The 59,700-nt window shown below is 47.5% G+C and overlaps 3 protein-coding genes across 4 annotated transcripts; 1 reads left to right on the plus strand and 2 right to left on the minus strand.

The window, feature by feature from the left end:
* Positions 1 to 2,233: 2,233 nt before the first annotated feature.
* On the minus strand, positions 2,234 to 16,166 carry LOC149285734 (cytokine-like nuclear factor N-PAC). 2 transcript variants are annotated; one of them, XM_089494930.1, is made up of 15 exons: positions 16,129 to 16,166; positions 13,904 to 13,940; positions 13,638 to 13,717; positions 12,229 to 12,367; positions 8,329 to 8,415; positions 7,657 to 7,710; positions 5,183 to 5,233; positions 5,017 to 5,090; positions 4,719 to 4,818; positions 4,199 to 4,291; positions 3,566 to 3,667; positions 3,162 to 3,324; positions 2,805 to 2,984; positions 2,414 to 2,538; positions 2,234 to 2,308 (listed from the first exon to the last, which is right to left on the minus strand). In XM_089494930.1, exons 1-15 carry the CDS (start codon positions 16,164 to 16,166, stop codon positions 2,234 to 2,236), a joined length of 1,398 nt encoding a protein of 465 aa, XP_089351056.1. The 2 variants fall into 2 exon arrangements, with proteins under 2 accessions (XP_089351056.1, XP_089351055.1); XM_089494929.1 differs by having other exon boundaries at positions 4,199 to 4,309.
* A 1,538-nt stretch (positions 16,167 to 17,704) lies between these two features.
* On the plus strand, positions 17,705 to 28,411 carry LOC149285735 (ubinuclein-1-like). The gene is made up of 19 exons (XM_089494823.1): positions 17,705 to 17,935; positions 18,561 to 18,644; positions 19,633 to 19,728; positions 19,875 to 20,009; positions 20,131 to 20,216; positions 20,401 to 20,824; positions 21,170 to 21,240; positions 21,466 to 21,595; positions 22,044 to 22,162; positions 22,362 to 22,484; positions 22,598 to 22,741; positions 23,091 to 23,141; positions 23,320 to 23,362; positions 23,494 to 23,781; positions 23,848 to 24,543; positions 24,998 to 25,247; positions 25,437 to 25,529; positions 27,733 to 27,844; positions 28,306 to 28,411. The coding sequence occupies exons 1-19, from the start codon at positions 17,705 to 17,707 to the stop codon at positions 28,409 to 28,411; spliced, it is 3,282 nt and encodes a 1,093-aa protein (XP_089350949.1).
* Positions 28,412 to 29,613: 1,202 nt separating this feature from the next.
* Positions 29,614 to 58,901, minus strand: LOC149285736 (periplakin-like). Its single transcript, XM_089494824.1, has 23 exons — positions 58,792 to 58,901; positions 58,587 to 58,646; positions 44,009 to 44,108; positions 43,256 to 43,410; positions 41,886 to 42,009; positions 40,759 to 40,884; positions 40,583 to 40,624; positions 40,044 to 40,205; positions 39,100 to 39,207; positions 38,556 to 38,651; positions 38,311 to 38,433; positions 37,925 to 38,071; positions 36,955 to 37,106; positions 36,759 to 36,856; positions 35,397 to 35,563; positions 34,833 to 35,011; positions 34,486 to 34,624; positions 33,965 to 34,158; positions 33,735 to 33,885; positions 33,406 to 33,489; positions 32,844 to 32,957; positions 32,485 to 32,577; positions 29,614 to 32,280 (listed from the first exon to the last, which is right to left on the minus strand). Exons 1-23 carry the CDS (start codon positions 58,899 to 58,901, stop codon positions 29,614 to 29,616), a joined length of 5,391 nt encoding a protein of 1,796 aa, XP_089350950.1.
* Between the last annotated feature and the right edge of the window lie 799 nt (positions 58,902 to 59,700).

Raw genomic sequence — 59,700 nt, forward strand, 5'->3', positions numbered from 1 at the left:
TATAATAATATTATCGGGTGATCGGGATCAGCAGGAAGGCGTCGGGGGAAGGGACGACGTGTGATTGGAAATCTCCGGAATAACATCAAATCATCAAAATAAAATATCCAACAGCAAGTCGCGCGCTCTCATTGGCCGGTACCCTCCCGGATCTCTGCTGCTTCCTCCAATCCCCTGGCAGAAAATGAAATATTTACAACCAATCGGTAGGATCGTGTACCAAAAAAATTTAAGACCGTATCCGACAAGAAGCCCACCCAATGGCGCCAGCGGGGCCCTTTAAGAAGTAGAAGGGGGCTTTTTTTTTTGTCACGGGGCAAACGCAGGGTATATAAAGGTCCTCAAACCGGTACTCAGCTGACAGGATAACTGGAAGACCTCCATATAATCCTTGGCCGGCGTTCCCTCTGAGGTGAAGAGCGTAGAGGCTAATTTTTTTTCCTTAGGGCCACCTAATCTTTACGGTGTGATCGCCAACCTACATTTAAAGGGGAACTCCCACCATTTTTTATTATATTGTCTGTAGGGTACTGGGACATGAAAAATCCAGTTTCCCTGCCAGACCTCGGCCCCTAAGGGCCGGTACCAGCCTGAGCAGGCATCAGTACGTACAGCCAGAGGACTGGCGCCGATTTACACAGGGGCTTTTTTTTGTGGCTGGCTGACAACATAGATATAAAACAATAAAACGGCTATTTATGAGGCTTTTGTGGAAAATAGTACATATATTTATTCCTTATAACTGCAGGGCAATAACCAAGTGATATAGCATGGTGGGAGGGCCCCTTTAACAGCGTGGGTTATAAGAGCGGGTTTAAGAACCGCCGATCGATACGATTGATCGAAATCAGCTCGACGATCGGGATATTCTTTCAGACGTGCAGCCGCCTGAGCGCTGATGGCCAATCACAGGCCGCGTTACTGGGACGCCACATTCCTAGGAACCTTCTATGAAACCAGACCACTAAGCCGAGACCACCCAACTTAAAACGCTTAGACAGCCGCAGAGAGCGGGTGACCGTTGTCTCGCCAGCGCCGTTCCCTAGCTTATCGGAAAACAAGGGCACAAAATGGGGGGGAAAAAGAAGAAAAGCATCTTTTCATTAAAAATAACCCAAAAATTTAAAATGCACAATAAAAGCTACTAAAAAAATTAAATAAATAAGAAAATAAAAGACCATTATATTAAGCGACCGGCTTTCGCGGGAGAATTAAAAAGATAGGGAATTTTTTTTTTTTTCTTTTCCTTTCTTTAGCTGCCTTCAAATACTGAAACGGCACCGGCACCCGGCGGTGGGACGGGGACAACGAGGTCAACAGCGGCGTCAGAACCCCCCCCCCCCCCCCAGAGAATACGACGATGCGCGCTTCTATCTCGGGGTCCTGGTATCGTAACAGAAGGATGGTGGGGTGGCCAAGGGTGGGAGAAGACCCACGATGTGTCGAGGTGGAACCAATCGCAGATTTGGGAAGGGCCCCTGAATTCGCTCTCTGGTTAAGGGGGAGCCAATCGGCGCATGAAGATTACAATCCGAATCAGCTGGCAGCGCGGTTAAACCCCCAAAGCCACCCCTTTTCCGCGTCTTACGCTGGAATCCGAAGATGGAACCTCAAGCGATTGTAACAAACTAGGGGGGTCTGGAAAGAAGAGTTACCAAGGTGATTGGTAGAAGCAGCCCGACGTTTGTGGTTACACGGGAATACGGAGCGAGTGAAACGCGGGGAGACGGCAGCGTGGGGGGGGGGGGCTGTACAGCTAAGCAACGGGTCTGACCAAAGTCACCTGCGGGACGCGCGTTCTTTCTGAAAACCAGGATGCTGGTGTTTACGACCCAAACGTTCGTACGCCCTTTAAACCAAGACGTCGGGGTGCGCTCGCCCCGAGATCTGCTTCCAGTTGACGTTCCGCGCACCGACGGGGGTAAAGCAAAGGCGGGGGGGGGGGGGGTATCCAGGGAGGAGAGGACGTCAAGGACCGAGAGCTCCCTGTGACCTTTAGTGCAAGACTGGATGGGTTCCAGCGGCCGCCTCTTCGCTCCCGGGACTGTTCGGAGTAGGAGTCAGTGTTCGGAGAGTTCGCGGGAAGATGGGGGCGGCGGGGCGGACGTCGGCGTTGGGGAGGGGAAACAAAAAACGAAAAAGTGAAGGATCATGAGAGAGGAGTCAGGGATGGACTTGGTGAGGTGTTAAAAACAAGGTATAGATATAATCTTCAGAGGAGAGCACGGGGGGCCTAATGTATGTAGGCCCGGTACACGGCAGACATGTCGTTGTCTGATTGGTCCAATGCTTTCGCTCTCTTGTAGACCTGCAAAGAGAGGGAGCCAATTAGGTTGGAAAGCAGCGCAAGCACATGACCCGACAGCTCGATGGCGGCTAACAGGCCGGTAAGAGTTACGGGGGCGTGTATTACCTCGTTGGCGGCGGCCGCCATTGGAGTCGGGTGATTGACGGAGTCCCCGAGCGAGATGGCTAACCTCAGATCCTTCTGGATGTACTTTAAGTAGAAGTCTGGTTTGAAGTTTCCTTGTAGGATGTCTGAAAACAGATGGGAGAGTTTGAGGCGCGTCTTCCGAGTCTGTCCCAAAAAAACCCCGAAACACGCGGACAAAAACACACAGTGGGGAGGCCATCCCGATAGAAAAAATAAACAGAAAACAAAATACCCTGAAAGCCAACCTGCTGAAATTTACCGTTCTCTGCCCAGGATGTACCTTTAACCCCAAACAGAACCACAACCAGTCCCTGCTCTGTGCCGGCCGCTTAAATAAATCCCCACTGCCGGTAACCGGTAATTCCCCTACTTTGGCACTTCTGGTCCAGGAAAACGCTCGCCAGCTGCCCCTGATTCAGGATGTCCAGCAGGGTCTGTTGTGACTGGCCGGTGACCTGCGCCAAGGTCATTCCTTCCGCTATTGTGGCCATGAAGCTGCCCTGAACCATGTTGAGGATGAGCATCATTCTGGCTGCGTTCCCCACGTCACCTACAAGATAAGATGGACGTTTGTCAGGAACCAATGCGGTGTGCCGTTACTCCACCGGCGGGATCATCATCATCTCTCGCCATTGGAGGAAACGTCTCGGGAGAAACAAGGTATCCACCGGTGCCCAGGATAGCCCCGAGCTGGTACGAGAACCTAGAATGGCGGCAGCCTCCTCACCTAGAAAGAACGAAGCTTTCCCCATGGCCTGGAAGCAGCTGCTGCAGTCTTCGTAGACGCCTTGGTCGCCGGCGGCCAGGATCACCAGCATGCCATCGTTGGACAGCTGTTGGTTACCAGACACCGGGGCCTCCAGGAACCGTCCGCCCCGGGACACGATCACCTGTTGAAGACTCGCATTGTGACAGCGGAAAAGAACCAATCGGCCCGTCTCAGCCCTTTAAATTTACAGATTAAAGGGGCAGATTTAGACAATCTTCCAACCAACATCCAGCTGCGATTGGTTGGTTTGTTGTAAATGTCCAGAACCCAAAGGCCCAACGGGGAGAGTCCAGAGGAGACCCGGTTGGGTGAATTACTAAAGCGGGAACGTTTACATTACAAGCCCCCGCGGTTACGGATACCTGAGCGACTTCAGACACAGTTTCGGGGTCCACCGTCGACATGTCCACGTAGCATTTTCCTGGACGGATCCCCTGGAGGACGCCGCTGGGTCCCAACACCAACTGGACGGGGAAAAGGAGAGCGGGAGATATCAGAGTGGGCAGCACCATGCGCCGGGGGTTAACCAGTGCCGCAAAATACAGGAGTCTACCAAAGAACAGCCAAGTGATTTATAGAAAAATTACCAAACCGGCACAAAATTAACCAAAGACTAGAATGTCCAGACAATTCCACTACAATAACTGGGGGCGCCTACAATCTCCTACAGCACCGCAGAACATGACGGCGATATACAAAGCAATAAATATTACATATATTGGGCCTGTCAGTCATCGGTCTCGTCTTAGATTCAGGAGCCGTATGTCTATCCCATGCATGTTTAATACCCTCACTGTATGACCCTCTACCACCTCTGCTGGGAGGCTGTTCCACTTACCTACCACCCTCTCAGTCAACACACTATTAATGATACTTTACTGACACGTATGTTACCTTACAATTAGATGCATGCGTTTTTTTTACATTATATGTAAGTGAAAACGCATGAAAAACGCATGAACCGTAAACGTGAAGTTTATGAATTGAAAACTCACATCTTTCGCTGCTTTGGGATCCGCGACGCAGGCGAACGTGATGTCGCAGGTGGAGACCACCTCTGCTGGAGTCCGGCCCAGGAGGGCTCCTTCCTGGATGAACAGATCGCACTGAAAAAGAAAGGAAGCGGCGCGATCAGGAAAAACGAACGCTCGCCGGCCACGTGCGGCGTACGAAGGCAAAGTTCAACTCCGTGACACATAAACAAAGCCGTCAATCAAATCGCCTTTACCTTAACGGTGTCATCTTGATCCCACACTTCACTGGGAATTCCTCCAGCCGTTTTCTATTTTAGAGAAATAACGTAAATTCATATGCGGGAGGCTTAGTCTCTTTTTTTATTAAAGAAACCGAGCACGATACTTTAACCCTCGACTCTTCAGAAAGCATGCTGCAGTCATTCCAATGAAGTATGAGATCATATTCTAAGCACTCGATGTAGAATGCCCCTAGGAGGGGTTTTGGGGAGGAGGATAAAAAAAAAATAATTAAAACATATATATTTCCCAAAATCCGTACCTTTTCAGCTGTCCTGTTCCACACGGTTACACTGTGTCCCATTTTCAGAAGGTTGGAAACGATGCCGCTTCCCATCAACCCCAGCCCGAGGAAACCGATCCTGCGCATGAACAGAGTGAAAAATCATCATAAGCCAGCCAAAACTGTTCAATCGCTTAACCAAATATTAACTAAAGAAAGCACGGGGGGGGGGGGGGTTATTAGTCGGACTTGGTTCCCATACAGCAGGTACCCCAGCAGACCCTCTGCCCGGGGCAAGTGATGGTAATCGGCCCTGAGCCGGACTCGGCCTCCGTACTTTTTGTCGGTGGGTGTGATGTTGCCGTTGATGGCCGTGCTGTCTGCTGCTTGGATGGACGTCGAGCCGCTGTCCTGTGAACGGTAAAGAGACGGTTACCAGTAAAACAAAGAAACATGCGCGGGACACTAATAATAATGAGGATCAAAGGAAGACATGCTCTCACCTCCTCGGACACTTTGAGCCTCTTACTGATGGCCTGGTACGTGACGCTGGGCTGAGGGGAGAGGATAAAAAACATTAACCAGTCCATAAGAAGCGCCTGCGCGGCCTCCGAGCCAATCAGCAGGCCTCAAACACCACAAAGGGGGCTTTAAATACCACGCCCCACGGGATCTGGGCGAGTTGATTTTATCCCATCCCCGCAGAGCCGCTTTACCTTTTTCAGGATCATTTCTGTGCCGAGGGTCCTGTGACTGTGAAGCAGCCAGCTGTCTCCTGGAAGCTCGTCCTAAAAACAAGAAAAGGCGCGTAAACACAACGAGAGTAACTTATCGGATCGTACAATACAGTGACCCGCGAGACAGCGCCCCCCCGCGCAGGTACGCATCAACAGCGCCCCCCCGCGCAGGTACGCATCAACACCGCCCCCCCCGCGCAGGTACGCATCAACACCGCCCCCCCGCGCAGGTACGCATCAACACCGCCCCCCCCGCGCAGGTACGCATCAACACCGCCCCCCCCGCGCAGGTACACATTAACACCGCCCCCCCGCGCAGGTACGCATCAACACCGCCCCCCCGCGCAGGTACGCATCAACACCGCCCCCCGGGTATCCAGCTTCCGATTCACGGGCGAGTCCTGGCTAAAAAGGCCTTCTTTATGGGGCCACATTTACATTATAACCCCCCCCCAAATGATTTTGCCCCTGAGGCAGAAGAGTCCCGACAGCTTTAGGAGACGAGGCGAGCTGATCAAAACCCAGGAGAACCAAACGGATAACGACGCAGCGTTTAAACAACAGGTACCGGCTCCGGCGGAGATAAAGCAGTTCAACGAACGAACGCCTGATAACTCACAGAACTCCTTCCTTCCCGCGTTCCCCAAAATTACCGTATCAACATCGAGAAAAATGTATCAATATATTGATAAATTGGTAAAACACGTGACTCTCGGGGAACTGGAAGGAAAGCTTTTCTTTAACCAAGTGGGTGATAGATAAGTGGAACAGCCTCCCAGCAGGAGTGGTAGAGGGGATTTAAACATGCGTGGGATCGACATACGGCTCCTGAACCAAAATCTCCCCGGACGCCGGTGAAACGCGAGCTCTGATCTTGAAAGATAATCGCCAGCATTTTACCAAATGAAATACAAAATGATGGAGCGAACGGTCTCTGTTAATCGGACGCAAAGATTTTTCCTTTTTTTACTGAAAAATATGGTAAAATATAGTTTTTATAAAATACACATATATTGCAAAATAGCAAAAACTTTAAATTCTTGGTAAATCAAACGTATAAGAAATGGCACCAAACAGCAGCGTCTCCGTCACACGGATGAATCCACAAACACGGGAAGGAAAAAACATACAAAACGGCAACCAAAACACGCCGACGGGAAAAGTCAGTTATTGGGACATGTTGGGGAGCCCCCCCCCCCGTTCGAGCAGCGCAGACACCGGCACAACGTCCCGGGAACCGGCATACATCCCACCGGCCGGTGTCGGGGCCACCAGACTCCCTGCGAGGCTTCGGAATCATTAAGAATCATTCCAGAATATTTAAAGCTCTGGCGGAGGGAATGAACCCGCCGAACGCAGACAGCGCGCGTCCTTCAGAGCCGTTCCTGCGCTTCTTGGGTTCAAAATCAGAGGTGAAAGAGCCCAAAAAGACTTGGGGATAAACCTACAACTCACATGGGGGCCCGCGCCAAGGAGTTAGGGGTCTCACATGAACCTGGGGGGGGGCAACATAGCTTTACGTTACTCTATTATTACTGGTGACGGGTGACAGCGTCTGGCCAGTTAAAGACATCGGGTTGTCCTCTTAAAATTGTATCATTGAAATAAAGAAGGTGGCTACGTGGCTTAGGTTCTCCGACTCCGAGGTTTTCTAGACGTTAAGAGCCGAACGCACGTAGCAGCTCCGGCCTCCAACAGCCTCCGGTACGGAGTAGAGGTCCACATGTGGCCGTGGGGGCGAGGCGAGGCGTGGGGGCGAGGCGAGGCGTGGCGTGGGGGCGAGGCGTGGCGTGGGGGCGAGGCGTGGCGTGGGGGCGAGGCGAGGCGTGGCGTGGGGGCGAGGCGTGGCGTGGGGTCGAGGCGTGGCGTGGGGGCGAGGCGTGGCGTGGGTGCGAGGCGTGGCGTGGGTGCGAGGCGTGGCGTGGGTGCGAGGCGTGGCGTGGGTGCGAGGCGAGGCGTGGCGTGGGGGCGAGGCGTGGCGTGGGGGCGAGGCGTGGCGTGGGGGCGAGGCGTGGCGTGGGGGCGAGGCGAGGCGTGGCGTGGGGGCGAGGCGTGGGGTCGAGGCGTGGCGTGGGGGCGAGGCGTGGCGTGGGTGCGAGGCGTGGCGTGGGTGCGAGGCGTGGCGTGGGTGCGAGGCGTGGCGTGGGGGTGAGGCGAGGCGTGGCGTGGGGGCGAGGCGAGGCGTGGCGGCGAGGCGTGGCGTGGGTGCGAGGCGTGGCGTGGGTGCGAGGCGAGGGTGCCTTCTCGGTCTGGCTGAGCAGGAAGTGGTGGAATGGAGGGTCATCCCTGGAACGCTGCAACCGAACGGAGAGAGAAACTGAGCCGCTTCCCTCGACGCACTCACACGGCCACCGTGCCAGGACTCCGTCACGCGCGTTAGAAGCAGCGCGGGATACTTTGGGACCGTATAAAAAGTCTTTATATCCCAACCTCACACATGGACCGCTACGCGGCGCCGCCACTCACTGCTCAATCAAACCATCCGGTTCACTCAGAAAGTGCCCTAAGCCCTGAAATCTGTATACAACACAGCGGCCACCACCGGCAACTGGTTCAGAAGTAAAAGGAAGGGGCCAAGGGGGTTGCTCGGAGCGGACAGCGGCCTCGATCATTAGGTCCCATGGCTCACGCGTGGAGAAGGGGGCATAGAATATTAAGGGTTTTTAGTAGATCAGAAACATTTGGTGTTCACTGGAATCAAACAGGATGACAAGAAACCCAAAGACCCAGAACGTTAAGCTGCGGACTGCCTGTCACAGCCTCTGTGTCTGCGCCTGTCCTCAGCCGCCGGGGGCCAAACCCGGCCTACGCAGCCCTCGGCCGCCAGGGGCCAAGCCCGGCCTACGCCGATCTCAGCCGCCGGGGGCCAACCCCGGCCTATGCAGTCCTCAGCCGCCACTGCCTAGTCTTACCTCGCTTGAAGGCGGGGGCCAGCTGAACCGAGAGACAGTTTTCATTGCTAGCTTCTTCAGGGTGCTGGGCTGTGGCACCAATGGGTCCTAAGCAGAGAGGGTGGAGAGTGTTATGGAGATGCATTCACGACGTACGTACATCCCAGAGAGCTTATGGATCAGGGACGCCCAACTCCGGTCTTTACGGGGCACGGGCGAACACCTCGGGTATTAAGCACCCGCTGGGGGATCGCGTTGACCACCCAACAGAAGGCACCGAAAGATGGAGCTGGACCCCTCTGCTTCAAAACCTGCCCCCCCAATATAATACATCCAGCAGCCTTCACACAGATACCCAAATCCAGTGATAATGAAGACCACCAGCTCATGACATTTGCTCCAAATCCATACTTTGGACCCATTTTGATCCCCATTACTGGACGAACCAACGTGAGAACGGGCTCCCTATTGCTAAAACGTTAAGCACAAGGGCGGCGGGCCACGGGGAGGAATAGCAGAGATTAGAAGCGAGACGGGCGGCGAGCTGCCGAGTTCAGATCACAAAGAGCAAGCGGACCACCACGCCACCAGCCTCCAAACCAGGCAGCTCCAGGGCCGTCTATATCCAACATGAGGGATTCGCTCACGATTACATCACGAGTCAGGAAGCGTTTCATTATATAAATAAATTTGATTCAAATAAAAAAAAAATAAAAAAATCCAAATTAAAGAACAAAATTGTGATTTTTTTTTTTAAAACCCTTTTATTTCAATCCATCCTGATAGCCAACGTCATGTAGTATGGAGCCTCGATTAAGCGGAAATGAAAGTTAATAATGATGACCAACAGCAAAAGCCGCAGAAGCTCAAAAATCTCGCCCTTAGGTTTAAAGGTTAGAACGGCTCGGTCTTAATCACCTAGACGTCTACATTTCAACAAAGGACGGAAGATAAGTGCGACTTTTGCCAATCCGCGCATGTATATGCAGATCTCCTTACCCGCCGGGTTCCACTGTTTGTGTACGCCTGCCGCTTTATATACGGGTCCACGCGTGGGACGGGGCTACAGCCATACCGGAGAACTACCTGTATGGGCCGACGTAGAGTCCCCTGAAACATTAACCCTTCAATAGCCCATTGCGAAGATTCTATGCAGTGAATCGCCAAATGGGTTACCCGAACGGCTCCAATAACCTCGACTTGTTATTTAAAGACACACTTGATTCACCTGCATTCAAGCAGTAGAAATGGAAGCAATCCGTTTCCAGACCCCGAGAATCGGCCCCTTTACTCGGGCAATAATACCGAGACTCCGGGTCGAGCCCAAATGGCACCGGCCTGCACCTCGTAGGGCTTTTGCTAACAATAAGCGTATTGTTAGTCCGACCGCGTCCTACCGAGGACTTTGTGGTTTAAACCGCATTCATCCGCAGGAGCCTTGGGCATTAACCAGACTTAACCTGTAAAAACCTCTACAGAGAGCAACCGGCGGGACGTTCTCCATATGTATTAAAGCTAAAAACACGTCACGGGGGCCTCCTGACAGCATGCGCGGGATCGGCCACAGCCTGCTGCTGATGCTGCATTATTTGTGGGCTACCCGCCTGCCTGGGATATAAGATAAAAGGAAGGTTTCGGCTGCTTCCTCGCGCTGCATACGACAACATGAACGCTATACTGATAAAAGCCAATGGCTGCCCCTGGGGTGAGATAATATCCAAAGATCCATCAAAAGACTAACAACGCCCAGCGATATAACATACACACATTCAGGGGCCAGGCAACGCTTTCTGTGGCATTCGATAATAAAGCAACAACGCCACTTCGGCACAAGACACTGCGGTAATGAACTCAGCCGCCAGCACACAGGGAGTTAATGAAGGCATGCTATACTTTCCACACTAGGCACAGGGAAACACCGATGACTTCTCCAACCCAAGCAGGATTTGGGGTCCTGCCACGTTCCAGAATCCGGTCCTAAACCCGCTGAACTGCCGCACCGGTCGAGAAAGGGTTACCCGCTACTTCCAATTTACAGACGCCATGACAGGACCCTAAAGCGTTACCTTGTCTTCTTTCGGGGGTCTCCCACGCTTGCGGGGACTCTGGTCACGGGACTTTTTCTGTGGGGAGTGACTGCCGGAATCAGAAGACTTCCTCTTCCTTTCTCCACCGATTTTCTTGGCTCTTCCCTCGCCTTTCTTGCCTCCGGCTCCTTTGCCCTTCTCTTCATTACTCTGCGGGGAGAGGCAGCAACAACGCGTTAGAATTACTCTACTACGTCCAAGGACAGAATTCCTAGCGCCCGCCTCTAGTGCTGTAAAGACTCAAACCTTAATCAGTCGTTGGTCTCGTCTTAGATTCAGGAGCCGTATGTCTATCCCGCGCATGTTTAATCCCCTCGCTGTATTACCCTCTACCACCTCTGCTGGGAGGCTGTTCCACTTACCTACCACCCTTTCAGTGATGTTTTGCACCAAGAGGGGTTAACCAAACTACTGTCCATAACATTTAAGAAGTAATTGGCTCCCTGCTCTGTGAATCTATACGTAGTAATTACTAGATACAGGAGGCTCGGTATATTGCGACGTCTCAACAGAAATCCCAGAGCAGTTCACAAAAGGCTCCGCGGGTGAAATTAAAGTGACCCAAAAAAAGCCACCATACGCATACGACGTTAAAAAAAATACCGTAATATGGACTAGACGCACAAGTTTCCTGGAGTTAAAAAAAAACAAAACAAAAAAAAACAAACATGGATACCCCGTTGCCTTGGCGACTGTGTGGGATCTCTATCACAGAGCTAGCCGGGAACAGCTCCTAGGGGCCACACAAACATTAATTCACTATAAAACCGTGTTTCATTTGGAGGGCGGGATAAACGTTTATCCATCTGCTCTGTCCCTTTACCCAAAGCTCGCTGGATGGCAACAAAATGCACTATTTTTAAACCCGCAGCCAAGCAGACGGTGCCCAGAAATAAAACCTTAACCACAGCACGCTATAAATAAACCCACTGGTGACACGGGGTGTGTAAGGCTCATTATGTAATGATTGGTAATAAGTTTTACAGCCCCCCAATCCCACGCAGAGGTGTAGTGAAATAAAATAAAAAAGGCAATATTTACTAAACGCAGAAGCACCTCAATTAAAGGGACAATCCAGCCACCACATGCACTTGAATGCATATCATAGCTACGGTGTCCTCCATCCAAATACATGGGGGGGATTGCCCCCATAGGCATTTGCCCCTTTCACTGCCCCACAGGTAAGTAACTGGTTTTCCTTTTTTTAACATATTAAAGGACATAAATGTGCTGCTATGGTGACAGTAAAGGAAGTTATGCAAATATGAAGCCTCCTGTCTTGCCTTAAAATTAAATGCGTTAAAGTAAAAATATGTTTGTCTGAATCCCGGGTCTTAAAATTGTCCGAATATCATAAATCTGTGAGTGTCTCCCAGACATGCTCTAGCAGGCACTTATTTCTGGACAACAAACAGGAGACACAATGAAAAGCAGATAAAAAATTAAATCTGCAGACTGAACCAAATAATATACTGAAATATTTGTGTTAATAGTTGTGGCCTAATAGTGTCTCACTACAACTAGTTTGTTAGAGATAACCCTGCACCTATTTTTTATTTTTATCGTGCTCCAATAGCCCTTTACCACTCCCATCACTCCTGTGTTCCAAAGACACGTTGTGTTCGCTGATCCAAATTTAAGTTTAAAAGGCTAATTGATGGCTAGAAAACCCATATGCAAATTATGTTACAAACAGAAACGTCCTTGTTTTCCATGGAAACAGCAGAGTGACCCCAAAGTTTTGAATGGTTGTGTATGTCGTAACACAGGAAGGTAATCAGTTGTTGAATTTAAAGAATAAAACCTTCTGTTATACAGGTAGGACGGAGCTCACCTGTTCCTTCGCCTTCGCTTTCTTTAGGAACTCCTCGACGGCGTCCACAGCCTGTTGGAAGCGCTTGCCCTTGTTGACTTTGGTCATCTCCTCTTTGTGGGAATGGTACGGCTTCAGCTGCTCCACTTTGATCCAAGCGCTAGGAGGGAGAAAGAGGGAGAGTGAAACCGGCCCCCCGGTGATCAGGGAAACAACGATCTAGTACAAATATTACAGCTTTCCACTAACCGACTCAAACCTCATATCATTTGGCACGTGAAAAGCTGGAGAGATGGAGCACTGCCAAAACCGGAAGAAAACAACCCGGAAAAAAAAAGAAAATAAAAAGATAGAACTTACGACTTTTTAATCATTTGGGGTCACTGAGCTGTTTTCATGGAAATTAGACTTTTAAACTTAAACTTGGATCAGCGAACACAACGTGCCATCGGAACCCAGGAGTGATGGGAGTGATAAAGGGCCATTGGAACACAGGAGTGATGGGAGTGATACATGGCTATTGGAACACAGGAGTGATGGGAGTGACAAAAGGCCATTGGGACACAGGAGTGATGGGAGTGATAAAGGGCCATTGGGACACAGGAGTGATGGGAGTGATAAAGGGCCATTGGGACACAGGAGTGATGGGAGTGATAAAGGGCCATTGGGACACAGGAGTGATGGGAGTGATAAAGGGCCATTGGAACACAGGAGTGATGGGAGTGATAAAGGGCCTCTGTGAGCCTATGAAGAGATTCCATTAAAAGTCAGCTGTTTCCAGCTACAATAGTCATTTCCAAAATTAACTCCGTCTGTGCTGGATTTCTGATCCATTTCAAGTTTTTTAATAGAGAAAAACTGCTTTTATTTAAAAAAAACAAGAAAAAGTCTCAGTGACCCCAAACTTTTCAACAGTCGTGTAAGCTGCAGGACCTCTTTAACTTGCCCTCAAACACAGTGAAGATCTGGAAAAGTTTGAACCAAACCTCGCTAATGACATCACTCATAGGAAATAAGTTGAACTATTTTTGTGTAATTCACCTCAGCCAGACAAGGGACGCGCCGCTGGGGGGATTCTATGTAGAATTTAGGAGTTTGCCTCAAATAGTTGGGTGCCGGCAAAATGTTGAGCTGCCAGAATGGGATTCATTCATACAGATTAAGTTTGGCATCGGCAGCAAACGCTTGTGACTACCGTGGCTACAGGGATTTGCCCAAAAGACCCATAAATACCTCTGATCTCCAAGCAGTTTGGCAAAGTATGAATCCAATCATTTTTTTTTTTAAATACCGGCTCAGCTGGCAATAAAACTAAAGTTCACAAAGTGCTTTTCCCACTCAAAACCCTTCTGATGGGTAACTGTCCAGAGGTGGACGCCAGAACCGCGACGTTCTCATTCTAATGTATAAATTACGCGTCAGATACTCACTGGTCCTCCGTGCCAAAAAACTTCACGAACAGGCATTTCTTGCCACGCGGTTTCTTTAGGTCTTTAGGCGGGTTGACGATCTAAAAAGCATTAGAAAGAAAATGAGAAAAAAATATCAGTATTCTATTTGGAATATTCAGAATATAATGCACTTAAACAATTTACAGAAATAAGGACCCTCGGACTGCAAGACCTGACAGGAATCCTTTCGAACGCAACACCTGGGTCAGATTATGGTTTTGTTAGGTAGGAATTGTAAAGCTCACCTTGCCCGGCCATGGTGGGTATCGGCCAAGCTTGCCCCTAAAAAAAAAAGAGGAAAATTAATATGAGGAATAGAGAGAAATTCACAAAGAGCAGGCGGATCTTCAGCGCCAAACTTCATAAACGCCGTTATAAGACCAGCCCCTGACAACCAAAGGGCAGCTCGGATACACGCATGAGACCACCCAAAAAATGTCTTCAACAAGTGGCTGAAGCGCTACGAATTAGACAAGTATTCCGGAAGGCAAGTTCCATTAGATACCCCAACCTCGAAAGAGGTTTCGGAACCAGCACTTTTCAGAACCCACCTCTCTCTGACAGGAGCCTCAGCTCTAGAAACCAAGTGATCCAACACGCCGGAGCATCTAATAGACCAGCGCTTAACATTAACACTGCCCAGGCATCACTCCCAGCCAGAACTCACGGCGACGCAACAGCCACAAACCCAGAGACCGCCTGACGCAGCGAGCGCTGTCTGTACGCAGACGCCACAAATGACGGCTCATATAGTGGCTAAGGCAGTAACCACCGCGAGTGGACGAAAAAAAAAACACCCTGACCACGCTCACTCACTCTCACCGGAGGATAGAGGCGTCCGCTCTAGAGACGCCGGTGCGCCCTAAAGCATGGATAATTCCTATCGAGAAAATCAACATAAAACCAGTATTTAAAAACAATCTCCTCCCAGTTCAAGGACTAGAAGGGGCCGGAGACGGTCTTTCCAGTTGAGGAACTCTCTACTTACATTTAAAACCCAAAGACATTTGATTTGGTTGGCGTGAGCGCTAACAATCTCGGATATGGAGAGTGGCAGATAAAACAGTAAATACTTGATACCGATATATATTTCTTTAAAATGTGGTTTGTTTTTGGTTTTAAATGAAAGTTACAAACTATTTCTGTACAGAGTCCTGAAGAAGTCTGTAAAAAAAAATAAAAAAAATTCTAGCGGACTGTGAGCCAATTGGCAACAGACGTTCGATCGCCCCCCCCCCCGATGCCGAGCGGTACCGGGCACTCCTTCCCGGGTTTAAAGTAAACAACGTGAAGCAACACAAACATGTTGGCATCGCAAACACAAGCTGATTCACACGGGATGTTTTCTAAACAAAAAAATATCCTTTATCCAAAAAAAAACACAAACGCTTCACACCGAGGTCTTCCTGCGTACGATTCGGGGTCCCGCAGCACAGCGCTGAGAACATGACAGCCCTATGTAAACGAATCAATAATAACAATAATGATAAATGCTACGGGTCATATTTATATTATTTTATCCAGAATTAAAGAGAAGAATAAAACCACGGATCCACAAAACCCGTATCGGACTATAAAAAGGAAGCGACTGGAACAGCGTCCGGGAGAGAAGACGTTCCAACTTTCCAAGGATTAACCTTCCCTCCTACTCAATAAATAGAAATAGCGTCCGGAAGCGAATTCATACACATGAACTGAACGACCCCGTACCGGGGCATCTGCGGCAGGCAGTCCTACCCCTGGTGCCTCGTCGTCCCACACGGGGGTGAAAAAAATCCAGTTTGTTAAAGAGACAGTTAAGGCTTAAGAGGCAGAGCTGCGGATCGGGTCCCCCAGTTAGATCTGTTATCCCCAGGGCCGCCACTGATCCCCCCCAGCCATCCACTCCTCATCGCAGCCACTTTGCAGCTACCCGTTCCTTAAAGCCCAATACCTTATCGCCCTCTCGCTGCATGTGACCACGGGGTCCAGATTGCCCGAGCGTACGCCAGTTGCCCCTTTATTATCAATCTTACCCAAAACTAGGCATTAACGTCACAATGCTCAGCATCCGGGTGAACTTACATAACCAGCTCTCGCTCACCGGCCCCATGTACCCCTTCACATTAAGGAAAAACATGAGAGAATTAGCCCCTCTTGGTGCCCCTGGAGTAGCCCAGCACTTGCCCCCCCAAATCATTATGTTCACACAGCAGGCATTAAACCCATAATAGCCAGCGTCACCTCGACCCACACTTCCCAGGATTACCCCCGCCAGGCCTGTGCACTTTGACCTAGGGCGCCCTCCCCGACGTATCCCTCATCACACCCCACCATCCCTGAAGGGTTAAACCCGGAATAGCTTGGTTGCGCATTACCTTCCTCACTGCCACAGCTTGTGTTATTTACCCCTCATCTTTCACCATCATGGCCCCCGCCTTCCCAGCAGGCTTTAGGCCTTGTACGCCCAGTCTGCTCCCCTCACACTCACCAGACGAGGTCTCCCTGTCGCAGGCCCACTGCCGCCATCTTACCGACACAGCCGAATCGGGGAAGGATTGGGGGGGATAGGAAGGAATACAGGCCGCGCGGAGGATGCCGGGAACAGGAAACACTCCCACCCACCGTGCGCGCGACACCAGCCCACGCTCTGCGCGCAACACCAACAACCCTGCCACCTCCCTGTGTTTCCGTCAACCAACCAATCAGCGACGGCGTATCAAGAGCCAATCCGGAGTGAGGTGCGAGGTAACGTCAAGGGGTAGCTACGCCTGCTAGCAAGGAAGGTCGCGCGCGAGCGGTTTCCCTGGCCGCCCATAGGCTGCATAGGTAACGTGATGCTGTTCTGGCCTGTCAGTCGTTGTTGTTGTTGTTATTATCAGCGTCCAGGGAAGGAAAGTCACGTGACCAGGGACGACTTGTTTCCTCTGGACCACGTGACAGCTTGTCCCCGCCCCCTCCTTTTCCAGCGGCGGTTGGCGACCCTGGCGCGCCGCTCAACGGCCAGTGAACGGTGCCGGCGGAGCGGAGATCCCTACTGTGAGTGCGCGTTGAGTAATCTGTACAAGGTGCCGCGCTGGCCATCTGCACTGCAATTCAGGGGCCATTGTTCGGGCGCCCTTCCGGGTGAACCCCCGTAGAGATTATAATGGTCTGGTCCCACCTCTTGTTTTAGGTGCAGTGGAGCGACCTGCGCGTAAAAAAGTGAATCCAAAGATGGCTTGGCCCTGCTTTCATTTGAGTGCAACAGGGGTGTTTCCCCTCTCTTCTTTCATTGGGGTTTCTCCATACTTCTCCACCACGTGCCACTGGGGGTGCCCCTAGAGCCCCCTCCCTTCGTGCCACTGGGGGTGCCCCTAGAGCCCCCTCCCTTCGTGCCACTGGGGGTGCTCCTAGAGCCCCTCCCTTCGTGCCATGGGGATGCCCCCACAGCCCCCTCCCTTCGTGCCATGGGGATGCCCCCACAGCCCCCTTTACCATTTGAGTGTCTGTAGCTCTCTCCTTTTGTGCCATTGGGGTACCCCGTGTCCCCTCACTTCCTGTCAGATTGCTGCTAGTGCCCCCCATTTGTGACTGTTGGGGTGCCCTTGCTGTCATCTCCACCACAGCTGCTCTGTGACGGCGCGAGTTCCCCTTAAACCATCGAGCGAGCGTGTAACTCCCGGCAAAGAGTGCGTGATGGGGGGGCGCTGCTTACGATGACCCATAGGGGGGTACTTGGTCATTCTATAGGTATTGCAGGTGCTATAATGCGAGGGCCGCTCTGTGTGACTCGTGCAAATTCATTGGCCGACTGACCTTGCAATTATTTTCCTCAACAGGACGTCCCGGCAGCGATGCATCTGGTATGGAGAGGGAATGTCACGTGCGCGCCTTCCCATAAAGCCGTGGGGTAGACACATAACATGCGCTGATTTCATACCGTCTGAGATCTTCTCTCCAACCGAACCGGCCGACGACGTGTCTAGATAAGCGTGATTTACTGACCTGGAACCCGCGTCCCACCCTGTGTCAATGGGACCCCCGAGCTAAGGTTTCATACGCTCTTTGTGGGTGGGGGGGCGAGAATGGCAGAGCCCCGGCGGGTACAGCTGGCCTGTCTCTCGCCAAGCGGCCCTCCGCATCCTCCGGTTCCAATGAGACCCCGGAGCGAAGAGAAGGAATCGGAGACGCCGGCCACCATCCGCTTGGATCTGAAGCTTTTTGAACCAGATCAGAAAAAATGCCCCGAATTCTGCTATCCCGAGCTGATCAGGAAAGCGAAGGCCGCCAGCAAGAAGAGATCGTCCTCTGAGAAGGTGAGAAAGATCTCGGGTTCGTCTCCGTCGTGCCGCCATTGGCCTAGCGAACCGTGGAAAGTTTCCTCTACAGGGAAGGAATAACGAACAATTTTGTTAAATTACATAAAAGCAGAAAAAGAGAGGATTTACTCACAGGGAGAGTGGCTGAACGACTACTCTCATGACTCCGGGCAAACCCTTCGGCCGGCCAAAGCCTGGATGAGATCCATGGGAGTTTTAGTTCTGCAGCATTAGAGCTGTTACCGGTCTAATCAGCCAATCAGGAGAAATAGATCCTAATTATTATTATCGTCCTTCTATGTAAATCGAATGTGTAAATATTTTATTTTTTTTAAATATTTTTATTATTTGGCAGATTTTGAACCTAATATTTATACTATTAAAAAAAAAAAAAAACGTAGGCTTTATACTCTGGTGTCAAATGGGTTCAGATAAGCCAATCCTCTGCCGTCTTGTTGGAGTGTGCCCTCACATTGGTGAGTGATGGATGTTTGTGACGTGTATATATATACACTGATAATTCGAGAGCCCCGTCTGTCCGTCCGTCTGTACGTGTCGCATGCTGGTGTGTTGTTAATAATAATAACGTAACGGATTGCGTGTTCTCTGTTCCCGATCCAAGAAGAAGACGGTAAATCCTTTCAACGATGAAGAGGCTGAGAAGAAGGAGGTGGCAGACATGGCCCAGAGGTTTGAGGAGAAATACGTAAGTGACATTTTAACCCGTTTATAGAATTTAAACGGGATCTCCCGCTGTTTCTGTAGATCATGTATTATGTTATCGGCAGTCGGGTTCCCAGCATTGTCCGCTAAGTAGGTTTCTGTTCCTTGAAGAGCAGGAAACCCCCGTTAAGTTTTGCAGGGTCTCCCTTAGTAAAAGTTTCCCCCATGTGATTGACATGCAGTTGATGTGGCCTTTCCCTAGCCGGACTTCGGCCACTAAGGGCCGGTACCAGCCTGTACAGTGTCTGTATATTTTGCGTGAATCTGATTTCAGACAATTAGATGTCTGGCAAACATCTGTACGGGAATATAGTTTTAATCCCGGCTGTTACGAGGCGGCCTTTCCAGGGATTTCCGCCTCCCGAATCAGTGCCCCCCCCCCCCCCCCGACGCGTTAACGTCAGCACAGGGTATACTGACAGAAATGTGCTAATAAGCATCGCAGGTACGTTTTCTGCTCCTAACCTGGATTGAAGACTCGTTGTCACGATGGGGGATTCCTTTGGGAATATCCTAGCTGGGTCGTTATGACTCCGGTTTCTCCGGCCCAAGACGGAGGATAAGATTACACGGGGGGGGAGCCCCGCGCCGCGAACGAAACAAAAGAACTCCGTTTTATACGACTCCTTGGCAGAGCCTTTAATGAGCTCAGAATAAAGGCTCTTCGTTTTCTGAATGTTTAGTGAATTTTCAGTGATTTCTGCCCATACAGCCGTAGTTTTTGCACACAGTGAGATCTTCACCAGGACAATAAATAAATAGCACCTGATGAAGACCTCATTGCGGTCCAAACGTCGGCGGCATATGTTTACCTTTATTGGAACGCAAACGACCGCTCTCCTTGTGTAAAGATTCCTAGAGGTCTGGAAAACGCCTGCCGGTCCGGAATGAGTAACGCCGAGGCCGCTGGGCTCCTAAATATTTTGGGTGCGTAAAGTTCACCTGTTCCTGTTCCTGTCCCTGTTTTGCAGGGGAGCAAGAAGAGGCGCAGAGACCGCATGCAGGACCTGATCGATATGGGCTACGGATACGACGAGTCCGACTCCTTCATAGACAACTCCGAGGCGGTGAGTCCAGTAACCACCAGTCCAGAACTCGTAGGGTTAAGGGCATTCCTGCTGGTTCCCAGTTGGAAAAGTAAAGATGGCGCCTTCTTCAAAAGAGATCTCCGGCTTTGGATTTTTTTATCATCAAGGAACCTCTTGCCTTTCAGTACGACGAGCTTGTCCCCGCGTCTCTGAGCACCAAGTTCGGAGGCTTTTACATCAACACTGGAACTCTGCAGTTCAGGCAGGCGTCCGAATCGGAGGACGAGGGGGTCAAAGAAAAGAAGAAGTCGTCGCCCAAGGTAGGCTTCCTTCATCTTTCACCTCTAGGGTCAGGAGAAGTCTTCTCCAAGCCCGGTCCGAGGCCACACTGACCACACTCTCTGTTTGCCTTCCATACTACGCGTGCTTCTAATCCGACAGAAAATGAAGGAAAGAGGGGAAAAACTGAAGAAGAAGAAAAGAGACGAGGAGAAAAAATCCAAGAAATCCAAATATCCAAAGAGCGGGTAAGAAAATTCAAGCCTGAAACGGGGCTCGCTGGGGACCCTTAGGGCTCGTTACGTTCAGTGAACTAAAGCACTTCATGGGATGTTGCACCCGGAAGGGGTAAAACCCCCTACAGGGTCAGATGGATCATTTAATGGTTGGAGGGCACCTTGAACTCCATCTGACCCTGTGCCTTTTAATCAGGTTCACTGCGCTGAATGGCACTAAAGAGAAGAAAAAGAAGAGTTCTAAAAATCTGACCGATATGCTGGCCAGATTCCAGAAGGAGAAGGAAGCTCAGAAAGTGAAATCCGCCGCTCCCCCCGTGGCATCTACTCTGAAGCCGTCCGCGCCGGCCGCACAGATACCACCCACCCCCCCGCAGGAGGCCGAGCCGGTCCCGGACCCTCTTCTCTCTGCCCTGGTGTCTGAGACCGAGCTGCTGCAAGCGGCCAGCGCCATCGAATCCCTGAGCGAGAAGGATCTGGATCAGTTAGTCCCGAACCCTCCGGATAAACCGGACACGGCCCCGAAAGCTCCAGCAGCCGCGGAGGAGTTTAAAAAGCCCCCGTCCCTCCCAGAGGGGCTGCCTTCCTCGCTGGAGAAACGGATCAAGGAGCTAACCAAGGTGAGGCTGGGTTTCGGATTTATACGTTGGGTCGGTTTAATTCTTATTATTTTTTAACGTTAATTACGCACGTAAAGGGACAAGTCCAGCGGTTAAAAAAAAAAACTCTCCTTCAGCGCTTTATACAATAATGTTGCTGATAATAACCTGGTTTTTATCCAATTTTGGCTCAAACTCCCTTTAATGTGCTTGATGCCTGAGATAAGAAAATGGTGAGGGTTCCGCTTCTTTTCTTTTTTCCCATAGACATTTAATTGAAGCGCACAACATATAAACACATAAAAAAGCCGAGTGCATTGATACGGATTTCTGTTGGTTCTCGATAAAACCTGACTCTTGTTTCAGGCCGTCAGAGTGTCCGAGGGGGACAAGAAAACGATCCCGTTTACCCAGGCGATGAACAGAGCGCTTCTCGAGTAAGTGTTTCTTTCCTTGGAAACCGATCGCAGGACACTAAAAAAAAACCTATAACGAAACAAGATGGAAGCTCCGGAGCTGCAGCGCACGCACGCCTCTGTGGTCCTGGTTTCTTAGCTGCCTAAAGCATTGAAATAAAATCCAGGTTCCAGTTATAAAGATCTTTAATATCTTCGTTTTTCGCCCCCGACGACCTTCACTGATTTATCTCTCTTTCTTTGAAGCATCTACCTGTTGTCCCGGGACCTGCCCTCGGCGCTGCATTCTGCCGTGTTTACCCACCTCTCCTCCGTCCTGCCCTGTGACAAGGACACGCTGGTGAAATGGGCGAGTCGGCTCTATTTGCACAAACAGGTGAGGTGGCGAGCGCTACAAACGTCGCCTCCCGGCCCGATCTCGTCGACAAATTCATTCAGGCTTTGATAATAACTGAACAGACCTTAAAAATAGTCCCAGAACCCCAGATATTGGACGGTGGAGTGATGGAACACGGGGACTTAAATATATATTTAATTAGATATTAGTAGTTAGATACATAGTAACAGAAATAGCTTGTCATGTAGTTTTAAGAAGATTTAGAGAATATAAAAAAAAAAAAGCTGATAGAGACTAAAAATCGACTTAGAACGGATTTATGGAATAGATGGAAGATCTTCAGACTGAATTGTTGGCTCTGTTTGATGGGTGTTGGAGTCCTAGAAACTTTTAAGTGTTAAATTGTTTGCTTTCGCAGAAACCGTCTCCACGAAGACCCGCAGGTCACGCGCGACACGGTTCCATGACACGCTCTGTCTCGTTTTAGGGCAGCCCTCTATGGGAACCTCTGAAGAAGTTGAAGGACGCCATCGCCAAAGCCATGCCGGAGCAGATCAACAAGTACCACGAAGAGTGCAAAGTCCACAACCAGTCCAAGTACGCCAAGTAAGTGAGCGGCCGGGTGTAGGAGCCGTGCTGACTTCATCGCGGTCAGGGAAGTGACTCGCCCGCTAAGCTCTGCTCCAAATAATAGTTAAAAGTTACGTTCCTGCCTGCCGCCCCCAAACCCTGTATGCCCCCCGGAGCGCAGTGCGCGGTCGGTAAAACTCATTGGGTGATGGCTCTTTTCCCGCTTTTGCCCCAGGATGCTTGAAGAAGAGAAGGAGAAAGAGCAGAGGGCAGGTTCAGAGGAAGAGGAGGAGGAAGAAAAGAGCAACAAGAAGTCGGCCAGTCCCAGAAAAAAGTTCCAGTGGAACGAGGAGATCCGGTGAGGAGCTTGGGATGGACGGGACGAGGCAGGAGACCGCGCTGGAGGAGGTCAGGCGAGTCTCCCATCCGCTTACCTTTAACCCCCGCCTCGCCGTTGTCTTGTTCATGCAGGCAGCTGCTGTGCCAGCTGTTCCGGATGAAGGTGGAGATGTTTGAGTCGGAGGGAAGCAGCCTGCTCAGCCTGGAGGATTATCTCAAATCCTTCCTGGACGTCGAGGTGAAGCCTCTGTGGCCCCGGGGCTGGATGCAGGCACGGTAAGCGGGGGGGGGGGGGGGGCACCGAAAAGATCCCGCAGATCTGAATGTGAGGCGCTCTACCGATGGGATTATCAAACGGTCCACCTGACTAGATGCCGATTTATTGGATATTGATTGGATTATCCCACTCTTGGGCGAAATGGCATCGTGCGGCACAGATCAGCGAAGAGCGCAGCTGGATGTATGAGGTCCGTAGAGGTCTCAGTAGGGGAAAGGAGAGTTGGGCATCGTCTTGCAGCGTTGCTTTTGGCTTCATTTTATTAGAAGGGGGAGTCGTTTGACTTTTTTGGAGGCTACTCAGGCTACTCCGTTGCCTTTACATCGTTGCCGTTTGTTTTGCTCGCAGGACGCTCTTTAAAGAGACTCGGCGTGTTTACCCGCAGCTCTCCTCCATCATGTGAGTATGTGACGCCAACTCATTAACCCCGCGCCCGCCGCCTCTGAATGATTGTATTCTACATTGAAAACGAGCCGGTTGTTCGTTGGCTGGTCTCGCGCCCCGTTCTCTGCTGTTAACCGGATGGAGCCAGCAGTCGGCCGGCCTAAATTTTTTTTTTTCTCTCTCTCTCAATTAGAGCGAAGAACAGAGCGCTAGTCTCGCCAAAGCTCAAAGCAAAGGTACAGCCAGCTTGGGTTTACATTCTTATATATTTTGTAATATTTCTGTAAGATTCCCATTTTTAGTAGTGTTTTTTTTTCTACCAGTGTTTCTGACGCCCATGGGTGGGCAATCCCGCTTTCTGTTACAGGAACCTTCCAACAAGCACGACAAGAAGTCCACGTCGCCCCAATCGGAGAACGCGGCTGGAACCGCATCTGCTTCGGCCAAGGAGCATCCGGCGCCGTCCTCCACGCCGTCGCAGCCGGCAGCCTCACCCTTTCAGACGTACGCCCAGGACAACTCTTTGGACGGAGACCTTATCCACAACCCGCCTTCGCTGGACGGTGTGTCAGAACACCTGACGGCGCTCTCTAACCGCTCTGCGGGTCTCGACGTTTCCACCTCCAAACTGGGGACCTCTGAGAAAAACATGGCGGTGGAGGAAAAGAGAAAGTCGTGCCCTCCCCTTCCCTCTCCATCGGTCCCCACCGTCACCCCACAGCCTCCGCGCGGGTATCTGGTTGACCAGTCTCTGCTCTTGGGACCTGAGAAGAAGTTGATGTCCTCTGGTCACAGCCCCCGGCCGCCTTCTTCTGAAAGCCACCAGGGGAAGCTCAAACAGCATCTCCATCACGGGGCGTTAAAGTCTTCTCAGCTCAACGCATCCTTGCAGCCCTCGGTGAAACTTTTCCAAATAACGAACCAGCACAGCAAGGGGAGCCTCTCGCATCCCGGCCATAGCGGAAACCCTAGAGGTTCTGCCCCTTCCCCTCCGCAGCGTCCCACCGCGCAGCAGACCAAGCCCTCCAAACCCCAGGGATTTCACTCCGCGTCGTCCTCCGCGAGCAGCGCTCACAAGCCTATCATCTCTCCGGGCTTTGTGGGCAAACACCCGGCCGGTGGCTCCAACCAGCAAGTATACCGACCCCCGGTGCATAGACACCCGGTTCCCACCGGCGGAAACTCGGGGGGCATGGGGGGGCAGAACGCAAGTGCTGCAGCCTCCCCAAGCCCATCTTCTTCGACCCTCCCTCGCGGTTCTACGGTCCCTGTCAAGAAACCTACGTTGCCCCCTCAAAAGCTGACCTTGGTGGCGCCGCAGGACACCGGAGGGGGCACCCAGGGCGTTGCCAAATTGCTGACCTCTTCAATGGTTGCCGGAGTTGGAGGAAACGCTGCTTCTCCCGCTAACATCGCTGTAAGTACCCCTGCGTCAGAACCCTTTGTTAGGCAAGTGCCTGGTGTGCTTGGTCCGGGCCAAGGTATTGAGTGTTTAAAGGTACTGAACTACCAGTGCTTAATTAATACATTGCCTGGGGCGTCCACACCTGTGTGTCTTTCTACATCACGAACGGCGTTGACGTTTTGGGGCTTATTGACTAAAAGGAGAGCTGGCAGTTGGGGTTTTAACGCCCTCACTTCACTGTTCATTATGGACGTCCGACACCGGCAGCTTCCTCCGGCACGAAGGGCTGAGCTGGCCCTGTATAATGTATAATTCAATGGCTTAGAGACTGGAGAAATCTCACTGATTTAACTACACATTATACAGGGCCGTGCAGGCTCTTCCCGGACCTCCATCACGTATAGTGAAGTCAAAGAGCGCAAACTCTCCCTTTAGTGAATAGACCGCTCTTTATTCTCCCCCGCAGTCGGCAAAAAGCAGCGTAGGCTCCGGGCTCCTCGCGCCTGGCCAGTCGCTGACCGTCCTGACTCCATCGTACAAACCAAACAGCGGGAAGCTCCCGACGCCGACCTCCCTGGGAATCCTCTCGCCCATCCACACCTTTCCACTCCACGTCATCTCCTTCACCGCGGATCCTGTGCCAAAAGCCACGGCTTCGAGCGACGCCATCGTTACCGGGCCGGCCCCCGGGACGTTTCACCACGGGCTACCGCGCAGTGAGTACTCGCAGTCACATTGGGGCGTCTCTTTATGAAATAGCGCGCCCCCCCAAGCTTTGGGGTCACCCCTGAATCGCATTGGGGGTGTCGCTTGTATTTTCAGGCTCGCTCTCTTCTAGTCTAAGGGGCTCAGAAGCCCCTCTGGGTCATGTTTTGAGGTGACGCTCTCGCTCTCTCCTTGTGCAGATCTTTTAGGTGGTTTACATCCGGCCACAAAGCATCACCCAACGTCTGTCCCGCACTCAGGCCTCCCAGTGCATGTCCAGCCGGGCCAGACAGGTAAACATTTCTCCCGCACCTTTACTTTACATCGTGGAATATCCTCTACCTACACAATCAGTCGTTGGTCTCGCCTTAGATTCAGGAGCCGTATGTCTATCCCATGCATGTTTAATCCCCTCGCTGTATTACCCTCTACCACCTCTGCTGGGAGGCTATTCCACTTATCTACTGCCCTACCAGTAAAGTCAAACTTCCTTCCATTCCATCTCCGCCTCTGACCCTCTAGTATTAGATTCCGGTCTCTTGTTGTGTGGTAACCATGAATTCCTGCATTTCTGTAACTCTTCGCTCTGTCCCTTTAAACTACAGATGGCGCGCACCTCCACGGGAAGGGGCCCTCGGGTCCTCAGAGAAAGCTTTAATCTGTCGACCTCCCCCTGGAATGTGGGTCACGGCGCCAACGACTTTAAAAAGCACTTGCACGAGAATGCTCCCCGCGGCACGACGAAAAGCACTTGTTCTGTATGTGGCAGGAGTGGCTTGCTGAGGGTGATGGGAGTTGTAGTCCACGCTGCTGTCTCCCAGCCGCGGGGCTATCCCTGCTGTACAGCTTGCTGCAGTTACTTTGGGGTTTTTTATACTGTTTTTATCTTAAGGCGACTGTCTTATTGTTTGTTGGTTTTTTTTGCCTGGACTTTTATAGATTTTTAGCGCGCTCGACAAGTCTTTATTTCTGAGAGATTTGCCGCCCCTCTCTGCGTTTTTATTTCTGACCCGACTCCTTCTTCCGGCCTCGTCGTATCGTTACCCCTCTACCTCCCGCCCCCGACTCCGTTCATCCATTTCTGTATTTTTTATTATTTATTTTTTTTTTATTTTTGTATTTGTTGAAATATGGCCAGTGTTTGTGGACCAAAAATCGTTTTTGTTTATAGAAATAATCTTTTTGACTTTTGTAAGATGTGGCTTGGCTGTAAATGAGCGGATTTACGCAGAAATGGCGTGTTAATTTAACTTAAATCTTGTCAAATGGCAAGTTTGAGCTAAGGAGGAGTGTTTTTGTTTTTTTTTTATATTTTTTTTTTTCCCCCGCAATTTGCTCACTATACATCTTCCTCCTTATCCACAGTAATTTTCTTTATATAATTTTTTTTCTGCAGCCACGGATAAATCTCAAATGGGAAATATCGCCCCCCCCCCCCCCCCCCGTTTTGTTATGAATGGGGTGTAAGTCCTGGGTATGCTAAGGAAATCGCATATAATACGGTGGAGGATTGTAGATACTTTTGTCTTAATGGTTTTTCCCCTTTTTATATATGAAGGATTGAAAAGTTGGCATTTTTATCATACTTTTATAGTGAATTGTTTGCAGAGAAGTATTTTAGGATTTTCGTGCGACGGGCACATGGACCGTTAACATTAATAAAAGTCCAAATAAGATGTCGTTTGCCATATTGTAGCCAATTGGCTGGTGACGCTTTTGGATTTTTTTTTACATTTTTTTTAGAAAAATATTTTTTTGCCGCTCGACGGTTACTTTTCAGTTACTTTTGGTTTTATAGATCCGAGATCCTAAGGAGGGGTGTTGACATTTTGTATGTTTACCTGGAAGCGACCACCTTTTCATGGAAGTCCAATGCGTTTCCGCCCGGTCAAGACGTGAGCGTTGGGTGCTGATCTAAGCCATTCATATCCGGTCAGCTCATCGCTTTGATGACCTTGAACGTCCTCTAAAACAAATATAACCCCGCGTTCTATCAAGCTGAGGCTTCGTTGGCTTCAATCGACTCTTCCTGGTGAAAACCGATGACGGCCACCGTGGCAGCAGGTCCTCACCGAGTTCAGCTGACCTATGGTGGCCTCCATAGACTCAACGTTGGGTTTCGGCAAGAGTTTGGCCAACACGACCCCGCTGGGTCCGTTAAGGGTTACGGGTGATTTAGGAGCTGAAGATAAGCCTCTAAACACGTGGAATATTTAATCCCATCCCTGGGAACGGCGGTCTTCACGATGCGCGGACGGAGCATCTTCGTGACGTTCCGTCCATCGGGGTTGGTAAAGATGTCGCAATGTCTTGCGTGAGCCGCTCTTCGAGTGACAGACCCCGATTTTTGTAGCTTTTGCTTCATGGCAAAATAATCACAATTTGAGCGTTCTGGGGTGTAACAGCGCGACTTGTTTCTCTATGCAACACTGCGGACCTAGTTTTCTACCCCTCTTAGGTGCTGAACTTTTTTTTTTTTTTTTTTTTTTATAAAAGCCCCTGTAGACCCCCGGCGCACGGCTTGGCGGGACACTTTTCTGATGACCCGGCTGCACCTTTTTGTATCTGAAGATTGTACAGATTTTGTGACTGTTTCAGCTCCCGCGATGTTTGTATTAAACGCTGTTGACCGACCGCGTGGTTCTTTTGTAAAATGTTTCCAAAGGCCCCTTGCGTGTGTTTATCGGACCTCTTCCGATCCCGTGGGTAGCAAAGCAGGCTTCGAGGGGAGACGCTGCTCAACAGGGAGCCCGGCTCCTGAGATAGTGGTTAAGACTGGGAAACTGTTTTAGGGGGATGATCGGGATAAGGAAGAATTTGGTTGTTTTTTTTAGGTGTGTGCGTTGTGGACGGTTAGTTTAAATGAGCCTTAATTTGTGCCTTTATAGGATATACTTGAAAATACATTGAAACGCACATAGGGCGAAAGGAGCGGACGGCTAACGATAACCATGCGCGGGTGAAATGTTAAAGAAAAGGTTTCAAAGCATCCAAAAAAAAATGAAAAACTTGCTGTTTCTTTTTTTTTTTTTGTACTTTTTTTGTTTTTCTTCTTATGCACTTTGGCAGCAGGTTAGCCGTTCGCTGCTGGCAGAAGCTCACGGACTTTTCAGTCGCCTCTGACAGCCACGCCGAGATACTCCTAGACATCGACGTTGGGTTAATTGCGATGTAAAGATAGGTTTTGTTTCGTTTGACTGCGTGTAATAAACGTTCGTTTGGTTCCTAATTTTCAGTGTCTGCAGAATTATTAACCCCGCGTAAATCCAACCCGCTAAAGTTTGCCAATTTATTTTTCTAAAATGCGTAACTTTGTATTTGTCAACGTTAAATCTCACCTACCACTGAGTTACCTGGTGCTCGAATTTGACCAAATCTCCTTGCAGGGAGTCCTTACCCAATTCTGTGTCATCTGTTTGTTTGTTAACCCACTAGCCAGAAATTGTTGGGTATATATCTATCGTTTATGTGCTTTTTATGTGTCGGGAGGTAATACATTTTTAAAGAAAAAAGACCTTTAGCTTTTCACAGGACCACACTGACTGCCCCCGATGGTATAAAGGCCTTGACTACTGAATTGAATCCCAGTAAAATGATTCAAAAACATTCAAAACCACCGCATTTTTATTAGCATTAACATAAATAAAATACATTTTTATAATCCCCTTATTCCACCCAGAAATAAATGAGATACCCAGAAATGAGGCCAAAACGGTGGTAGAAGCACCGCAAAGTTACGTCGGAAAGGTCTTGGTTAGTAAGGCACTACGGTAGCTGGGCAGGGGGAGAGCAGATAGAAGTAAATTCAAACCAAACCATTTACCAAACATACTATATAAAATACTTTGCCCCCGTATGGCATGGAGGGGGCTATAAACCAGTAATCTATTTTATGTATATATATATATAATTTTTTTGGGTTTATTTGTACTTTTCTATTCTGTTCAGTGCACGTCGTCTTGGCAACCTTCCCTCGGATCTTTGGTTTAAGAATAAGACGTAACAATAGAAAATTATATCGCAATTGAATAGTTTCTGTAACATTCCTCTATTTTTTTCGTATTTAATATCATTTTTTTAAGAAGCTGTGTAGGAAAGGGTGAGGTTAAAAAAACAAACAAAAAAACGTAGCAGAACCGTAAGTGTAGAATGTATACATTTTCACTCAATTTTTTTTACCAATCAGTGCTATACATGTGAATACATGAGAAGTAATCCCGGTGCCGTCTTGTGAGAACTACGGGACCTGTATGTCAGGTGGTCATCTGCGTTGGATCAACGCCATATAATCTATACATAGGATGGTGGCTAAGGGCAGCTGGATCGCCGCTCGATGTCAATTTTATACCCCATGGATGGTCGACGGACCACGATTTATTATTTCTTGCCGGACACCAAGGCGGCAAATTCTTGGATGGACATCTCCTTGTTGAGGTAACTGTCGTACTGACGTTTGGTGATGCGGCCGCTCTTCAAGGCATCCTCAATGTCGAATTTCTTGCCGGATTTTCTATCGTGGATGACTGAGGATTCGCCGTTGGGCCCCTTGATTGAGGTTTCTTCCCAATCGCACTCTTGGCTCTGGAGGTTAACGAACATCTTCCAGTCAATCAGACCCAGGTTGCGAGCTTCTTCTGGCGACATCTCTCTTCCCGTGTCCGGATCAATAACTACGATGGACCTGCGCAAGTGGTTTTCTCTCTGCTCCCTTTTGATTGCCGTGTTCTCCATGCGTTTCTGTAACTGTTCGATTTCAAGATCCTTCTCGCTGGATATTCTCCTGAGTTCCCTCAACTCTTTTTCCAAGATAGACAGGCGCGAGTCTAGGTTCACACCGCTGTCTACTTGAGTCATGCTTCGGAGATCCCATGTCTCTCTATCGGTAAGTTGTATCTCTGACTCCAGGTGACGGACATCCATTTGCAAGCTTTGCTTTTCCATCTGTAGTTTGTGGACTTCTTCCCTCAGGTACTCCAGTTCCTTGTTGGACTTGGAGTTGCTGAACTCCAGCTCAGAAAGTCGAGCTTGAAGCTGATCAACTTCAGAGTCCAGCTCTCTCTTGCGCTTGTTCTCTTCTTCCAGGCTGACCTTAAGTCTCTCTATTTCTTTCTCTGTTTCAGCATCCTTCTCTACTTCGATTTTCTCTGTGAAAACAACCTTCTCCTTCACCTCTGTCTTATCTAGCGTGATTAATTTATGTTGCAGCGCCTCCAGTTCCGTCTGAAGCATCTGCCTCCTGTGTCTCTCTTCTTCCACTTGGAGCTTCAGTAAGTTGTGTTCTTTCTCTTGCTGTGGATCTTGTTGCAAGACCACCTTTTGCTTTAGTGTTACTTTCTCCTTGGTCTCTATCTCTCTCTGTTCCAACTCGTTCAACCTCATCTTCAATCTCTTGATCTCAAGTTCTGCCTCTCTCCTTGCCTGCCTCTCCCTCTCAAGCTCTTCAAGTTGACGTTCGAGTTCTGATTTCCGCCACTGCAACTTGCGAAGTTCTTCCTGAAGAGAGTCCTTTTGTTTCAGCTCATTTTCAATGTTCTTCGCAAAACTGTTAACCTCCGACTTCAGCAAAGGATCTTCTTCGTACTTCACCACCTCTTGGTGAACCACCTTCTCCTTCACCTGTGACAGCTCTCTCTCTTTCTGCCTTATCTTTTCTTCTTGGGACATCCTTTCCCTTTCAAGGTCCAAACGCTTCTTCTGCTCTTCAGCCAACTTGGCTCTTAGAGTCTCAACTTCTTTCTTGGTGGCAGCGTCTTCTCTGTATTGTAGCACCTCCTGGACCACCTCTTTTATCTGTACCTGTGGTTTAGTGTCTATCCAACTTTGGATCTCCTGCTTCAGTCGAGTAATCTCAAGTTCCGAACGCTCTACCACTCTGGTCTTCTCCAAGATCTCTCCTCGGAGCTTCTCTAGTTCAGCTAGGACTTCTGGATCTGTCTTATGCTTGATGACTTCCTTGGTTATTTCTTTTATCTCTATCTGGGGTCCACGTTTCTTTATGGATTCCATCTCAGTCTGGAGAACTTTCAGTTGCTCCTCCGATGCTCTGTACTTCCTCTCTTGCTCAATCAACTCCAGGCGCAGGTTTGCCAACTCACTCTCTGCTTTGGGGTCTGGGCGAACAATCTCTCGCACTTTTTCTTGGACGACCACTTTGGAATTCTCCTCTTCCAAGATGTTAATCTTTCGGATCAGCTCATTCTTCTCACGCAGATTTAAACGTATCTTAGAGGTCTCCTCCTCATACTGCCTGCGGAGGTCGGCCACCTCTCTCTCACTTGCCATGTCTTTCTCCACCTTCAGCACTTCTTTCACGGTGATCTTGCCCTCGGCCATGGCTCGCTCTTTCTCCAGACGTTTTAGTTTTTCTTGAAGCAGGAGAAGCTCTTCCTCCTCTTTCTGCCTTTCTGCCTTCTCTCTCTGCATGGTCTCTTGAAGTAATTTGTATTCTGTCGCTAACTGGGGGTCATTTTGTAGCTTGACCACCTCCTTTTCAGTTATCTTTTCCTGAGGTTTGTTCTTTTCTTCTATCAAGATGGCCAATCTCTCCTTCACGCTCGCAATCTCATTTTTCTTTGACCCCTTCTGTCTCTTCAGTTCCTCTAACTCTTCTTTGAGCCGTAAGAAGTCCTCCTGCTGCTCCTTGTCCTTCTCAATCCTCAATACTTCTTTGACGATGTATTGCTGGCCTCCTTCCTTTTGCTCGTACTCCAAAGTTCTTAACGTCAGCCTCAGGGAATCTAGTTCATCCTGCAAGGACTTGCTCTTACGCTGATCTTCTGAGACTTTCTCTAGAGCCTTGTGGTAATCTTCTTCCAGCTGTGGATCGGGTACTTTCTTCAGTACCTCTTTCTTCACAATGGTTTCTTGAGGTTTCTGGTTCTGGAGAAAGACGATCTCTTCGCGGGTGCTCTTAATCTCCGATTCCAGCTGCTGCCGACGCTGGACCTCGTCATCCAACATATTCTTGATTTTCCAGGTCTCCTCGGCAGGTTTCTCCGACCGGCTCATCTGAACGGATTGTTGTTGGACTTCCACGTCCGGCTGCTGTGTAAAGCAAAATAACATTGGCTCTGTGAGAATTTGATATTATTCTACATGAATTGTTACCAGTTTCCGACTCGTAACCGGGATTAGCCAATCAAACTATACACCTTCCTTATGGTATCTTGGCGAGGGAAGGCAGGAGTCACTGAATGATGTCCTTTAATATTATAATACCAACTGCCTTTTATTTCGGCTTCTCGTTACCTGACGTAGGAGGCTCTGCGCGAACTCCAGGGTTTGCATCCTCTGCTTGTTCACGGCGTTGGCTTCGGTGAATCGAGCAGCCAGGTCAGCTTCCTAAGTGGAGACAAAGTAAATATTCAGACGATGATTAACCCTTCCTTTATCCATTGGCTTTTGGACAATAGAGTGCAAGCTCACAAGACCAGTGCCTTCGTGTTATCGTTAATCTAGCATATTGTCCGTATTCTCTCCTTTATGGTGATAGTTCTTACAGAATCCTAAGAAGCTCTATTAATAAAACGTAGTGAGTAAGATTGTGGAAGGGCTGCTAAAGGCGATAGGGATAGATATGTTGCGGATGATTGAACGACCCCACGTACCTCTTCCTTCACTTTGGTGGCTGGAGATTGGATCCTGGCTCGTTTGCCGTACGTGTTCCGTCTGTTCTCCATGTCGGTGATAGACCTCAGTTTCTCTGCATCGAGCTCGTAGTCCTAACACGGCACATCAAGAATTACTCTGCTGTATTACAACTTCCGCCTCTTACACGAGGACGATCCTTTAAGCAGATTTTAACCAGCATAATGGATAAATATTCCTACGCTTCCCATACTATATATAACAGGGATGTCAAAATCAAGCTCTTTGGGGAGGAAGAAGGTGGTGTTGGGTAACATTCAGCACTTTTCTCATTAAGGAGAACCCCAGGCCCCTGTTACTTGGGGTTGGTGATGGTACTCGATGTTCACCTGTTGTCTATACAGGTGAAGTAATGGTCCAGCGGTGGCCACAGGAGTTAGTCTGTCTACCTACTTTCCATTGAGATAATTCCACCTTGGGAAGCTCTCTGTTCCCTGGTGAGCCTGCGAGTCGCCTTAGTTCTGGAAGGGCACGTCCTTCCTTGAACGTTTTTGTTAATGCCCCCGTCGGGAGGTATCTTACCTTTACCGCCTGCTGGTATTGCTGGGCATTCTTCGACACGTGCTGCATGTCCTGATCCCGGTCTGCTATCTCAGCGAGCAGGAGCTTCAGATGAGACAAAAAATAAATCTTATTGAATCTTATTGGAAAAAGCATAATTTCAGCTCAGATGTCGTTCCTGGTTCCTCAGGTCCAATCTAATCCTTATATTTCACAGTTATCAGCACCAGAGATAACTTAATAACCTTCCAGGGTTTGTCAAGATGTCCAATTCCATAGAAAATACATAGATGTAGGTTTTTATTCCATAATATAACACAAGAAACGATGATCTGAAATTCTTAACCTACCCGTTGGTTCTTCAGTTTGGTCTCAACTTGTTTGACATTGTCCGTGTCCTTGGGCTCATAGGTGGGTAAGTTACGGATCCAGCCATCGACACTGTCGTAGTTGTTACGGTAGTTAGAATAGGCTGCCTTGGCCTTCTGCAAAGCCAATGACCTGTTTAAAAAAAAAAAAAAAAGTATCAAAGTGTCCTTTATTTCCCTGAAAGCTTCGCACCTGATCCTCCGTGTCTAACCTGCTCTGGATCTGTTGGTCCAGCTGACTGTAGCGCTGGTTGAGCTTGGACACCTCGGCGTCCTGACGCTCAATATCTGGGCAATGCTCCTGGAAGCGGTTGGCGAGGTTGTTACAGCTCAATTTGCAGTTGTGTAAGTTCTGTTCGGCCTCAGCCAGGACGCCTCTTCCGATCTGCAGCTCTGTACTCATCACCTACACGAGAAAAGCGTAAAAGTAAGAGACGGTACCTCAGGGGCGGGGCCAAATTAATTTATGGCAATAAAGTGAAAATAAAATGGAAGGCTATATGAGATATTGACGAGGTGGGTTGAAGAAGCACGTCGGTTAAAACTAAAAGCACCCAAGAATTTTCATAACTGTGACCATCGGCAGAAGATGAGGACCTGGAATGTTGCCCCTAACAGTTAATTTAAAGGATGAGTGGGCGAGGAGGGCGTTTATAGAAGAGGCAGGTTCTGTAAATGTTCTTATGTTGGTTTGGTATGATTTTTGTCATAGCAGGTAATCGGCCTCACTCACCGCCAGCTCCTGCAGCTTCTTCTCCACCGACCGCGGGTCTTCTGGCACGGTGTCATCCTGGCACAATTTGCTCTCGTAGGTGGCAAGCAGATCACGGCTCTTCTGCAGGCTGCCCTCCAGGCGATTGGTTCCCTCAAGCCTAGGAAAAATCACCAAAAGTGAATACAGACCACCAGTCAGATGAAAACATAAGCATGTGGATGCTGTGAACGTCCTTATTGACCGCAAAACATCAGAGGTCGAGGACAAATACACATAGACTTATTTTGAGATATTCACTAGACGAAGAAGCAGCTGTGGTCATGTGAGGACCTCTTTAAGACCAGCCATTATAAAATGCCACCTACTTGTCCTGCGCAGCACCGAGCAGATCATTGACCCGGTCGTACTTCTTGTTGGTTTCTGCCATCTTACTTCTTAGGACGGATGAGCTGGAGACGTCGGAGGAGTTGGCCAGGTAGGCTTCACACTCCTGGACTCGCTGGTTCTTCTCGGGTTCTATGCGCTGCACCTGGTTGGAGATATTCTGGAAAGCAGAAGAAACACATTAGACGCTGCCAGTGAACCTCCTATTTTCTTACGGCAAGAAGTCCGATATCCTGGGGGTCGCTCCTGGTTAGTTCGTGGGGGGGGAGGAAGATGTGATAGAAAGGAGAAGACATGTTAGAGCAAGACGCCATAATCTAAAACTAGAGAGTCAGAGGTATAGATGGAATGGAAGAAGGTTTTACTTTACAGAGGAGGTGGTAGATAAGTGGAACAGCCACCCAGCAGAGGTGGTAGAGGCTAATACAGTGAGAGAATTAAACATACATGGCATAAGAAGATAAGATGTAAAATCTTTTTAGTTTTAGATGTTCATAAACATGCATTTTGGGTAATGGGCAGCGCTGGATGTGGCCTGACATTACCTTGAGCTCCTTCAGCCTCTCTGAGCTGTCCTGCACGGCTCGGCTCTGCTCCAATGGCGGACGTAGTTTGGCGCTAACAGCCTTCTCCTGCCTGTCCAGGTCTGTAATGACCTTGTCCATCCCGGCCAGCAGCTGTCGGCCCTGTATGTCCTGGGCGTTGGAAACCACTGTGGATAATAATTTTATATGTTGATCATGGAAGTGCAGGTGACATCATAGCGAGATGACATCATAGCGAGAGGGTCTCCTGGACCAAAAGTAACTTTAATTAGACCCCCGCAGTCCCCTGGATGGATTTTACAAGAAAAGGAGAATTGAGAGAATGAAATTAGACAGAAAAAGGAGAATCTACTGGCTTCTGTCCACTCCAGAAAACACTTTAAGACCCCATCTTCTAGACCATCGGTTCTCTCTAACATCTGCTCATCTCCACAAAGATTGCATTTTTTTTTTTTTAGACTGCCCAACATCTTAATGAATCGTTGTTTGCAGAGTCTATAATAACTAGACCAAGAACAAAAAGGACCAAAAACGGTCAGACGCATTTCTCATTTCGTTCTTGGTCCATTCGTTTTTGGACAATGAATGTTGTTGGTCGAGAAGAACGCGTGAGAACTCGTTGGAGGTCTCTCTTTGTTCTCGGACGTTCGCAAATGTGGTTAAACTTAGAATCCGTACAAATCCGAAGTCTAACAATAACATACAGCCTAACATTTCAGGTTTCCTAACCGGGACACGCGTGTTGGGGGAGGGGTGTCGGGTGATGACCAACGCAGGGGCCGCTTCATTGATTTTACGGCGTGTAAACGTTCTGAAACTCTATTCTAGATCCACATTTGTATATTTTTGGAATGATACATTTATCTGTATGGTGATTCTACAGCAGACTTCACGTTTTTAACATATAGTATGTTTTAGGGTTTTTTTCCACCCCATTTTAAATCCTGCTCTCCGTCGGCGTTTGATTCTCGTCTTTGATCTCCCGAATGAACCGTGGAATGCCGAGCCGATCGGGCTTCTCTTTGAGGATTAGATATCAAAGTCCTGGCTTTGCCCGAGCTACAGCTAGTAAAATGTAATGCACGTTTTTCATACGACCGGCCGACGCAAAGCATGCAGACGCGCGGAGCTGTATGAACACGATGACTGAAGCGCTTTAATGCCTGCTTTCTTAATCTTTGATGAAGACCCGGTGGAAACGTTGGGTAGTCTCTTTGTGATGATACTGCTTGAAAGTTCGTCAGTCTCCTTTTTTTGTAATTATATTCCCAATTCCCGTCTTATGTCCGGCGAGGACACGGGAGTCTATCGGGTTGCCTGTAGACTCAGGCGCCTTGTGGCCCCCTGGGGGTCCCCGCTTACCCTTGCCGGACTCTTTCTTCAGGTCTTCATAACGCTGGATGAGGGCGGTCCGGCTTCCCGCGGCTTTCTTCTTGGTGGCTTGGAATTGGTTGGTAATGCTGTCGGCAAAGAAAAAGCCGAGGTCAAGGAACCACGAGAAGCGGACCGGGGGGGGGGGGGGTCGGTTACAGGAGAGGGTATTGGAAGAATTATTTACCTCTCGCCCAGAGCCGTAGCCTCGGGGTCTGTTGGGGGGATCATGAAACATACGCCAGGGGCAACGAGTTTCTTCCCGCTGCTGTCTGTCACCTCCCATCGCTCCCCTTTATTGGTCTTCAGAGTGTAACTCGACCCGCGGCTGATATCACCCTGCGGGGCAGAGAGCGGAGACATGAGAGGGGCAGTAGAGACAGCTGTTTTTCTCATAATGGGTTAATTTTTGAAACCATCCTTCTATCAATGATGATATCAAACAGGCGACAGGGGCAGATCCGCGTCTTTCATTTCATTTTGCCAACTTTCATGAGAAAAACACGTAGACAGCATGTGAGGACTGGGGGGGGGCAGAAGAGCTGTCATTGATTGGTGGACAACAAACATATGAGATTGGATGTGGCCTGAGTATGTGTGTATAAGTATGTAAGTGTGTACTCATGAGTAAGTTACTGAGTGTGAGTATGTTATAGTGTGCCGGTGCGTGTAAGTAAGTATGTTAGTATAGAAGCAAGTATGTTACTACGCGTATTAGGGTGTGTAAATATGTTAGTATGTTACTGTGTGTGTGTAAGTATGTTAGTGTGTGTGGAAGTATGTTAGTGTGTGGAAGTATGTTAGTGTGTGTGGAAGTATGTTAGTGTGTGTGGAAGTATGTTAGTGTGTGTGGAAGTATGTTAGTGTGTGGAAGTATGTTAGTGTGTGGAAGTATGTTAGTGTGTGTGGAAGTATGTTAGTGTGTGTGGAAGTATGTTAGTGTGTGGAAGTATGTTAGTGTGTGGAAGTATGTTTGTTAGTGTGTAAGTATGTTAGTGTGTGGAAGTATGTTTGTTAGTGTGTAAGTATGTTAGTGTGTGTAAATATGTTAGTGTGTGTGTAAGTATGTTAGGTTGTGTGTAAGTATGTTAGGTTAGTGTATGTGTTATTATGCGAGTATGAAACCAGCGGCAGAGAAGTCCTTGTTTATGTTTTACCTCCTCGGAGCTGAAATCACACAGGGCTTCCACGGGGATCGGTTTCAGCGGCGTCTCCCTGCGGTATTTCAGAGGGAGAACCTGATGACTCCGCGTCTTTAAGGAACTCATCACGTCTGCGTACTTATCCAGAGCTTTCTCCTGATCCTAGCAGGAAGGAAGGAGCCAGCGTTACCAAAAATGTGGCAGAATGACTCGAAACCAGATTTTTGGTTGAAAATCATTCGTTTAAGGGCGCAGCTTATAACCAGACGGGTGAATAATTGTAAATTTGGGTCAACGTGGCTTGAAAAGCCCAGAATGATAATAAATCAGCTCATAAAAGCAGCGGTGTTTCAGATGGAGATGGGGGGGATCCCCTCTCCTGCCCCCGTTTCCCGTCGCACCTCCAGCTCCCTCAGCTGAGCCTCGATCTGAAATTTATCCTTGAAGTCGGGGTTGTAGCGATGGTCGAGGTCGCCGTCCACCCTCTTCAGGAGGTCTTGGGCATCTTTGGCGTCTCTGTAGAACTATAACAGGGTAAAAGTCACTCAGACTGCGTGGGGGGGGGGTATCCTCAGCTTTCCTCATAAAGCCCCCCAATCTCAATTTATACTCCAGCCCCAGCTGCGAGGTGCTGCAGCCTGCTCACCTGGTGGTAATCCTCCATGTACTTCAGGTGACTCTCCTCGCAGATCAGAAGGTTCAGATACTCCTTCCAGTCGGCGTGCACGGCCTCCATGTGAGCCTGGGATGGGGGGACAGGAACACGTTACGTCTCCAGCAACCAACATACGCCAGAGTGGTGTACAAGACACCGATCTCCGTGCCCAGCACCAGACAAAGGAGCCTTCTCCCTGGCTGCTACCGGCCACAGTGCGAAGGCTTGTCAGGCATCATGAGAGTTGGTGCTCAGCCACTGGAGGGCCATAGGTTGCCAATTCCTGAGTGACCCCGGACAATGTATTAATTAAAATGTCTAAAGAAGGGACCAATGAGGCCTTGAAAGCTAAGAGAACCGTACACCCTCCTCCATGAATGTTGGTCGCTTTCGACCATCTCCATTGGGACCAACGAGGCCATATTTTGTATTAGAAGCCCATATGTAGGTCCTAGGGAATAACATCGAAGCCGGTGAAGCTCCTGTCCCACTGGCCGCACATCTCCCCCAGGAAGACCCCCAGCCCTCTCGTTACCTCTATGGGGACATTCCCGGGGTGACCGGCTTCCAACAGCTTGTCGCCTTCCTCCTGCAGTTTACTAATCTCCTGCTCCTTGGTCTCCAGGCTCCGCTGGATGAAATTCTAGTAGAATTGGGAAAATCAGGACAAATGATATAATACGATAAAAATAATTGTTAGCGTCGCTGCTGATTGGTTAGATATATTTGGATGATCCGGTCCGTGCGAACGATTTGCATCTCCGGGTTATAATTCAAATCAAGGCAAATGATCATCCGATAATATCTTCCGCCCCCCTAACCCTTTCAATGCCAAAGATATAAACTTCTTTTTTTCAATTATTTTTTTTTTCTCTCTCCCAATTTTCTAATAAAATAAGAGAATTATTTATCCGAAATACGTTTATTGCCCTAATTATACTAAAATCTTCCTACACTGCTTGAAACAAACTCATCCGCTAAACTGAACTCAACTGCCAGGTTGACTTATACAGTTGAAGTTGCCAACTTGCCTCGTGCTCAGAAAACAGGCCAATCGGCATAGAAACCTAGAACCCACCGGCAGATCGGCCCCATCCGGCCCCCGTCTCTCCTGCTGTAAAGACTCAAACCTTAATCAGTCGTTGGTCTCGTCTTAGATTCAGGAGCCGTATGTCTATCCCATGCGTGTTTAATACCCTCACTGTATTACCCTCTACCACCTCTGCTGGGAGGCTGTTCCACTTATTCACCGCCCTCTCAGTAAAGTCAATCTTCCTTCCGTTCCATCTCAGCCTCTGACCCTCTAGTTTTAGATTCTAATTTTATTGGAGTATTGTCAGAGGCAACGCGCCCCGAGTCGATGGCAGATTCAGATTTCAACTCAGCAGTCTCTCTGTACTTGTTGTGGATCGCTGAGTTGCTCTTTGAGTTGACTTAGTTGAGTTGTGTCGAGGTGAGCGCCTGCTCAGACTTACGCACCTCGTACTGCCGGCGGCGGCTGATGTAGTCGGTGTTGCGGTCGCTCCAGTCGTACTCCATCCTCTCCTTCTCCTGCTGATCCAGCCAGTAGAGCTCGTTGGTGCAGCGCTGCATGTAATCCTGCAGGGTACTCAGGTCGCGCTGGCGCTTCTGGGACGCAGACTGCGGGCGCAAGCAAAAGACAGACATGAGTATCGGGGGGCACGTTACACTGCAGACACCAGTACCGGGGGGGGGGCACGTTACTCTGCAGACACCAGTACCCGGGGGGCACGTTACTCTGCAGACACCAGTACCCGGGGGGGGAGTTACTCTGCAGACACCAGTACCGGGGGGGAGTTACTCTGCAGACACCAGTACCGGGGGGGGGCACGTTACTCTGCAGACACCAGTACCGGGGGGGGGAGTTACGCTGCAGACACCAGTACCCGGGGGGGGGGAGTTACTCTGCAGACACCAGTACCGGGGGGGGCACGTTACTCTGCAGACAGGGGTTCCTTTACTTTGGAGACAGGAGTAACGGGGGGGTAATTACTCACCAAAAGTTTCTGGTACTTGACCTGCAGGCCGCTGATATAATCCTGTAAGAAAAGATAAACGGATAAACGGATATATTTGGGGTCCGGGTAGAATTTCTCTTTCCTTGTTAAAAGGGATAATCCCCGAGATGACTTTTACATTTATTATACATGACGCAGGGCCAGCCCTGCCTGACCTTGTCGTTGTCCTTGTTCACGTGATCCCCGATGGCTTTGACTTCGTTGTGAAAGAGGTTGTGCTCCTCAATCTGATTCTCCAGGTTCGGAAGGTCCGTGGCGAAGCCTTGCTTGCTAAGCAGATCCTGCAAAAGTCATTCAATTAATTATACTTTAAAAAAAAAAAAAAAGTCAAGGAACCCCCCCACCGCCGACGTTCTAAAGACAAACAACGACCGGCACGGAAGGTCCTACCCAGGGCCGGACTGGCCCACCGGCCACTTTAATTTCATGTTTCATGAACACCCCTGGCCCCCACCAGACACCAGGGAGTCAGAAGCAGTGGTAAGTCGGGGGGGGGGGTTATTGGGGGTATAAGGCTTTTCTGGAGGCAGAGTGCCCCATGATATGCCTTTTAACCCCCTTTATGCCACTCTGCCTCCAGAAATGCCTTATACCCGCCCCCCCTATATGTCACTCTGCCCCATGATATGCAAGAGTGGCATATAGGGGGTATAAGGCATTTCTGGAGGCAGAGTGGCATATAGGGGGTTAAAAGACATATCATGAGACAGAGAGGCATATAGGGGGTTAAAAGGCAGGTTGGCAAATAAAAGTAAATAAAACAAAAAAATATATATTTTTCTCAATCACAGCTTTTCTTTGATATGAAAAAAAAATCATTTACATGAATTAATTAATATTTCAATCTGCATTTCTTATCACAAAGGATTCATCGCAGAAACTTTCAGGGTGAAACCCGATTTAGTTGTAAGAACGGATTTCGTAATTACCGTTGGTTTCGCGGTCCTTCCCCCCTAAAGAGAGGACCTTTTACTTAAACATACTGGCGGACCACCATGAAAAAAAAAACAAATGAATAATGTATCTGAAATCTGAATAAAATGGAACTTTTTCATCTAAAAATTTTTGCAGTTTCCGTTATATTTAATGCATTTCATTTATTAGGGCCTTTTAACACTTGTGCTTTCTGGCATTTTAATACAAATAATGCGATAAAAAGAATGTTTTATAGTTATTTGTACGGCACATAGTGTGACTCGGGTGTGTATAAGGGGTGCGCGTGGGTATATATGAGGCTGCTCTCCAAATGTTTCCAGGGCTGCTTTTCCGACCCGGCTCCTACCATCTTATCGTCGATGACGTTGCTCCAGTTGACTTTGGGAACTTGTCCTGCTGGGGCTGTTTGATTGTAAATCTGCTCGTGCTTCTTCTTCTGATTACCAAGACGTTCCTTCAGCTGCCGGATACTGAAACGAGGACAGAAGATCGTTATGAAGAGAGGACACGGAGAAAGAATCCCGAAAGCTCATCAAATTTTACATCTCTTTCTAAGTCGGCCCAATAAAAAGACTCCATGGGTTCCCATGACACGTGTCCTCCAAGAACGAGTCTAGGACTTAATTTTGAGAACACAAAAACAAGAATTAATGGCTCAAAAGTGGTGTTTTTTGGGGTTTTAAGTGGACTTCAGATACGGCCAAGTCTAGAATAAATTCCATACAGGTCTCCTTCCGCGCTTCCGAAGGTGGCCTCCCGTTCAGCCCCTCTAGAGAGCTGCGCCTGCTAGTGTCCGATCTCCTGGATTTCATTTACGTTTTGGTCTTTTATCACTTTTTTTATTTTTACTATTTCAGTTTATTTATAGAATGTTGGCAGATTCCGGTAACAGTTACCAGCATGTCTTTTTTGTGCGATTTTTTTTCTGTGGCAATATATATAGTTAGTGTATATATATATATATATATATATATATATATATATATATATATATATATATATATATATATATATTTATTGAGAAGATGTAATAAATGAGGCTGTAATATGTTCAGCTGACCGGACAAAAAGTCCGGCCGCTCAGGGCCAGTGTGATCCCACCTGCTTCGGATCAAGTGTCTGCATACCGGCTATTTTTGTAAAGGAGGGATTTGTATGTCCTTTTATCTGCATTCACTAAATCCTTATAACCTGTTATATCCCAGTATATTCCACATATTATATATTATATACTCTCCCCCCCGTATAACTAATCCTGTCCTTATAACCCGTTATATCCCTGTATATTCCTCATATTATATATTATATACTCTCCGGTCGTATAACTAATCCCGTCCTTATAACCCGTTATATATCCTGTATATTCCTCATATTATATATTATATACTCTCCGGCCGTATAACTAATCCCGTCCTTATAACCCGTTATGTCCCTGTATATTCCTCATATTATATATTATACTCTCCGCCCGTATAACTAATCCCGTCTTTATAACCCGTTATATCCCTGTATATTCCTCATATTATATATTATATACTCTCCGGCCGTATAACTAATCCCGTCCTTATAACCCGTTATATCCCTGTATATTCCTTATATTATATATCTTATACTCTCCCCCGTATAACTCATCCCGTCCTTATAACCCGTTATATCCTGTATATTCCTCATATTATATATTATATAGAACACAGTTGTATAAGGTGAGATACTCACTCCTCTGATATCATGGCTGCCTGTGGGTGGTTCAGCTGACTAGCTAGAATCGCGTCCGTCTCCAGCACCACTATCAGTCTCTCGGACTCCGTCATGGTGTGAGACGTCTGATCCTTATAAATCACAGGCTGAGAGGCGAGAATTTTATCCACATCCTGAAAAAAACATTAGATATGAATAGTAAATAACACTCCTTTAATACTGGATCCGTTCGGATCAGGACATTAACCCCTTCTTCCCAGAAATAATAATTTATTCCAGGTTCCTCCTAGAAACGCATCGGTATAGGATGTAATCTGGGTACACCAGGCCCCTTCCTGCAGGTGCATTAGGCCACTCCCTATGGGTACACCAAGCCCCTCCCTGTAGGTGCATTAGGCCACTCCCTATGGGCACACCAAGCCCCTCCCTGCAGGTGCATTAGGCCACTCCCTATGGGTACATCCAGCTCCTTCCCCAGGCGTATTAAGCCCCTCCCAGCAGGTGCATTAACGCCCATCACACATAAACCTCAGAGCGTTAACATCTTCCTATGGAACAAACATATAGTTCAAAATCAGGACAGCATTGAGGTGCACCTGCTTTGTCTCAGGTGTTCCTGTCATCCCTCTGGAGCCCCTTTACCCTCCCTGTCTCAGTTTGTGAGCTTCTAAAACACATTAAACTGACATTAAGAGCCCATGGAGTTTTATTCCGGGACCCTGACGCTGGGAAGCCGCCCCGGTGTCCACTCCACCCACCCACCCCGGGTACCTTCTGCAGCTTGGAGTCGGTCTCCACCACGTTGCGCTCCACCTGGTCGGCATTCTTCTGCAGCCTCTCGATGAGCTCCGAAAGCTCCTTGCTGGAGACGCTGGAGAAGGAGAGAGAAGGAGAGCTAACGTCAGCCAGGCAGAACATGTTCTCCTCTCCTCTATCCTTCCCACCCCTGGGCTGGGAGCTCTCCGGGACGGGGCCCGGTGCCAGGAGCCTGCTGCGGGGCCGGGCGCTTCGCCAGCTCATTAGCCGCTGACTCACCGCCGCCTTTTGTATTACTTTCTAAACTATTTGTGAGTTTCAGCCAGATGGGATGAGAGCCGCTCGCTTTGGCCGGCACGCTCGGCATCACCCTTGTTATTTCCACGGTCTGAACAGCCAACGGTGCCACCCCGGAGCCTTCGTCTGCTGTAAACACGCCTTGCATGAGCACCCCACACACGCGTGTATATCCCGTGTAACATACGCTTTTTACACAGTTTATTCCTTCAGGGCTGAGTCACCTTAGAGGGAACACCATTTATTTAATGATGTGCTGGGTGGGGGGGGCACCAGCTCCCCCCTCCTCCCCCAGGCCTGGAATTGCTTCTTACCCCAGGGGCTATTGTTACGCTGCAGACCCAGTGCCAAGGGCACTCCAGCTCTCAGCACCCTCAGTTAGCACGTTGGCCTCGCTGGAGCCTCTCTGAAGCTTCACAGCCGCCTACCCCAACCCCGTTTACCCTAATGAAGTTTCTTTCACCTCCGCCGTGTGGTAGATTTGCCCCCAAAGCAGCCGTCATTCACAGCGGACCTTTAATTCTCCCCCTCCGAGGGCTCTTTTGGGTAACAGGCAACTGAGACTTTTAAAATATTAACCCTTTAATGGCCTACTGTGAAGATTCTATGTAGCGACTCGACGAGTGTGTTAACCAAACGGCTCTAATACTGGTCGTCATGGAAACCTTGACTTTTTATTATTTAACGTTACACTTAATTGAGTCACCTGCATTCAAGCAGGGATATCAACCATAAGATTCTCTCCTGAGAATCTGGGAATAGGGGTAATGTGTTTGCCCTAAAATATAATGTTTTTAGGCAGATGCATATTCGCTGTTCGTTACGGAATAATCAAAAACGTATGAGAATAAATATATAGGAGAAACAAATACCCTGATTTATCAGAAAACACTACAGCTGCATATCAGCCGTTTGTATGATTCTCGCTCTGTTATCTGAGCCCCGATCTACTAAACACCGCGAGTCCTTATCATACTGCCTGTGGGGGAACAATAGAATGGCTCGGTCTTAATCACCCAGCCAGACTCTCTGGCTAATTAAAGTCTACGAAGCAACAAACTTCCTGGGGGGTTATATTACTGTATACAGCGCTGGGGGTTATATTACTGTATACAGCGCTGGGGGTTATTACTGTATACAGTGCTGGGGGGTTATATTACTGTATACAGCTCTGGGGGTTATTACTGTATACAGCGCTGGGGGGTTATATTACTGTATACAGCGCTGGGGGGTTATATTACTGTATACAGTGCTGGAGGTTATATTACTGTATACAGCTCTGGGGGTTATTACTGTATACAGCTCTGGGGGTTATTACTGTATACAGTGCTGGGGGGTTATATTACTGTATACAGTGCTGGGGGTTATATTACTGTATACAGCGCTGGGGGTTATATTACTGTATACAGCGCTGGGGGTTATTACTGTATACAGCGCTGGGGGTTATATTACTGTATACAGCGCTGGGGGTTATATTACTGTATACAGCGCTGGGGGGGTTATATTACTGTATACAGCGCTGGGGGTTATATTACTGTATACAGTGCTGGGGGTTATTACTGTATACAGCGCTGGGGGTTATATTACTGTATACAGCGCTGGGGGTTATATTACTGTATACAGCGCTGGGGGTTATTACTGTATACAGCGCTGGGGGGGTTATATTACTGTATACAGCGCTGGGGGTTATATTACTGTATACAGTGCTGGGGGTTATTACTGTATACAGCACTGGGGGTTATATTACTGTATACAGCGGGGGGGTTATTACTATATACAGTGCCAGGGTTATTACTGTATAAAGGATGCTTGGAGTCACAGATGTGGAAATCTCCTGGCTCGGCCGGTGACCTTGAGCCTTGTCTGTAAATGCCGGACCACGATGGACAATTCTGCTGCCAAAGTGCTAAATCTCTGAAGTAAAACGAAATCCACCTTCCTACGTTCTCTATGATTATAAGATCTCCCCATTACGTGCCAACAGTCCCGCATCTCAAAGCGACTTTTTTTTTTTTAGGAACTCATCATTAAAACTCATTCTTTGTGACCTGGGCCAGATTTCCCCGTGCTTGTTCTGTTCTGATGTCTTTGCTTCCGCAGAGCTTTTACAAAGAGGTCACCCTCTTAATTATCAATCAATGATATTCTCATAAGTTATAGAGATACGATTAGGAGATAGACACTTTACCGGAAGAGTGGTAGATAAGTGGAACAGCCTCCCAGCAGAAGTGGTAGAGGGTAATACAGTGAGGGTATTAAACATGCATGGGATAGACATACGGCTCCTGAATCTAAGACGAGACCAACGACTGATTAAGGTTTGAGTCTTTACAGCAGGAGAAACGAGCGACTATTAGATACATTTTATCTGGATACATTACAGCAAATTCTTGGTGATTTTTGATCAATGCAAGAGAAGTCATTCTGACAGTTGGGGGGTATGTAGTTACCAACCATCTGAGGCTTTAAACCCCTGCGGGTGCCAAAGTCCCGTCGCACCTGTGTTAACCCTTTCAGGCTGCTAAACACGCATAGACTTGCAAAATACCGCCTGTCTTCTCGTAACCAAATGCAAAACTTTCAAAAGTTCCCGGGGGGGAAATATTTCCACGTTTGGTTAAAAATAAAAAGTTTAGATATTTCTCTTCATTTTTGAAAAAGGTGCAGAAGAATCTCGGAGGATCCCGAGGCCATCCTGACTCCTGGCCCATTCCGAGGGTTTTGTTCTAACTTATCCAAGCTTTGCTGCTTGCTGGGACACAGACAACGAGCAGGGTAACTGTCACGGAGACAGAAAAATGTTAAAAAATGAGAAAAAAAAACATGTTTTTTAAATGTATTTTCACCCAGTTCTTGAGCAGCTGTCTCTGATGTATTACTGTTACCCTCGACCTTACTTTCTATTGGTTGGTGTGACATCAAAGTGTCCCGACGACCAATAGGAATCACTGTATGTCATAAATGTTGCATTGCAAATATCTGTTGCTACATATAATTTGTTGCAAGTTTTTAACTTTTGGGCTTTTGCAGAGCTTTTACAAAGAGGTCACCCTGCCTCCTAATTGTGCATCGGTGGTGTTCTCATACTTTTTACTGCAGACGTGATCCGGACTTCTTACTCCAGGAAACACATCGATAAACCAGATTAGAGTCAACACCTTTCATTGCCTAGATAGGATCAGTCAAGGTTTAGCAGACATGGGCCTCCTTCCTTTGGCCAACTCAAGGAACTCCCTGGCACAATATCGAAACAATATGACATCAACTGTCTCGGAAGACCCAAGCGGAGTCTCCAGTTGATGCCATCAGGTTGTGGCTTGGAGGTCTCCTGTTCTGGTGGTGTTTCTCTAGCTTCCCACCCTGATGGCCAGTTGAGGTGCCACGATTAAGGTAGAAGAAGTCGCGTGTAGGAAATCTTATCCCTGCGAAGACTCCTCAAAGGGAAATCGTATTATCCCAGGCAGGTCGGAGCCTGTTGGATGAATTCTTTATAAATATTTTAGCTTTTAATTTATGCCTGACACATATTCACGATTGTCGAAGGTGAGGTCACCGGATCTCCCAGCTTCACGTTCCTTAAACAAACCCACTTAAGCTACGCCATGGTGGTCGTCGAAAGGCCAATAATTCAGCTGGAGGTTAAGGATAGACTTCCACCCGAGGCACAAACCCAGAACTTGTTTCTTTTTTATTTTTCTCCATTGTGTATGACGGACAGCTCTGAATTATTGCACAGATTCGGTTAAAGAGATGCAACAAGTTATAGTTTTGGAGAAGGTTTCAAGTTGTCTCAGATAAAAGGTAAAAAGAATGTGACTCTGCGATACATCAAACCCTTGGAGAGGACTGTATCGGTCAACGTTAGCTTTCTCTATCTGGAAAATGGAGTCTTTTGTCAGAGTTGATACATTGTGTTTGGCCAACATAGATTAAAATGTAAAGTTAGAGGTTCTCCAGATAGACCTCTGAGGTTCTGAAAGTTTATCCCAGCTCTCCGTAACTTCAAGCAGCACAAAGCCTTTCAATACAGTCTATGACACAGACTCCATAGTGTAAATGGACCGGTTTGGGAAAATCAGAGATCTCCTTTGAGCAGCGGCACACCGGGGGGCCTGGTCACCCAAGAAGGCCATCAGTCCTCCAGTTCCCATTACTGGGAACAGTCAGGTTCCAGCTACCCGGGGCCTTCTCTTCTGGAGATTCCACAACGCCGCTCCCGCAACCCGGAGTTTTTCAGTAAAGACCCGGAGTCAGAATTCACCAAAATTCTTTTAAAAAAAATGGTTTGAACTGAAATAGTCCCCACTTTATACCAACGCTTCCCCCGATACCTTCCTGTCTTCACAAAGTCCTCTCAACAGAATAGCATAAGAAAGACCAATAAACGTTAACGAGGCATAAAATCCCATGTCCTCACCAATAAACGCCTCATTAATCCCAAAGTTCCGTAAACAGGAAGGAAAAGCCTGAACTCGGTGGGAATGTTTTTGGTACCTCTATTTCTTTTGTTGCCATGAAACGATGGGCAATTCCCACGAAGTCATTCCCAGCCCAAATATTTGCTTTGGATTGTAATTTACTCTCTTTTACACATTTTAAAATTGCTCATATCTTCTCGCTGTCCTCTGGAAATGTTTAACGCCTGTTATCTAAGTCTATGCTGATGTAATAATACTACTTCCTCATAGTATTTATACCTCGGTTTGTGGATGGGACTTTAAAAATGACACTTGGGCCCTATGTTTGGTCAAAGATATCACCAAGGAACATCCATGTGTGGTGCTCTGACCAGAGAGAGGAAGTGGGCGTGTCTTACACACAAAAAATGGCTCCCCACATGCATCAGTTTCCTACGGAGAAAACTGTCCAAAGCCAGCATTACTGGCACTATAAAAGAGTCTAATGGTAACTTGGTCCTGCGCAGACCAGTCCGTTTTATTGGCGATCTGTAGAATGGTAGACCCCCGGGCAGTATAAGGGGGCATGAGAGGATTTTAACAATATATTTTCTGATTTGGAAGGAAACGACTTCATCAGATAAAAATGAGTATTTATTTCTGTATAAGAGCCTTCTGGTAAATGAATACTTAGCAGGTATAGAGCAAAACCTCTCCTGGGTGAAGAGTGTTAGCTCTTGGAGTTAGGGAGCACCCTTTTATTTCTGTGAATGTGAACAAAGTACGGGAGGGAAGTTTATTTCAGAGAAAGAGAAAAGTTACAACAAGAGACCCGAATCTAACACTAGAGGGTCAGAGACTGAGATGGAACGGAAGGAAGTTTTACTTTACTGAGAGGGTGGTTGATAAGCGGAACAGCCTCCCAGCAGAAGTGGTAGAGGGTAATACAGTGAGGGTATTAAACATGCATGGGATAGACATACGGCTCCTGAATCTAAGACGAGACCAACGCAGAAATATTTAAACCACCGACTACAGGTCGTCATGTAAACGACGTGTGAAATATTCTGCATGGTGCGGATCTCATCTATAATTCAGATCCTCTTCACCGGATAATCTTGTAGAGCAGGGCGTTGGCGGCAGATACAATGTATCATCCAAGCATTAATAAAGTTTATTTTTTTGACCCTGCTGTCACATTTCCTTTGATTTAAGGCGACGAGCATGGACACTCCTTTCCGATTGAAAAATACATTTCTTTTTTGTCGCTGTAATCCTTGATTTAGAATTTTTTTTTTAAAGTTACCTTTTTTGTCCCAAATGCGTTTTTTTCCAATTTACTGTGATAAAAAATATATTAACTCATCAATTAAAGCCGCTGTTCCACCAACTCTGATGAGGCTAACCCTCGATTTCACCAATAACCGGAAATAACAGGAAAAATGCCCTCCTAAAACAGAAAAGGCCGGTAATGACATTACGCAGACGTGTCCAGATAATGGGGAAACCTCTATGTCGCCCGAAAGCACAACAAGTATTTAAATGATTTGTTCAAGAAGCCCAAAGTCCACACAGTCAATAAAAAGCCTGAATTATACTATTTTCGTGGTTTTTTTTGTTTGTTTGTTATTATCCTCATTATTCATAAATGTATTTGGAATTAATCATTACACGTAACCAGCAATAGTACTGCAATTATTTAAATAAAATAAACATCTCTTATTCTTATCTAATTATTCATTAGAAAATTAATCAATATATCCTAGAGGATAGGCCGAAAGAGTCAATCCCAGAGCTACACATCAGAGCTTTAATCTAGAGCCTGAGAGACCAGAGAAGTCGATCCCAGATTAATCACTTTAATCTTAACAGCGCCTATAAAAACCCATTTAACCGTCAGAAGCTCCTCGAGAGGGGACGGATGTCATAAAAATTAGACAAGGGATTTCATAAGGAGGGGTCAAGGCTAATATCACTATATTGGGAGTGGCGCATGTTTAAAAGACATTCTTATTATAATTTGACCTTTAAAGGCATCTGTCATTTAGTAATAAGTGGGCAACGTCGCTACGTTCAGTAATTTATAATTAATTATAATAATAATTAGAATAATTAATTATGGCATTTAATATATTATTGCAAATAATAATAATAATAAGCATACATCTAAATTAAATGATTAAAAATAATAATTAAATAAGTAAAATAAATTATATATTTGAACATTTTCTTCTTTGCCGCCAAGTGCCATTTTTAAGAATCTTTAAACATGTTGCAATGAAAATGTATTACCTAGTAATTAAATTAATATAATATGTTATAATCATTTAATTACACTAATTAAATGCGTAGTTATTTGTAATAACATTTGCGGAGTCGCCATTTAAGTTCCGTTTGATAGATTAGTTTCGAGTATAGACTAAGAAATGTGTTTTTTTATGTAAAGTTTTATAAATAAGATTTTATAACATTTCCCAGAGCTACGTATGAATCATTATTTGCAAACATTCCGGTTAGACTGCAAAAACATAATAAACTCTACAACCTGCTATTTTAGTCACTGGAAGAGCTAAGCTTTATCTCAATTTATGCAGATTTAAGTTTTACGTATATTGAAGGATGGGGGGGGGGGCGGAAAAAGACATGGAATCAATAAGAATTTTTTTCCAGGACATTGGTCCAGCTCTAGGATCATCTTGGACAGCCCTATGAGTGCATTGTATTCTTCTTACTGGAATTACTGCATTGTCCAGTTTAACTAACCATGGTTCCCTTTAGGACTTGTTCACCCCGAAGGTCAGGGCAGGTCACAAGGTCACAAGATGGTAAACACATCATATCACGTAACTACAGCATACCCTCCGGGGTCAGACATCATGGTCCAGGATCGAGGGCCATTGGGGCCATTGGTTGGCTCATGTACGGCTTGTATTACCCCTGCACAAATAATAAATTCTGCGCACATACTACACATCACCATTAGCGTACGAGCAGGGCTCCTTCCCGATTCAGGGGTCCAGTCTTATACTGGAAAGTCCAGTAACTGACCAGTTTGTCCATTCCAATTGGCACGTGCATTTCTCCTTGTAGCCACAAGCCCTTGGTGACAAACACTGATTATTGATGCCCAGTAGTTTAGCAAAACCCCTCTGGCAACCCAACCTGCACTACTGGTTTGTCTTCTCTGTCACATGAAATTGAAATACCCTCTAAGTGCCTCCCAAGTATCCCTGTATGGGTCCTTAATTCCTGTGCCCCCTTTCCTTCCCTAATGCCCTCCCCTATGCCACTCTTTCCTGCTCCAATACCCCTCTCCCCTCCCCGGATGCCCCTCTTTCTAGGAGGTCAGAATGTTTGATGGGTATGAGGGTATCGCAGGGTTCTATGGCTCTTAAAGCCCTGACAATATATATAGGAAAAACCAGGAAAGGGCTTAAAAAGTAAACAACATCTTCTAAATGCCCCACTCAGTTACACAAATAACCCCGGCCCAGCCAAGTCTCCAACCACACATCCCCAAAAAAGTGCCCCTTCTATGACCATTTATGACCCCTCACCCTGCCCAATCTCGTAACACAAATTGGGCAGCCATCAGAAGAGGCTGATAGTAAGTGGCTCACAAGACAGTAAGTCTTTTTAAAATGATAGAAATGAGGGTCCTACGGGACCCTCAGGCAGAAATTATCTCAAGGCACCCGTCCGGTTTGGGTCTATGGGTGTTTCTGGGGCATGATGTTCCAAATCCAGGGGAGGCTGTGCACGGAATAGTGAATACAGCGCATGAAATAACCCAAGGTGGGCTAATGTGTCTAAATCCATATACGGCGGGCATCCCTTAAATACGCCCCCCTTCGTGGCAGGGAACCTATACATTTACGTAAAACTCATACTTTATGACCTCAAGTTAATTTATAATTTCAGCCAACAAATAGCTTACATATTTATATTTTCCCATTGTCTCCAGGAACATTTTATCTGGAAAAATAATGTGTTTATTTACTTAAAATCCATAATGTCTAAGATGGTTATTGAACCAAAAAAATAATTAATTACAAGGAGAATCCCTGAAGGTCCCGGGTACGGCCCCCGCTTCGCTGTCGTGTTATGTTTGCACTAGATTTATCCAGGCGAGACAACGTTGCAGAGCGCAGGGTGAGTCAACCCGAGACGCAAAAATTCTCAGAATGCGCAGAATTTGTCGCCGCACCCACTGGGAGATGTCACCAAAAGCAGCAAAATGTGCTGCCGGGCAGAGGGGTACATGGGTGTGTGCGTGAAAAAGCCCGGCGATCAGGTTTAACTTCTCACGTTACTCCCCCAGTCTGCAATATTAGCAAAATAATTACAATAATAATAACAATAATTGTGATAAACTCCCTTTATCTGCAGACCTGGAGCCGCCGTTGCTGGCAGTCGTGTGATATTTTGGGTGACTTTCCCGGCTCAAACACCACACTGAGCTGATGCTTTATGGCAATGCTAATGAAGTCTGTTCCTCCATAGACTTTTATTAGTCACAGTGTCTGCTGGGTGATTAAGACTGAGCCATTCTATTGTTCCCCACAGGCAGTATGATAAGGAGTCGGGGTGTTTAGTAGATCGGGGCTCAGATAACAGAGCGAGAATCATACAAACGGCTGATATGCAGCTGTAGTGTTTTCTGTTCACGACTCCCTGTTAAATCAAAGTGTTAGTGGCAGCTTCTCCTGTATATTTATTCCCGTACGTTTTTGATTATGAAGCACATTCCATAACTTTAAGAATAAAGAATGTTTAGGTCAACAGGGCCAAGTATATGAAAAAGTATCCAGGATCGTGCAGAGATGTACGGCGTGGGGTAATTAGAAGAATGCCCCTCCTGTCCGCCTGATAGAGATGTATTCTGGAGGGCCGGAGAGATAAGAGCCGTAGACGTATTAATGCTCATGGCGCTGATATAACGCGATACTGTATCCTGAGCCCTGTATACGTTATAACAAAGTTACCAATATTTAAAAATCAACAGGTTGATCAGCCAATCAGGAGGAGGAGGCCAGGTGCATGCTGGGTACTAGCGTGTTTTATACACTTGACACTGGATCCACTCTTTTAAATACTTCACATTTTTTACCCTCTTGCGTCTGAAATATTTCGATTGACGTTTATATAAAATATGATCAGAATTCAGCTTCAAATGTAAGTAAATGAGAGGAATCTCTTAATATTCAGGCGTGTAGCTCGTCCTTTTTTTTGAGCTCTATTAAAAATAATTTGAATTAAGGTATTTCATCGCTGGTCTAAACCCCAATAGATGACTGCAGCGCAGATACATTGATATATTCAATAAATTCTTTCCAATAACCCTCCCACTGAAATAATCTCGCCAGCATCCCCCCCATGTTTTCGATGACCCAGGTCAGGGTCCGACTATCCGCACCCTCCGTTATCGGACAGCCGAGACCACCCTCAGTTATCTGACGGCCGAGACCCATCCCAGGTCTCCTTCTAATGGAAAAACATTTGTAAGGAATTTTGGAACATCCAGCCTATCCTTTCTGGACCGGATCTAATTGTTACAAACCCAGGATTTCAGCCCAAAAATGCATTCATGGGCAACTCTCTTCACAACTGTTAAAGGGTTAATATCTTAAGGTTCACTCATTTAGAAAGTTCCAGAATAAGATCGGATGAAACAATTACTTTCAACATGACAACCGCAAGGCTCTGATTTACTAAACGCTGATAAATGGTGAGAAACTTTGTATCCTCAACATATATCGACTTTAATACAGTTCTTTGACCTCTGACCCCATCAGCCAATCATCATATTTCATAATCAATGAACAATGGGTTTTATGATTAAATAACCCACCTTGGCGCACGAGGACAGATTGTAGATCAACGTGAGAAGACTGCGAAAAGGTATTAAAATTGGTGAAAATTTGGCCTCTGGTACTAAAGGGTTAAAACCAAAAACAGTATACGAAGAAAAAAAAAGAAAGTCGATTTGGGGGCAATATCAGTGATTAAAAAGAAGAACAAAAAAATCTTTCACACCCCTAAAATTATATGAACTATAAAACAATTCTACATTCTTTACGATACTTTAATCGCAGATTTTGGTTACCTGTTGCTTGTACTTTATCCCATGGTGCACCTGAAAACCTCTTCCTATATTATATATAATATTTATAATATATATATATATATATATATATAATGATCTTTTTTAGAACTGGCTCAGACTATTGATTTACTAAATAAACCTTTTCTATATTTAATCATATAGTGTACTCTCCGTTGGTTGATATAAGGTGTCATTGCGACGGTATCTCTATAACCTCTCTGAATGACAAGGACGCTAACAACGCTCTGTCTCTAATCCCGCGAACGACATGAAAACAAACGTGAGTATCCTTTTGGCAAAATATTATTTCCGAGACAAAAGAACCTTTTATTCCTGCAAAGGAATATCTGAACCCAAAGACGCGGAGGAGAAAGAAGAGCTCCTTGTCAGGGCTGGCAGCCACAGACTCTTCTAACTATAGTCGCCTAGAAATAAAAGAATTATTTTGGGGTGTGTATAAAAAAACCCTGAAAAAAGTATTAGAGGACAAGAGGACCAACAGATTCCCCCCAAAACTGTAACCCCTGGTTTGATACATTGTAGCTCTGTAGTGTTCTTCCTTTATGGAATCCCCCATCATAAAGTGCCCCCCCACCCACTCCCAAACTGGACCTTCAGTAGAAGCATGGAGAACCTGTACAAGGTGCATTTCCTAACTCCGGAAGGTATGGGAGTCTCAATGCTTCCTCGCCTAGTTTGCATTATGAAGGGCTGGCCACGGGGAGCTTCTCCTACAGGAAGGGCTGAGCCGGCCTCGTATAATTTATAGCTAAATCCGGCATCCAATTTAAGTTTCAGCCTCCCACGTTTGTAGAATCTTCAAGGACATTTGGGTATCTGCAGGTTACTTAAGCCTTTCATTTATATAGAACACAAGGATCTCACGGTTACCACCAATCATGATGTCATCCACACTGGCAAAAAAATAATCAGATGAGATCAGAAAACAACTTCCTTCCATCCATTGACGTTGTGCCCTCTGAAACCCATCCCCCGCGGGATCCATAATGTCCATCTATGATAAGAAATTCTTCTTTATAGTCAGTATGGGTCAGGAGGTATTTAAAAAAAAAAGAATTCAGAAAAAAAGTCAATTTAAGATTAAAACCCAGCAGTTTCGGGTCGCATGCAGTGGAAAAAATGCAGAATTTGGGGTGAAATATTGAGTAATACTTTCTACAGAAATCAGGAATCCCAACCAGAGTCCTACTGTGCCTACTTCTCCAATTAGAACTCTGGTTAAAATGGTTAATTAATGGTTAATAAAGTTTTCTTCTTCCTAAAAAATGGAGCTTTAAAGTTCTTGATGCAGTAAACTTAATAAAAAGCAAAGACCCGGTTCTCAAACTGGTTCTCCGTGACTAAATTTCACGTTCATAATTCATTCTAGGTGACTTTAAAGTGAGGGCGTGGACCGGCCATTTACACATTGTCAAAATTCAGAAAAAAAAAACCAAACATTTGGAGTTTTGTGGATCACGGTGGTCATTGATCCCAAAATATGCCCATTTTATTGAAAAAAAAGTATTGAAATAAGTCACTAAAAATGTTTAGAATAATCAATATTTTCTATCATTTTTTATCGAATATCTGCACATATTTTGTATCTAAATGTTTAAAAATTCAAACTTCTTAGTTTTTTTTATAGGGTTTTTATTTTAATTAAAAAAAAAAAAAAGAAAAACCAGGGCCCACATCTAACCCATCCGTGTCCAAGTCCTGCACCGGTTATAAAGTAAATAAAAATTATCTTAAAAAAAAAGATAAAAAAAATGATCGACCAATCAGGAAAAACCTGAAAATCACTGATAGGTTCTAAATATAAGAGACGAAAGCACAAATATACGCGCGTTGCCAATATTCTGAATCACCCATCAGTCTCCACCCTGGCTGTAGACCAGGTGGGGTTTCCACGTTCTTCCCAAATATGAAGTCCACCCTCTTAATGTATGAAAGGTGTCACCATGCTCAGGGCCGGCCCAAGGCAAAATGCCGCCTGGGGCGATTTTTAAAATGCCCCCCCCCTTATCTACTCTTCCTCTCCCTCCGTCCCTGCTGCCCCCCCCATTATCTACCCTTCCTCTCCCTCCGTCCCTGCCGCCCCCCCCCATTATCTACCCTTCCTCTCCCTCCGTCCCTGCCGCCCCCCCCCCATTATCTACCCTTCCTCTCCCTCCGTCCCCCCCCCCTTGTACTTACCTTTCAGAAGTCCTGCGGCGAGTCTCCCTGTTCGGTCTCGGTGCCGGCTATGAGGAAATCTTCCGGCACTCGGCATTACAAGCCGGCACCGAGACCGAACAGGGAGACTCGCCGCAGAGGAGAGAGAGAGGGGTGCCGAGCGGTACTGACAGCTTGGTAAGCGAAAACCACTTGGCGCCCCTTTCTCTCTTTCGCTTTAAAAAAAAAAAAAAAAAAAAAAAAGGGCTTGGGGCGGCAAAGTGCCCCCCTTCAAAAGCGCCGCCTGGAGCGGTTGCCCCACTCGGCTCCATTGTCGGGCCGGCCCTGACCATGCTCATCGTGCTGCCCCGGGACGCACCTACAAGCCATTCATCGTCCTGCACACCTCTTAGGATTACTTAACAAGTGTTTCCATAGAAACCAGAAGAATCTTCCACAGTACGAATATCAAGTCTACATTCCCTCCAGTACAACAGATGAGTACCAGTATCTCCAGTTTTAAAGTATTCTGCAGATATCGACAATCGCTAAGAACCCGTCTAGTCGCCCGTTTCTCCCGCTGTAACGACTCAAACCTTAATCAGTCGTTGGTCTCGTCTTAGATTCAGGAGCCGTATGTCTGTCCCGCGCATGTTTAATCCCCTCGCTGTATTACCCTCTACCACTCCGGAATATGGAGTATGGAGGGGCCCAAGGACACTACTGAAACCCGGAAGGGGGACAAATGCAACCCTAAAATTTAGGCTTTTTGTTAACTTGAATGATGTCAGTCGTTCCCCAAACAAACAAATGATATTTGTGAAATGTATCCAGACACCGACGGCAACGCTGGGGTTCACAGTAAATAAAGGAATAATAACCCAAAAGCGATCCCAGGAATCCATTTACGCCACAAAAATAAATACCACGTAAAGTCATTGAGAAAACAACCGCAAGAAATTCATCCTATATAAACACATCGCGTGCAGGGGGGGTATTACTGGGACCCCGGGGTACAGCCAGTTACCCCACAAGCTATACGGATGTACTTTAACCCTTGCTGCCTAGCAGGCAGCATTAAGGGCGCAGAAGGGGCAGTTAAATTAGGTGCCCTGGCATCCATGGTAGAGGAGATACTCCACACCTGCATCCATCCGTGGGACAAAAAGGTAGGGGCAGGTGCTGGGGTAACATAAACTATGCACGTTCGCCCATCATTTTATGGATCTTCTGACTACAACTCCCATCAATCTCAGCCAGGCGGTGGTCTGTTCATTTTATGAGAGCTGCAGTCCCCAAATTAAATATAACTTTTACCCCCGGGGGTCTACGCAAAGATCGGGGGTCTACGCAACACAACCCTCTGAGGGCCCTAGTGGCTGTGATTGCCCTGGCTCTCACAGAGTTAAATCGTACACAGTGGCATATTTACACATATTTACCCCCCAAGCCAGAATTAGGTAATGTAACCCCCCCAGACCATGCACAGGGGTAAATACTCACACTTTGGGTTGGATAGCGGAGTTGCTGGGGCTGTATTTGCCCGTGTTTCGCTTTCTAAATAAGGAGTTCATGTTGGCAGTGCCCTCCGGGTGCAGAAACGTTCCAGGACTGGGCGCTGGGGCACCTTCCTAACCTGCGCTGGCTGAGGGTGCTGCGGGTGCTGCTGAGGCGCTGGGTGTCCCCTGGGTGCTGGCTGCAGGTTTGGGAGGAAAGTAATCACAGAGACACTGGGGATCCTGCTCTACAGGTAGGGGAGGGGAGGGGAGGGGGAGGGGAGGAGAGGGAGGGAGCTGCCCCTGCTACCTGCTGGGAGGGGCCGGTGACACAGGGGCAGGTACCGCTCACTGTACAGGGAAGAGTTAACCCCGTGAGTGCCGGCTGAAACGTTGGGCAGGTACCGCTCACTGTACGGCGGAGAGTTTAACCCTGTGAGTGCCGGCTGAAACATGGGGCAGGTACGGCTCACTGTACGGAGTCAAGGCCCTGACTTAAGCCCGATTGAGATGCTGCGGCAGGACCATTAAAATGGCAGTTCATGCGCGAAAAACCCTGCAATGAATTAAAGCAATTGTGCCGTGAAGAATGGGCCAAAATCTCTCCTCAGAAGCTCACTGCCGGGTGTCACAAACATTTTATTGCAGCTGTTGTCGCCAAGGGTGGCACAACTAGTTACAAAGGTTTAGGGGGCAATTACTTTTTCACATGGGTGATATAGGGTAGGGTTAGGCGACACACTGGGCAGGTGTTGTAGACTGTACAGTGAAGGGTTAACTCTATGTGGGGCAGCTGACACACTAGAGAGTTACTGTACACTGTATAGGGTAGAGTAAGCGGACACACTGAGAAAGTGCTGTCGGGAGAGAACCGGGCATAGAAGGGGTTAATCCTGCTTTGTTTTGGGAGTCAACCCTTCCCTCCCTGTGCTGGGAGGAGGTGCTCTGCACTGACAGCTCCAGAGCTCCGGTGGGAGGCTGCATAACACACATACAGCCTGGGATCCTCAGCCGCCATGTGCATAGCTCAGCGTATAGATCAAATCCACAGCCATACCATCTCAGCGTATAGATCAAATCCACAGCCATACCATCTCAGCGTATAGATCAAATCCACAGCCATACCATCTCAGCGTATAGATCAAATCCACAGCCATACCATCTCAGCGTATAGATCAAATCCACAGCCATGGCTAATAGCGAACACAGGGAGCGGACGCGAGCCGCCATTAACCAAATCACATGATCAATTAT

This window comes from Sceloporus occidentalis, unplaced genomic scaffold (assembly GCF_023333645.1).
Source record: "Sceloporus occidentalis isolate IW3139 unplaced genomic scaffold, rSceOcc1.0.p SCAF_76, whole genome shotgun sequence".
NCBI lineage: Eukaryota > Metazoa > Chordata > Lepidosauria > Squamata > Phrynosomatidae > Sceloporus > Sceloporus occidentalis.

Bases quoted from the DNA above. Each gene is read 5' to 3' on its own strand.
- LOC149285734 (XM_089494929.1), bottom strand. From the start codon at position 16,166: ATGGCGGCAGTGGGCCTGCGACAGGGAGACCTCGTCTG. The intron at 7,711-8,328 runs GTAAGACTAGGC...GTTCGGTTGCAG, and splicing joins GGCCCCCGCCTTCAAGCGAG to CGTTCCAGGGATGACCCTCC. The intron at 4,819-5,016 runs GTACGGAGGCCG...GTTCATGCGCAG, and splicing joins ATCACACCCACCGACAAAAA to GATCGGTTTCCTCGGGCTGG.
- LOC149285735 (XM_089494823.1), top strand. From the start codon at position 17,705: ATGGCAGAGCCCCGGCGGGTACAGCTGGCCTGTCTCTCGCCAAGCGGC. The intron at 22,163-22,361 runs GTAAGTGAGCGG...CTTTTGCCCCAG, and splicing joins AACCAGTCCAAGTACGCCAA to GATGCTTGAAGAAGAGAAGG. The intron at 22,485-22,597 runs GTGAGGAGCTTG...TTGTTCATGCAG, and splicing joins CAGTGGAACGAGGAGATCCG to GCAGCTGCTGTGCCAGCTGT.
- LOC149285736 (XM_089494824.1), bottom strand. From the start codon at position 58,901: ATGTTTCAGCCGGCACTCACAGGGTTAAACTCTCCGCCGTACAGTGAG. The intron at 58,647-58,791 runs GTACCTGCCCCT...CCAAACCTGCAG, and splicing joins TCTTCCCTGTACAGTGAGCG to CCAGCACCCAGGGGACACCC. The intron at 40,206-40,582 runs GTGAGTAATTAC...TTGCGCCCGCAG, and splicing joins TCAAGTACCAGAAACTTTTG to TCTGCGTCCCAGAAGCGCCA.